The 71,870-nt window shown below is 46.0% G+C and overlaps 4 protein-coding genes across 4 annotated transcripts in view; 2 read left to right on the forward strand and 2 right to left on the reverse strand.

The window, feature by feature from the left end:
• Positions 1-5,182: 5,182 nt before the first annotated feature.
• On the reverse strand, positions 5,183-22,408 carry soul4 (heme-binding protein soul4). The gene is made up of 6 exons (XM_079998682.1): positions 22,289-22,408; positions 19,121-19,281; positions 15,276-15,361; positions 11,948-12,089; positions 8,488-8,665; positions 5,183-7,658 (listed from the first exon to the last, which is right to left on the reverse strand). Exons 2-6 carry the CDS (start codon positions 19,278-19,280, stop codon positions 7,484-7,486), a joined length of 741 nt encoding a protein of 246 aa, XP_079854808.1. The 5' UTR covers position 19,281; positions 22,289-22,408; the 3' UTR covers positions 5,183-7,483.
• A 539-nt stretch (positions 22,409-22,947) lies between these two features.
• On the forward strand, positions 22,948-43,532 carry pex6 (peroxisomal biogenesis factor 6; the record flags this gene model as incomplete). The annotated part of the gene is made up of 17 exons (XM_079999602.1): positions 22,948-24,063; positions 24,977-25,140; positions 26,840-26,926; positions 29,048-29,147; positions 29,327-29,466; positions 29,778-29,886; positions 31,283-31,485; positions 31,565-31,751; positions 32,799-32,875; positions 32,950-33,070; positions 33,302-33,507; positions 33,848-33,909; positions 34,600-34,708; positions 34,821-34,934; positions 38,805-38,882; positions 42,329-42,468; positions 42,606-43,532. 17 exons carry the CDS (start codon positions 22,948-22,950, stop codon positions 42,737-42,739), a joined length of 3,147 nt encoding a protein of 1,048 aa, XP_079855728.1. The 3' UTR covers positions 42,740-43,532.
• A 10,980-nt stretch (positions 43,533-54,512) lies between these two features.
• LOC307229602 (voltage-gated delayed rectifier potassium channel KCNH1-like) lies at positions 54,513-67,423 on the reverse strand (the record flags this gene model as incomplete). Its single annotated transcript, XM_079999603.1, has 12 exons — positions 54,513-55,277; positions 55,651-55,847; positions 58,676-58,928; positions 59,105-59,304; positions 60,565-60,814; positions 61,362-61,541; positions 61,969-62,361; positions 62,546-62,664; positions 63,082-63,210; positions 66,166-66,272; positions 66,364-66,487; positions 67,351-67,423. The coding sequence occupies 12 exons, from the start codon at positions 67,421-67,423 to the stop codon at positions 54,513-54,515; spliced, it is 2,790 nt and encodes a 929-aa protein (XP_079855729.1).
• A 1,494-nt stretch (positions 67,424-68,917) lies between these two features.
• rcor3 (REST corepressor 3) overlaps positions 68,918-71,870 on the forward strand; it is a 17,809-nt gene continuing 14,856 nt past the window's right edge. Inside the window, exons 1-2 of the mRNA XM_079999812.1 lie at positions 68,918-69,063; positions 69,669-69,725. Coding sequence (XP_079855938.1) covers positions 68,952-69,063; positions 69,669-69,725 — 169 coding nt within the window. The 5' untranslated portion in view covers positions 68,918-68,951. The remainder of the gene's footprint in view (positions 69,064-69,668; positions 69,726-71,870) is intronic.

Consider the following 71,870-nt stretch of genomic DNA (forward strand, 5'->3'; position numbering starts at 1 on the left):
GAGATCAGGATGAGATAAGATTAGATAAGATGAGATCAGGATGAGATAAGATGAGATCAGGATGAGATAAGATGAGATCAGGATGAGATCAGATGAGATAACATAAGATACGATGAGATCAGATGAGATAAGATGAGATCAGGATGAGATAAGATGAGATCAGGGTGAGATACGATGAGATTAGATAAAATGAGATCAGGATGAGATAATATGAGATCAGGATGAGATAAGATGAGATAAGATGAGATCAGGATGCGATAAGATGAGATAAGATGAGATCAGGATGAGATAAGATTAGATCAGGATGAGATACGATGAGATCAGATGAGATCAGATGAGATCAGATGAGATAAGATGAGATCCGATGAGATTCGATGAGATCAGATGAGATAACATAAGATACGATGAGATCAGATGAGATCAGGTGAGATAAAATGAGATCAGGGTGAGATGAGATGAGATCAGATGAGATAAAATGAGATCAGGATGAGATAAGATGAGATAAATTGAGATAAGATGAGCTCAGATGAGATCAGCTGAGATCAGAAGAGATACAATTTGACACGATGAGATGAGATAAAATGAGATAAGATAAGATCAGGATGAGATAAGATATCAGGATGAGATAAGATGAGATCAGGGTGAGATAAGATGAGATGAGATAAAATTAGATCAGGATGAGATAAGATGAGATCCAATGAGATAAGATTAGATAAAATGAGATCACAATGAGATCATAATAGATCATAATGAGATAATGAGGTAAGGTTAGATCAGGATGAGATCAGATGAGATCAGATGAGCTCAGATGAGATCAGCTGAGATCAGATGAGATAAAATGAGACAAGATGAGATCAGGATGAGATAAGATTAGATCAAATGAGATAAGATGAGATCGGGATCACATAAAATGAGATAAGATGAGATCAGGATGAGATAAGATTAGATAAGATGAGATAAGATGAGTAAAATGAGATAATATGAGCTCAGATGAAATCAGATGAGATCAGATGGGATATAATGAGATACGATGAGATCAGGATGAGATAAGATGAGATAAGATTAGATAAAATGAGATACGATGAGATAAGATGAGATCAGGATCACATAAAATAAGATAAGATGAGATAAGATGAGATCAGGATGAGATAAGATGAGATAAGATTAGATAAAATGAGATACGATGAGATAAGATGAGATCAGGATGAGATAAGATGAGATCAGGATGAGATAAGATGATATCAGGATCACATAAAATGAGATTACATAAGATAATCAGAGGAGGATCAGACCTTCAACTGGACATGTATAGGGTTAGGGTATGGGGTATACAAAGATTAATATAGACGTATATACAGTGTATATAGATGTAGATATATGTATATACAGTGTATATAGTTGTATTTAGATGTATATACAGTGTATATACTGTACAGTGTATATAGATGTATACAGTGTATATAGATGTATACAGATGTATATACAGTGTATATAGATGTATACCGATGTTTACATACATATACATATATATATATATATTTCATCACAGTATTATAATAACTTCTTGAGTTGTTCAGCTCCACAGTGCAAACTGAGATGAGACAAGAGGATTAGACCTTCACCTGGGCATGTTGTATACAGATGTTTATACAGTGTATATACTGTACAGTGTATATAGATGTATATACACAAAGATACAGTGTATATAGATATATATACACTGTATATTATGTATAGTGTATATAATGTATACAGATGTTTACATACATATCCATATCTATACACATATACATACACACACATATATATGTATATATATATATATTTCATCACAGTATTATAATACGTTCTTGAGTTGTACAGCTCCACAGTACAAGGATTAGACCTTCACCTGGACATGTATATACACTGTATATACAGATGTATATACAATGCATATACTGTACAGTGTATATAGATGTATATACACTGTATATACTGTATAGTGTATACATATGTTTACATACACACACACACACACATATATATATATATATATACATATATACACAGTGTATATAGGTGTATATAGATGTATATACAGTGTATATGGATGTATATACAGTGTATATAGATGTATACACAGTATATATACTGTACAGTGTATATAGATGTAAATAGAAGTATTGAGACGTATATACAGTGTATATATATAAATTTAATCATGGTATTATCATAAGTTCTTCATGTTGTTCAGCTCCACAGTGCATAGTCATAGTATGGAAGTGCATGCGCAGTGGTTCTCCCTCACCTTCAACACAAAGTGGAATCATTTCAGTACAGAGTCAGTTGGAACGGATGGGACCTACCTGGACCCGGGAGGAACCCAGCTTCACTTTAAAACCCACAAAGATCCACTGGTCCTGGACCACAACCACCTGCTCCAACTGATAAGAAAGAAGCCTCCTCTCTGCAATGTAGTCTGGTCCGGGTGCGTGTCTAGTGTGGTCTGGGTCTCGTGTGGTCCGGGTCTAGTGTGGTCCGGGTCCGGGTCTAGTGTGTTCCGAGTCCGGGTCTAGTGTGGGCTGGGTCCAGGTCTAGTGTGGTCCGGTTCCGGGTCTCGTGTGGTCAGGGTCTGGGTCTAGTGTGGTCCCAGTACTGGTCTATTATGGTCAGGGTCTGGGTCTAGTGTGGTCTGGGACCGAGTCTAGTGTGGTCCCGGTCCAGGTCTAGTGTAGTCAGGGTCCGGGTCTCATGTGGTCTGGGACCGGGTCTAGTGTGGTCCCGGTCTGGGTCTAGTGTGGTCAAGGTCCGGGTCTATTGTGGTCTGGGACCGGGTCTAGTGTGGTCTGGGACCGGGTCTGGTGTGGTCCGGATCTGTTTCCTCTCCAGATATTCATTTGATTCGCTGTAAAAGATGCACAGTGTCCGCCTGATTGAGATAATGAACCAAACCCTAACTGAGCTTGACTAACCCTGACTAATGACTAACTAACCACCAACTAACCCTGACTAATCACTAACTAACCACCAACTAAGCCTGACTGATTACTAACTAACCCTGACTAATCACTAACTAGCCATCAACTAAGCCTGACTAATTACTAACTAACCCTGACTAATCACTAACTAACCACCAACTAAGCCTGACTAATTACTAACTAACCCTGACTAAGCACTTACTAACCATTAACTAAGCCTGACTAATTACTAACTAACCCTGACTAATCACTAACTAACCACCAACTAAGCTTGACAAACCACTGACTCAAGCTGAATAACCATCAACTAAGCCTGACTTATTACTAACTAACCACCAACTACGCCAGACTAATGACTAACCCTGACTTATCACTAACTAACCACCAACTAAGCCTGACTAACCACTCACTAACCACCAACTAAGCCTGACTAACCACTAACTTAGCCTCACTAACCAATAACTAACCTTGACTAACCACCAACTAAGCCTGACTAGTCACTAACTAATCCTGACTAACACATCTAACCCTAACCGACCCACCCGTCAAACCCGGGACAGCCCTCCCGTCGGACCAGGCCGCACGCGCCGCACTGCAGAGACGCACCTCGCCCCCCCCCCCCCCCCCCTCCCCCTCCCCCTCCGGATGGATCCTTTATTCTAACAGAAACCTTCATCTTCATCTTCATCCTCATCCTCATCTCCATCCTCATCTTCGTCTTCCTCCGACATGTCGTCGATCCTCCGACATCCGAGTCAGAGAAACAACATTTCATTTCAGGACCGAATGTCCGACGAATAAGAGATCACAGATAAACCCGGACCCCGCCGGACCCCGCCGGACCATGTACCTTATTTCTGCTTCTCTTCTCAGTCACCCGGCGTTGCTCATTGTTCGGCCTTCATCCGTCTCTTCTCCTCCTCCTCCATCTTTACAGCTCCATCCCTCCTTCATCCTCTCTCCTCCTCCACCCAGCATCAGCAACGCACGTAGACGCAGAACACGCAGACGCACAACACGACGCGCTTCAGACGCCTGTCATGATACGTCAATAGGGCCGCCATCTTGCCACGGTCTCTGACTGCGAGCACTGCTGTGAGACAAGGCCCATAATACACAGAAATGTATAAAAAACATATAACAATTATTCATATATATTTGTACATTAACATTTTTGTATATATACTTTGCTTCCATATATTTGTATTTTCTCACATGAACTTTCACCCGTTAGCTCCTGCTGTAGACCGCGTCTTAGAATATCATGATTAACATATTAGAACATTATTAGAAGCGTCATTGGAATTGTATTTCTGTAACCTACCTGTGATACGCCGAGCAAAATTAACACCGCGTCAAGATGGCGGCGGTATTTACGCGTCGTATCGAGGCTGATCTATGCACGTACTGCTACAACGCGATATATTCATGTATACACCCATAAACAGACACATATGATCACAGACACATTTATATAAATACATACACTGTATATACACACACATATGCACATATATACTCTATTTATGCAGTATATATAGAGTATTTCTACAATATACTGTATACATAGTGTACAGTATTCATAGTATACAGTTCATATAAAAACCTTTTGTTCTTATATATTAGATCTGTTCCAAATATCAAATCTAAGTGTTATGGACAGTGGGCCGAGCCGATTACAGCCACTTTCAAATGTATTGTTTAGAGCTAAGTCTATCCAGTGTTGTAAGGATTCAGAGCTACAGATCTCCTCAAATAGTGGCCTGTTTTTCCATCATACATTTCTTCACATTCAGACTTAGACGTTGAATTGTGACCACTGAGCAGCAGAAGTTAAAGGTGAAAACCCCTTTAATCTCTGTCTCTTTTGAGCCTTTTCAATGATAACATCTGGTCCCAACATCCCGGTCCTCCTGCCTCCCGGTCCTCCGCAGCCTTTCTAAACCGCCATTCGACATGATCAACTTTATGGTCCATCTTCTTTATCTCAGCACAGACTGTATCAAAAGGATTCTTTATGAACTGCAATGTACTGAGTGAATCCCCCCCGACAGCCACAGCATCCTATCCCAGCGTCTGGGTTCAGATGGTGGAATGTCTTCCTCCATCTCTGAGTCCATGTCCTCCATCTCTGAGTTTCCTTTCTTCGCTTCTTCTCTCTGGGCCTTTCTTTGTGCTTATCTGAGGAGAAGACGTCGGTTTGATTAACTTTCAAAGGACGCAAAGTTGTTTTGTTAAGTCAAACTTTACTTAAAACAAACTGTTGGAATTGCGGGGCTCAAGTCACGTCTGGTTAGAGCGCCATCTTGGTCACTACACGGGAAATCGGGGGATGGGTTCTCTCGCCTGTTGACCGGTTCTCTTGTCTGTGGACCGGTTCTCTTGTCTGTTGGCTAGTTCTCCAGTCTCTGGACCGGTTCTCTTGTCTGTTGGCTAGTTCTCCAGTCTCTGGACCGGTTCTCTTGTCTGTTGACCGGTATCTTCTTGTCTCTGGCCCGGTTCTCTTGTCTCTGGACTGGTATCTTCTTGTCTCCTCTGGTCTCCGAAACTCCTCCGGGTTTGTCTTCAAAAACTCTGCAGACACAGTTTTCTAGAAAGTCAGATTTCTACTAAATTCTTCTCTTCACCAACTACAGACTCAAGTGTTTTTATTGTACATACAGAACAGATAGAATCACTATAATCACAGAATTCATACAACAAATCATTTCATATTATTGAACAATCATTTTTACATTGTGATTAACATTTTTTTTTTTTATAATTTCTGCATCACAGGTTCATTGTTCAGTAAAAACAAATATTATGATTCAACTCCAGAACTCAGCAAAAACTCTACCTAGGTTTGCTTAGTTGAATTCAGTCTAAGTGACCTGAAAATAGAAACGTTTCGTTTTTTTTTTATATATTTTTAGCGGAACTGCTCTGATGCCAAACAACTTGATTGGAATTGTTCTTTTTTTTTGTTGCCAGGCAGAACGCAGAGAAAATAAAATGTTTGTTTGTTTGTTTTTTTATATACTGAAACTTGAATATTATCTGATAAATTTCATGTTAAATGGGATTTCCAGAAGGATTCCGAGCTTCCACTACTGAACATGATTCAGTGGAACCATCCACATGATTGACTGTACGTTGGACTGTGGCTTTCGAGAAAAACGTAGTCTCCGTGCTGTTTCACGCTCGCAGCTCAAAATGCCAAAAACACAGAAGCAAAGCATTAAAAACAACAAACACTGAACAAAATGATGCATTTGCTTTGAAAGACAAGGAGATCGAAGGCAAATCCAGAGAAAAGAAAGAAGCTTCACTCCGAGTTCGGTTCCACGTCATTTCAATGCGACCTCCATGACGGGACCCTACAGATGGGATGCCAGACCAAGCTCTGTGGCCGGATCTGGGATCCCATCTCATGTTCCCGCGTATTATTAAAATGACTTTGTGGTGAAATGCCAAGGCGCAATGGAATCCGTTTCATTATTTTTAGATCTTGAACTGATATTTAGCGGTCGGGTGGATGCTCTGGTAACCTACCAGGGCATCCACCCGACCGCTAAATATCAGTGAACTGGACTTTCACTGACAGCGACTGGAGCTAACCTTCACAACATTCCTCTGAGCAACAGATCTCCAGCGCCAGCACCGGCTTCCTGGGAGCTGTGTTTGGGGCGGGGTCAGAGGGTGGGGCTGCCTGATGTAGCTGTAGGTTCAGACTCGGGGATGCCGTTGATTTCTCTGTGGAATGTGGGTTTGTGATGCCCTTTGAGACTATATTTTGATTCAGAGATATACAAATAAACTGGACTTGACTTTATTGAAATCCGATCCCAATGTGAGCCAGGCCACCTGGGGGTGGGGTCAAGCTGATGGCATCTCCGCTGAGGTGTGTCTAGACCAGGACCCGGTCACAGAAGTCGCAGTGAAACCACACATTTAAACGAGCCCTTTGATTCACATCTGAGATATATTTACAAGTAAAATGTTGCCAATGACTTGATGTGAACCCCCAGGGAAGCATGGAACCATAGAAGTGCTAATGTTCACCGCTAATGAAGGCAACAGGCTTCAAAACACAAAACGTTAACAACAACATGGAATCTACTTTGGTCCAATGGAGCAATTGGGTAACTCAGAACTTCTGTATCGAACACGGGAGCAACAGGGCAACTCAGAGCTTCTGTATCGAACACGGGAGCAACAGGGCAACTCAGAGCTTCTGTATCGAACACGGGAGCAACTGGGCAACTCAGAGCTTCTGTATCGAACACTGGAGCAACTGGGCAATTCAGAGCTTCTGTATCGAACACTGGAGCAAGAGCATAAAGTGTGTGGGGGGTGGAATCACACAGAATCAGTAAAATACGAATCACTAAAAACTGTGAATTCATCATTACATGGTGTGAAGATGAAACTCTAGTTTGGATACTAAACCTCCTCCAACATTTCAGATCTTCTCATGACTCCTACTGACAGGGGGCGCCACCACCCAGCTCTACATTGCGGGATTTGAGGTGGATGATCTTCTAGCGCTCTCGGCGGATGAACCAGATCTCGTTTCTGTGACACGCCACGCCGGGGTTCTCGTACACGGCGACCATGTAGTTTTCACGGTGAACATCGGCAACGTCACCCAGAATCTCCCACAACAAGCTGATCTGATGGCCGACCGTCTCCTCTGTGGTGGTGCCGAAGAACGTCCTGACAAAACAAAAGCCATGAGAACCTGAACAGAAGAAAGAGGATCAAGCAAACACAGGCCACACTGTAGCTGCTCACTAACCCCGAGCTCTGCTCAAACATCCACCTTCAACATTTAACGCAGATTAGTCCCTGAGGCATAGTTTGGGAACCTCCATCCTTCGACACCCTCTCGCCATTCTTCTATACCATCCCTCCATCTTTCTATACCATAGCTCCATACCATCCCTCCATCCTTCGACACCCTCCCCCCATCCTTCTACACCCTCCCTCCCTCCATCCATCTACTTCTAACCGAACCAGGGCTTTGGAGGTTCATACAGGAAGTAGGACAGGGAGTGTAGGTACTTCTGTAGATACTACTAATGAAGTAGAAGGATGGGGGCAGGGTGTAGAAGGATGGAGGGATGGGGTAGAAGGATGGAGGGATGGTAGGAAGTAGCACAGGGAGTGTAGGTACTTCCGTAGATACTAAAGTAGAAAGTAGAAGGATGGAGGCAGCGTGTAGAAGGTCGTACTTCTGTAGATACTACTAAACCGTCACCCCAAACCTCGTCCTGTCGGGAACATGGAACACGCCATGTGCCATGTGCAATGTTCCATGTGCCATGTTCCATGTTGCAGTTTTTGCATCGTCAGATAAATTGCACGATAATTTGCTGCTGATTTGGATTGTTTTTTAAGTTCCATTACAGAACTTATAAATAAAACATACAAAGACATGATCTGATCTGAAGTTATGTGATGTGATGCACGGACCGCTCAGGAATAATCACATCACAGCCTTTATTGACATACAAACACCTCTTTTTTTTCCCAGTTTGCTCACCGTGCGATCACCCGATGCGCCGGCCTCTGGACGATGATGATGTCGGGGTCCTCGGGCTGCGGGGGGGCGGACTGGAATCGGGCCGGGAGGTAGAAGGCCGTCAGGACGTCCTTCTCAAAGGAGACGCCGTCATGCTGGATCTCGCTGACCACTGGGACGCTCATCCCCAGGTAGTGACCTGTGCACGGACACCGCCTCATCTTACCTTCACAGCATCTTCATATCGCAGCGTCCCTAATCCCAAAATGAATGTTCTAGATATTCTTGATTATTTATGGGCGATACATATAGATTTCTATTAATATTATTAATTATGGTGCATGAAAGAGGAATTAAATTCAATTGACCTAAAATGTTTCTTCTAAAAATATTAACTTGCTTCTTTGAAGTAACGCTTCCCTAAAGGACTCAATCAGCTTCAGTCTCCTCCTGGAGCTTCAAGCGGAGTTTAGCTCAGGTTCTAGAGGATGCGCTGGCGCCTCCTGAATGCTACATGTCGCCATGTTGCACTGACCAAATTTTCTTCTTCTCTGAATTTGCTACTCGCGGTTCAAACATCCTGTGCCCTGGTCGGTACTCTGGTCATTTTTGGAGCCCGTTGGCCCCTCAGCAAACGCCACAAAATCCTTCCAGGTGCTTCAACCCCCCCCCCCTTGCACACGGCATCAACACCCAACCTGCCCAATACCGCCACCTCGCCTCAGATATGATTTTAATACATCAGTGATTTTATTTTAATACATTCCAGAGCCACATACCACCCACATCATTATTATTATTCTTCTACATTTTTAATTTTGACGACACATACCAATCAATTGTTTTTGGTCTGTATTTATATATTGGAACGCTGTCTGTGTGCATATGTATGTGTGTGTGTGTGTATGCGTGTGTGTATGCGTGTGTGTCTGTGTCTGTATGTACAGTGGGGCAAAAAAGTATTTAGTCAGCCACCAATTGTGCAAGTTCTCCCACTCAAAAAGATGAGAGAGGCCTGTCATTTTCATCATAGGTTCACTTTGACTATGAGAGACAGAATGGGGGGAAAGAATCCAGGAAATCACATTGTAGGATTTTTAATGAATTAATTGGTAAATTCCTTGGTAAAATAAATATTTGGTCACCTACAAACAAGCAAGATTTCTGGCTTTCACAGACCTGTAACTTTTTCTTTAAGAGGCTCCTCTGTCCTCCACTCTTTACCTGTATTAATGGCACCTGTTTGAACTCGTTATCAGTATAAAAGACACCTGTCCACAACCTCAAACAGTCACACTCCAAACTCCACTATGGCCAAGACCAAAGAGCTGTCAAAGGACACCAGAAACAAAATTGTAGACCTGCACCAGGCTGGGAAGACTGAATCTGCAATAGGTAAGCAGCTTGTTGTGAAGAAATCAACTGTGGGAGCAATTATTAGAAAATGGAAGACATACAAGACCACTGATAATCTCCCTCGATCTGGGCAAGATCTCACCCCGTGGGGTCAAAATGATCACAAGAACGGTGAGCAAACATCCCAGAACCACATGGGGGGACCTAGTGAATGACCTGCAGAGAGCTGGGACCAAAGTAACAAAGGCTACCATCAGTAACACACTACGCCGCCAGGGACTCAAATCCTGCAGTGCCAGACGTGTCCCCCTGCTTAAGCCAGTACATGTCCAGGCCCGTCTGAAGTTTGCTAGAGAGCATTTGGATGATCCAGAAGAGGATTGGGAGAATGTCATATGGTCAGATAAAACCAAAATATAACTTTTTGGTAAAAACTCAACTTGTCGTGTTTGGAGGAGAAAGAAAGCTGAGTTGCATCCAAAGAACACCATACCTACTGTGAAGCATGGGGGTGGAAACATCATGCTTTGGGGCTGTTTTTCTGCAAAGGGACCAGGACGACTGATCCGTGTAAAGGAAAGAATGAATGGGACCATGTATCGTGAGATTTTGAGTGAAAACCTCCTTCCATCAGCAAGGGCATTGAAGATGAAACGTGGCTGGGTCTTTCAGCATGACAATGATCCCAAACACACCGCCCGGGCAACGAAGGAGTGGCTTCGTAAGAAGCATTTCAAGGTCCTGGAGTGGCCTAGCCAGTCTCCAGATCTCAACCCCATAGAAAATCTTTGGAGGGAGTTGAAAGTCCGTGTTGCCCAGCGACAGCCCCAAAACATCACTGCTCTAGAGGAGATCTGCATGGAGGAATGGGCCAAAATACCAGCAACAGTGTGTGAAAACCTTGTGAAGACTTACAGAAAACGTTTGACCTCTGTCATTGCAAACAAAGGATATATAACAAGGTATTGAGATGAACTTTTGTTATTGACCAAATACTTATTTTCCACCATCATTTGCAAATAAATTCTTTAAAAATCAGACAATGTGATTATCTGGATTTTTTTTTTCTCATTTTGTCTCTCATAGTTGAGGTGAACCTACGATGAAAAATAACAGGCCTCTCTCATCTTTTTAAGTGGGAGAACTTGCACAATTGGTGGCTGACAAATACTTTTTTGCCCCACTGTGTGTGTGTGTGTGTGTGTGTGTGTGTGTGTGTGTGTGTGTGTGTGTGTGTGTGTGTGTGTGTGTGTGTTGGGAGGGTGAGTTATTTGCAACAGTTGATCTTATCGGTCCAGGTGTTGAGGGCGCAGGGTGTGGATGGTGAGAACTGGTTGCCAGATGTAGCGTGAAGAATCAGCAATACAGAGAACAGTTCTGTGGAGGGACACCTCCCCAGTGCTTTCCTGTCTGGACACTTGCCAGCCGCTCGGCAGGGAATGGAATCGTGCTCAAGCTCCAAAGAAACTACAGTGTGGATCTCCTCCCCGAGTCCTGTATAGTCAATATGACAAACATTGCATCGGCCCAGTTGCCAAGCAGCCCACTGGGGGAAGTCCGGGTACTCCTGATGTCCAGCTGTCCCTGGTTGTTAAATATGAGGCACCCAAAAACCTTTCTTAAGCATAAAAATGTACATCTGGGGGCTTCATATTTAGTATTCTAAAATTGTTCAAAATTTTTGCTATAATTATTTTATTTTTAAAATGTTCCCTTCCATCATGGCTTGGCGACCACTATGGCCCCTACGGATGATCTCCGCCGGCCCCCTACGGATGATCGCCGCCGGCCCCCTACTGATGATCGCCGCCGGCCCCCAATGGATAATTGGTGCCCAAGTGACTGCTTAAAAACACAAACTACATACATACGACATAGTACCTCGTCATGTAGCCACTCCAATACCTTTCAGCACATTGTGATGATGACGCTGCACAGAAACTTTTACTGGCATCCCGCCCTCACAATGCATTGTGGGATTTCGCTGCCAGTACAATGTACAGTGTTTGCGTGCAATGATTTTGGACTTAAGATGTTCACATGCTAATCTGGCTACTAGGGCAGTTCAGAGGTGGGAGGAGGCTTTACAGTGTGGTGTGCCAAAGTGGGAGGAGCCAAACAGGACCTGTTGAGTTTTCCCTGCAGATGAAGCGCATGAGCTTCATGAAGGCGAGAGAGATGCTCTGCTCGTACAACTTCTCCCCCTGGGTGACGCACGCCCAGTTTCCTGCCGGGTAGACCCTCTCCTCGTACAACACCTCTCCCATCTGGACAAAACAGGTATTACACTGTTACAACACCTGCCCCATCCGGGGAAAACAGGTATTACACATTATTGCGAAAATACGTCATAAACCCTCATACAATACCTCCTCCATTGGGACAGAACAGGTACTACAATATTAAGTAAAGCAGTCAATTAAATCCTTCAAAATCTTTTAAAAGTACTTTTGTGAAGCTAGGTCCCTTTACGTCCTTTACCAAATTTGGTGTCAATCGGTCAAAAGCTGACAAAGCCTTAGCGAAAAAAAAAAGGTTTTCAATTCATTCAAAATGGTGGAAATTCTAGTAAGGCGACGTTGAGGGGTGTGATTGACTTTGTAGAGCATATTTGTCTGGATATAGGGTTAGGGTTAGCGTCACCAGTCACATTCACGGTCCACCGTGTAGGAGTTATGACTTTTTTTTTTTTTTTATGTTTTACGTCAAACAATTTGGACTTTTAATTATAGTGCCACCATTTGGCCCACCTGGGAAGTTTTGTTTAAAAATCATTTGCAAGAGGATATCTATACATGTGCCAAACTTCATGTCTCTGTCATTTACCATCTCACAGAAAAATGAATCAAAACACCAAAATTTCTGAAGAACAACAATAATAATAATAATAATAATAATAATAGGGAATTTTACAAGAACAATAGGGTTTCAGCCCTACGGACCTGTATCCGGGATAATTCATTTAATTTATAATGTGCCTTTCATTGGGACCAATCTCAAGGTGACAGAGGAAAAAAAAGAACAGGGAAGAACAAAACAGGATGAAAAATAATTTATATAGCTGCAAGCAACAACTGATGGGTGGGACCCCATCCCAGAAGCAAGGCAGCAGTGATCTATCGCTGAACAAGTCAGACCAGAAGCTGCCAGTGATAATCATGTTTGAGAATTTGGCCATTAGTCTATGAGAAAGCTTTTGATGCATCAGTTTTTGTGCGCTCAGTCAAATGGCTTGACCTGCGTGAACCAAAGTGAATGCATATAATGAAAGAGTGCGCAAAGTATAATAAAGCAGGTTTGGTTCACATTGGACCAAGTGTTCAGGAGGTACCACTACTTCCTGTTTATATTGCGTCTGTTTATATCAGCCAATACCTTTCTGTCTGTGGCGCCCATATTGTTTCTAATTTTTGGAAGTCTTTTGATAACTTTGAACAATAAAAAGGTCCAAAGAATCCAAAAAAGCTGTTTTGGTTGAAATTGGCCTCGACGGAGATGTCAAATGTTGCTTTTTCAGGAAATACAGAAATGGTAAGGGGGGGAAGTCAGTTTCTTGCAAATCTATTTGCCTTGAGGAGCTGCATTATCTGACACAACACGGTTGATGTAGCACCACATGGGAGATTTGGCAGATCTGGACGATTGTTTTCTGTTCTATCTTGACCCCAAGGACTTTCTATACATTGACTTATTTGTGGCAACCCGCCACAATATCAACATGGCACCGGTTCCAATGCATTCGGTATCTACCCGACCAAATCGCAACTCAGATTTTGGTACCTCACTTCAGCGCCATTCCCGAGTTGCCGATTGAGATATCCGCCCTCCGCGCCTTCACTAAACATTATGATTTGGAGCGCGCCGCATGAAATCCTCTATTCCTCTGTATTCCTCTCCTGTGCGACTCGAGCCAATCAACAGCGGCACTCGTCAATGTGACATGATGGTCGCTTAGCCAATCAGATAAAAGAGGCCGGGCATAGAAGTTTTCACTACGGATAACATCCGCTTCATATGTACGTACGAACTGTCCGTAATTTGTTATGGTGTAACATGTGAAAATTACATGAAAAGCTATGAAGGACAAATGGGGTTAGTTCATAAAAACAATCTCTAAAATAGCCCAGATCGAATTGTTCTTTTTTTTTTTAAACAAAAATAAGAATAATAACAAAATAGCCTCGGATTTATTCATCTGTCATTCGGATCATGCATGACAGCTCTCGAAAATTATCTGATATCTTTGATCAAAAACGTAAGTAGGTTTTGGGTCCTCTGTGTATCCTCTGAGGGATTGATCAGGCGTCTCCCTCTCCATGCGTAATGGAGACTTGAGAGGGAGCGATCGCATGTCCCGTTCCTCTAAATAGAGCAAATCTTTATTTTGCAATTTTCTTTTATTTTACGCAATTTCCTTATTGCCCAAAACAAAAAAAGCAGTGTATAACCACAGACAGAATCTAATTTCTGTGGGAAACATACAAGTTTCATCAAGATCGGACAAATTGAACCCCGCATATAGGCTCCTGAAATTTGATTGACCTGTGGCGGCCATCTTGTTTGACAATCGACTACATCTTGCTTAAGCCAATAGAACCTTCAGTGGCAAGTGTCCTAAAGTCGGTTGCGGCCAAGTCAGAGACAAGGTCTAGAAGTAGTGACCATTTTCATTCAATGTATAGCAACCCCATGAGGCCAAACTGATGCAACAAGTGGTCATAGCTTCAGTAGAGAGTACTGAACTTGGGAACCAAATTTTGTGAAAATTGGACCAAGTGTTCTGAAGTCACACCTACTCCCTGTTTATGCAGAGCTTTCACCAAAACTTTCGCAACTGTGGTGGCAAAATTGAAATGACTTTCAGATCTCTTTTGATATTTTCTAACAATTAGAGCCAAGGAATCGAACAAAGTTGGTTTGGTTGAAAATGGCCTGGGAGGAGATGTCTTGTTTGTTTTTCAAAAATTTGAAATGGCAGAAAATCTGAGGAGGCTGAAGTCAATGGTTTCAGAGACAAAGGTGTCGGCCATGACGAGACCATGTCATCACGGCTGTGAAGGTGGAGCAATTGAGCTATTGTGATCAATATCTATCAACATGCCATAATAATAACAACAACAACAACAACAACACTACAATAAAATACAACAAGAATAATGAATAAAAACAACATTAAAAAATCCGCAGACAGCTATAAGGAGTAGGGTTACTCTAGCAGATAAAAACATAAAAATATAATACTACACAAATTAAAATCAATATACAAAATACACTTCTTCTTCTTCGGGCTGCTCCCATTAGAGGTCACCACAGTGGATCATCTGCCTCCAACACCTTCTGTTCTGCACATCTTCCTCCCTGACACCACCCGCCTGTATCTCCTCCCTCGGCACCTCCATTAAGCTTCTCTTTGGCTTCCTCTTTATATAAAAATAAAAATATAATATAATTACCTTCTCATGGCGGGAGATCGAGGAGAACGGAACTTGCTCTCTCTGCTGATTGCGTTGCGTCATTTCCTGGATCGGTCCCGACATTTCTGTTAAAGAATATACTATTGGTAGTACACACTGAGTACCTTTACAGTACACACTGAGTACCTTTACAAAGCTTGTATACATAAGAAATGAAATGTGGTCTCCAGTCATAATGTGCATTTAAGCACATTTAGGCCTTTCCACGTAAATGTTGAAAGGTACAGGAACAATGCGAACCCGCTGAACGAGATGAACCCGCTGAACGAGATGAAACGCTTTTCTTTTATTCGGCTTCCATTTCTCCCATTCTCGGATTGATCCGGTCCAATGCCATCACTAATTGCCATAGCAACCTTGCGATGCAAGCAATATGGTCTATGAAAAAGGAAGTGGATGAAAACTGGGTTTTCAACAGCAATGAAAGTTTTTTTAGGTTTGGTTCCTCAGTAAAAAGAGTTGTTGGATATGCTTCAGTTGGTTTAACACACGTTGAGTGAGGGATGACTTCCTGTACAATGAACAAGAGTCAGAAGAGTCAGTCGCTCTGAGTAATGAATGGAATTCCAGGAATCATTTCATTCTGTTATTTGTTTTGTTGTGTAAATCAGTCACATTAAAAGATGAATAACACCAAGTGCCTCTGCCTTTTTGTTTTATTTTATTTAGTCCTTTACACAGCCTTCCAAATTATTATGCAAATTGGAATGAAGTGTCCTAAACATTTAATGTTTTGTTTTTCAATTCAACTCATGGATGGTATTGTGTCTCAGGGCTCCTTGGATCATTGAAATCAATGTCAAACACCTGTGATAATTCGTTTGCCAGGTGAGCCCAATTCAAGGAAAACTACTTAAGAAGGACGTTCCACACTAATAAGCAGCCACAGGTTTCAACAATATGGGAAAGAGAAAGGATCTCTGCTGCCGAAAAGCCTCAAATAGTGCAATGCCTTGGACAAGGTATGAAAACATTAGATATTTCACAAAAACTTAAGCGTGATCATCACACTGTGAAGAGATTTGTGGCTGATTCAGAGCACAGACGGGTTGGTGCAGATAAAGGCAGAATAAGGAAGGTTTCTGCCACAAGTTCATGGGATGAAGAGAGCAGCTGCTAGAATGCTGTTACAAAGCAGCAAACAGGTATTTGAAGCCGCTGGTGCCTCTGGAGTCCAGCCAACCTCAAGGTGTAGGATCCTCCACAGGCTTGCAATTGTGCATAAAGCTACTATTGGGCCCCCCCTAACCAATGCTCACAAGCAGAAAGGGTTGCAGGGGGCCCACAAATACATGAAGACTCGTTTTCAAACAGTCTTGTTTACTGATGACTGCCGTGCAACCCTGGATGGTGCAGATGGATGGAGAAGTGGATGGTTGGTGGATGGCCACCATGTCCCAACAAGGCTGCCACGTCAGCAAGGAGGTGGCGGGAGTCATGTTTTGGGCCTGAATCACGGGGAGAGAGCTGGTGGGCCCCTTTAGGGTCCCTGAAGGTGTGAAAATGACCTCAGCAAAGTATATAGAGTTTGTGACTGAGCACTTTCTTCCATAGTACAAAAAGAAGAACCGGGCCTTCCATAGCAAAACCATCTTCATGCCTGACAATGCACCATCTCATGCTGCAAAGAATACCTCTGTGTCATTGGCTGCTATGGGCATAAAAGGAGAGAAACTATGGCGTGGCCCCCATCCTCCCCTGACCTCCACCCTATTGAGAACCTTTGGAGAATCCTCAAGCAAAAGATCTGAGGGTGGAGGCAGTTGGCATCAAAACAGCAGCTCTGGGAGGCTGTTCTGACATCCTGCAAAGATATTCAACAGAAACTCTCCAAAAACTCACAAGTTCAATGGAGGCAAGAACAGTGAAGGTGATATGAAAGAAGGCTCCTATGTTCACATGTAACTTGGCCTGTTAAGATGTTTTTGATTGAAATAGCTTTTGATTTCAGTAAATATGACCTCCTAATGCTGCACATTCAACAAATGATCATTTTCACTTCTTTACAAACTATAAGATGTTTTGAAACTCTGTCGTGCATAATAATGTGGAACAGTGCATTTTGAATTTTTTATTTTTGAAAAACATACTGTTATCATTGGGAGGTTTGTTCAATAACATTTGAATTATATAATAACGGTTGATGACTTAAATTATACTGACTGTCATTTGCATCGACTATTTAGGAAAATCTGAGAAAAATATCATTTGCATAATAATTTGTAACAGTGTTTAGTCCAATTATTTTCAGTTTTTTTTAAGATTGAAGATTCACTCTCTTTGCAGAATGACTCCAGAATCAAAGATTTGTTCACTTAAAAAAAATAAAAATAAAATTGTTCATGAGTCCGGCATCAGTAGTTTTCAAGCTGCTGTAGAAACAGAGACTCATGGAACCAATGAGTGATCGATCAGAAAACAAAGCTGTGTCAATGAAGCTGATCTGCAGCATCCGTTCACCAGACATCACCGAACCCATGTTCTGATGCGTTCCCGTAACGGCGTTACCGAGGTGGCGTTCAAAATCTACTGGAACACTGCAAACGCCAAGAAGCCGCTACAGAAGAATTTCTCAAAAAGAAAATGTACGGATTATGATTTCTCACGAGAAACACTGTGATAAACTGTGAAGTTTATTTACCCAAGTAAAATGTTTGCAATGCATTAAGAACAATAGCAAGACAAACTTTATTTACCCACAAAACATAATTAATTTTCATATTAAACACTAGTAAATACAGTTAGTGTTAGTTAATGGTATTCGACCTGTCATTTATTAATCAGTTTTCCAGTAAACCTGCCAGCCACTTCAGCTCCTTTTGTCTGCACTTGGGTCTTGCCGGAGCGCAGATTTTTATTCTTTTAAACTGTGACTGCTCTTGTTAGTGCTATCAGTTGTGTGTATTACTTGTGTTTCAACATGTGTGTTTGTAGTAGGACCATATGAGACTTGAAATCCACGCCAAGCCTTGTTGTATTTGCCTGTATTCATTATTTACTTCAAATTCCGTAGCCCTACCAATAAATAATTAAGCCCCTGCCTCATACATCTCTGGCGCAGCCGTGTTGCTGCCAGCCAAACTAAGTAACAAACTAACTCACCCAAACTGGACACAGTGGATTACAACCTGCTTAACCTGCTTCTATGGCGGTGAAGGCTCTGAAGGTTCTTATAATTATTATATACTTTTTTTGGTATTGTATTCCTTAGAAAATCCTTGTTTTATTTCCTCCCCTGGAAAGCCCTGTCCTCACTCTGCACACTGTGTGCACTCTGTACCATCTTGTGTTGTCTTGTCAGTGCTCTCATCTGCAGCTGTGTGTTGCTGATGTTTCTTTCCTTCAGCCCCCCCCCCCCTTCAGCTTTTTCTCTTCTTACTTAAACTTCTCCCTGAATAATTCTTCAGTCAATCCTGTTCCACCCTGTAGAGTGTGTACTGTATTGTGCTAATTTTACTTCTGCAGAAATAAAATCCCAGTGCGTCTCCTGATAGCAGAAACAGGTTCACCTCACTACACGTAACGGAATTTCTCCGACAAGGCAGAGAGATTCCGTGCCCTGTGACGCAACCTGCCAGTCAAACTGTCTGACACGCCCAGTGCTGCTAGCAGCGCACTGAGCTCCAGGCAGCACGCTGAGCTCCACGCTGCCGAGTTCTGTTTCTGCAAGCTGCGTATTTGATATTTGAGTTTCAAGTTTGTGTGCGCGCGCACACACACACACACACACACACACACACACACACACACACACACACACACACACACACACACACACACACACACACACACACACACACACACACACACACACACACACACACCTGTGGGCACAGACACCTGGTGGGTACTGGCCACATCTTGCCAGTATCTGAACAGCTGATCTGAGTCCTGTGCTCCCATTGGCTCCTGGTTGTCAGTGATGTCATCATCCACCTGCTCATCATCCAATCCGTCGAGGTCTTCCAGGGAGATCAGAGCCATGCTGCAGAAAACTCAAATGTTAAGCCGCTTTCACACATGAACTCCGGACAATGTCCGGATATCATCCAGAGTTTCCCTTTCACTAATGTAGCACACAACTGGAGATTGTCCATGTCAGACACATTGACACCACCTGGAAATACTCTGGTTTAGATGAGGGGTGGGGCCTGGATAGAGCATGTAGGAGGCAGGACATGACAGAGACGCTACAGAATATTAGCACACCCAAGATGGCGGCGGAGGCTACCGACTCGTCAGTAAGTGTGACTTTTTTTCGCGTTGATACTCTATGTATTTTGATGTATCCACATTATAAACCAAAGAGTGGAATGGAATATTCATGTAAAGCAAAGCAGAAAGAAGTACGAAGCAGGTATGCTCCGACCCATCTTAACCCTTCAATATCAGGGTTGCAGTGCATGTGTGAAAGCAGCTTTAGAAAATATTTAATAGTCAGCAACATCCTTTTTGCCAAGACGGCACAAAGCTGGATCTGAAACTAGACTCAACTTTTTCTGTTTTACAATCCTCCATCGACCCCGTTCCCATCAGAAATTATGGGCAGGGCTTGCTTGTTGTTTTGATGAAATATTTTCAGTGTGAAAACAGTTAAATTCAGCTCCGCTGGGAATTATAATAGTAATAATTCTCCCGCAGGGGATTAACAAAGTATCATCGTATCAAAAACAGGGGAAAATATAAATCACTTGAAGTCATATCACAAAACCAAATGTCATTCACTTTGGAAAGAAACCAAATTTATTTAAAAAAAGTAAACATCATCACTGTTTGAGTTTTTTTTACCATTACACCAGACCAGGAAGAAGTAGGAAAGGATTTCAAATGGAACATGAACGAAACTAAAACTAAAACATTGTATATAGAGCGGCCCCTAACCAGCTACTAACCATATTCAGCTACGAACCCTAACCCCAGCTACTAAGCTTAACAAGCTACTATTCCTAACCAGCTACTAATCCTAACCAGCTCCAGCAAAAAAAAACAAAAAAAAATAAAACAATCCTAACCAGCTAAAAACCCTAATCGTAACCAGATACTAACCATAACCAGATACTTACCCTAACTGGCTCCAGATAAAAACCCTAATTCTGACCAGCTAAAAAGCCTTACCAGCTAAAAACACTTACCAGCTAACCCTAATCCTAACATTACTAACGGACTGGCCAACTAGCCAGCTACTAACCCTAATCAGCTAACCCCAATCCTAATACTGACCGACTGACTAACCACCTACTAATCCCAATCAGCTGCTCATCCTAATCCTAACCAACTACTATCCCTAACCAGTTAACCCTAGTCCTAACACTACCAAATGACTGACTGACAAACCAGCTACTAATTCTAACCAGCCAGAAACCCTAATCCTAACCTGCTACTACCCATAATGAACTACTATCCCTAATCAGCTAACCCTAGCACTACTAACTGACTGACTAACTAACCAGCTACTAATCCTAACAAGCTACAAACCCTAATCCTAATCAGCTACTAACCATTATCTTTACCAGCTACTAACCCTAACCATCTACTAACTCTAACCAGCTACTTACCCTAACTAGCTAACCCTCATTTTAACACGACTAACTAACCAACGAAAAAAATAATAAAAAAATATCCAGCTACTAACCTTAAACAGCTTAAAACCCCTAATTCTAACCAGCAACTAACCCTAATCCACTAACCCCAATCCGAAAACCACTGACTGACTAACCAGCTACTAACCCTAACCGTCAAATGGAACATGAATGAAACTTAAACACTGTATACAAAGCGGCGCCTAACCCCTACTAACCCTAACCAGCCAACCCTAATCCTAACACTACTAACTGACAGACCGACAAACCAGCTACTAATTCTAACCAGCCAGAAACCCTAATCCTAACCTGCTACTACCCATAATGAACTACTATCCCTAATCAGCTAACCCTAGCACTACTAACTGACTGACTAACTAACCAGCTACTAATCCTAACAAGCTACAAACCCTAATCCTAATCAGCTACTAACCATTATCTTTACCAGCTACTAACCCTAACCATCTACTAACTCTAACCAGCTACTTACCCTAACTAGCTAACCCTCATTTTAACACGACTAACTGACTGACTAACCAACGAAAAAAATAATAAAAAAATATCCAGCTACTAACCTTAAACAGCTTAAAACCCCTAATTCTAACCAGCAACTAACCCCAATCCGAAAACCACTGACTGACTAACCAGCTACTAACCCTAACCGTCAAATGGAACATGAATGAAACTTAAACACTGTATACAAAGCGGCGCCTAACCCCTACTAACCCTAACCAGCCAACCCTAATCCTAACACTACTAACTGACAGACCGACAAACCAGCTACTAATTCTAACCAGCCAGAAACCCTAATCCTAACCTGCTACTACCCATAATGAACTACTATCCCTAATCAGCTAACCCTAGCACTACTAACTGACTGACTAACTAACCAGCTACTAATACTAACAAGCTACTAACCCTAATCTTTACCAGCTACTTACTCTAACCAGCTACTAACCCATATCAGCTACTTGCCCTAACCAGCTACTAACCCTAACCAGCTACTAACACGAACCCTTACCAGCTATTAACCTTAACCCTTACCAACTCTTACACCTAACCAGCTACTAACCCCAACAAGTTACTTACCCTAACCCTCACTCTCACCAGCTACTAACCCATACTCTAACCAGCTACTAACCCTCACCAGCTACTGACCCTCACCAGCTACTTACCTTTACCAGCTACTTACCCTTACCAGTTACTTACCATAACCAGCTATTAACCCTAAACAGCTAACCACACAAAACCAGCACCGAGAAGAAATAAAAATAAATAAATATCAAATATAGCTGTACTTGCTTCTTAAATATAATTGAATATAATTTGAATAATTGCTATACTTCCATATTACGGATATTAAAATCGAACCCAACACATCCAGGTAAAATCCAACAGAAAACATGTTTTTACCTTCAACGTGTCGTGTGTTGTTCTATCTGACCTACTTTCGCCTTCTTCTTCTTCTTCTTCTTCTTCTGTGTGTTTATTAGAGGGAGAGGCACTCAAGCGTCACACAGCGCCCTGATGGACATTGCGCGCACAGTAGAGCCCCCCTAGTGGACATTGTGTTCACTTTATGTCATAAAGTGTTATGCCCTAATAAATATATACACAATACATCTATTGGTTGTGAGCGTATTGTATGTATTCCAAATATTACTTATTATTATTATTATTAGTAGTAGTAGTAGTAGTAGTATTAGTTTATTATTGATGTCATTATTATTCTGAGTTCCATGGGGTCGTCACTCAGAAAACGCCCGCTCCGACTGGATAAGAGCAAAGGAGCGGTAAATGGGAATTTGGGGCCGGTCGCAGAGTGCCGTCAGGGCAACATGGCGGCTCGCATTGTTAACGGTGAACAAAGTTCACTCACTGATCACAATTAGTAATATGATATAACCTTCTTATGTGTGCGTGTGTGCGTGTGTGCGTGCGTGTGTGTGTGTGTGTGTCCCCTTTAGCTCGGATGTCGGATGATTTCCGAGTATCCCTGAACGCAGCATTCAGTTCAGCCTCCCGGATCTTCCGGGTAGCGCGGCAACTCCACTGCGCATGCGTCTTCCAACATGGTGGCGCCGGTGCAGCTGTGCCTGTGGGAGCCGTTCCCCGCTCACCTCAATCCGCTGGACCTGCTCTGGAGCTCCGGCTTTCCCTCCGGAGAGCCGGTGTTGACTCTGCTCTTCACTCCGGACACAGGTTCTCTGTCCCGGGGTTCCGCCGTGCTGCTGTGCGCCCACCGGACGGAGGACGAGGCTGCGGGCCCGGAGGAGCCGGGCCCGGTGCGGCTGCGGGTCAGCGGCTTCTTCCTGCGGCACTTCGGGCTCCGCGCCGGGACCGCGGGCACCGTGCGTCTGCTGCCCGCTGTGCCTCTGAGCAAGGTGGTGCTGGGAGCCCGGAGCAGGCAAAGCTGGAGGTTCGCCGCGTCGGAGCCATTCTGCAGCGGCCTGCAGCGGCTCGCTTCGAGCCCGGAGCAGAGAGTCCTGGTCCGGGAGGGAGAGCCGCTACTGCTGCCCCTCGAGCCACCGCTCGGGCAAGACGGCCGGCTTCAGCAGCTGCTCCTGGACCTGGTGGTGGTGCAGTGCTGCCCGGTCCGCCAGGGGATGATCTGCGGGACCACCAGCATAGTGCTCTCGGACTGGGGCGCCGATAGGTCCCAGTGGGAGTCGCAGGCCGGGTCCGCCACAGCTCAAACGAAACTGCTGGTGTCAGATTTTGCACATTTCTCCAGCAGTCTGTCCAGGGGCCTGTCCCTGTTGGAGACTCACCAGCTGTCCGGTTCCGACTGGTCCGGGTTCCTCCAGGCACTGGAGTGTAGGGTGGAGGTCAGGGTGCCCAACGTCTGGCCCACACCAAGGGCCGCTGGGGGCCAGGACCGGGACAGTGCTGTCTTTGTTAGCAAACAGCTGCTCCTCAAACTGGGGCTTTTCAACCACGAGTGGATCTTCTTGTCTCCGCTGAACCTCAATGTGGACAGACCAGAGAGCCTGCAGGCCCAGCGGGCGCCCGGGTCCGCCAGGGGGGTCCTGGAGGACCGGGGAGACCGGCTAGCCAAGGTGGTGGCTCTGGATGTGACACAGAGTCCGGAGCTGAATGACAGCGTTGCATTAATCTCTGCAACTCACTGGTTTAACCTGATGGGAGGAGAAGAACTTCCTGCTGGGACCAGGACCCTGAGGGTCAAGGTGAGTTAGGAGGGGGGCCCAAGGTGAGTTAGGAGGGGGGCCCAAAGTCAGTTAGGAGGGGGGCCCAAAGTCAGTTAGGAGGGGGGCCCAAGGTGAGTTAGGAGGGGGGCCCAAGGTGAGTTAGGAGGGGGGCCCAAGGTGAGTTAGGAGGGGGGCCCAAGGTGAGTTAGGAGGGGGGCCCAAGGTGAGTTAGGAGGGGGGCCCAAGGTGAGTTAGGAGGGGGGCCCAAGGTGAGTTAGGAGGGGGGTCAAGGTGAGTTAGGAGGGGGGTCAAGGTGAGTTAGGAGGGGGGTCAAGGTGAGTTAGGAGGGGGGTCAAGGTGAGTTAGGAGGGGGGTCAAGGTGAGTTAGGAGGGGGGTCAAGGTGAGTTAGGAGGGGGGTCAAGGTGAGGTAGGAGGGGGGTCAAGGTGAGAAGACTTATTAGACTAATTGAACAGGATGAAAGGCCAGAGACATCAAATGAAACATCACAAAGAAAATTGAATGAACTGAAAGCTCCACATGATCTTTCTTTTCTTCTCTTTTCTTCTTTCTTTTCCTCTTTTCTTTCACTTCTCTTCTGTCTTTCTTATATTTTCTTCCTTATTTTCCTCTTTTCCCCTCTTATCTTCTTTGTTTTTCTCTTTTCTTTCTTTTATTTTCTTCTGTTTTATTGTTCTTTCTTTTCTTCTCCTTTCTTTTCAAATGTATTTTATTTTCTTCTATCTATTCTTCTCTTTTCTTCTTTCTTTTTTATTTTCCTCTTTCTTTTATTTTCTTCTTTTTTCTTTTTTTTCTTTCTTATCTTCTTTTTTTCTTCAGTCTTCTTCTTTTTCTTCTTTTCCTTGTTCTTTTCTTTTTTCTTTCTTTTCTTATTTTTTCTTCTTTCTTTTCTTTGTTCTTTTCTTCACTCTTTCTACTTCTTATTCTTCCAGAGACAGACCTTTCGCCCTCTCCGTCCAGACATCCACCTGTCTCACTCTCACAGCCTCTGTCGCTCAGCCACCCCCCCCCGAGCGACGCAGCTTCACCTCCGACCTGTCGCCCCGAGTATCCTGGGATGCCACGCACTGCTGTCTCACCACTTCACCACACCCAGGTAGGAAACACAAGGTATGAGAGACAGATAGGAGACTGTGTGTGTGTGTGTGTGTGTGTGTGTTCAAGTGTTTGTTTTAGTGTGTGTGTGTGTGTTTTAGTTTGTGTGTTCAAGTGTGTTTTTGTGTGTGTGTGTGTGTGTGTGTGTGTGTTAGTGTGAGTTCTAGTGTGCATTTTACTGTGTGTGTTCAAGTGTTTGTTTGTGTGTGGTTTAGTGTGTTTTAGTGTGTGTTTGTTTGTGTGCGGTTTATTGTGTTTTAGTGTGTTTTTTTGTGTGTTTGTTTGTGTGTGTTTTAGTGTGTGCGTTTTAGTGTGTGCGTTTGTGGTTTAGTGTGTGCGTTTTTTAGTGTTTCAGTGTGTGTGCGTCTTAATGTGTGTTTTAGTGTGTTTCAGTATTGTGTGTGTGCGTGTTTCAGTGTGTGTTTTAGTGCGTGTGCGTGTCTTAGTGTGTGTGTTTCTGTGCGTGTCTTAGTGTGTGTGTTTTAGTGCGTGTGCGTGTTTCAGTGTGTGTCTTAGTATGTGTGTTTTAGTGCGTGTGTGTTTCTGTGCGTGTCTTAGTGTGTGTGTGTGTGTGTGTGTGTGTTTCTGTGCGTGTCTTAGTGTGTGTATGTGTGTGTTTCTGTGCGTGTCTTAGTGTGTGTATGTGTGTGTTTCTGTGCGTGTCTTAGTGTGTGTGTGTGTGTGTTTCTGTGCGTGTCTTAGTGTGTGTGTGTTTCAGTGTGTCTGTCTTAGTGTGTGTGTTCAAGTGTGTGCGTTTTAGTGTCTGTCTTAGTGTGTGCGTTTTAGTGTCTGTTTTTAGTGTCTGTTTTTAGCGTGTGCGTTTTATTGTGGGCGTTTTAGTGTGTGTGTTAGTGTGTGTGATAGTGTCTGTTTCAGTTTGCGTCTTAGTATGTGCGTTTTAGTCTGTGTTTCAGTGTGTGGCTTAGTGTGTGTTTTTAGCGTGTGTGTTATGTGTGTGTGTGTGTGTTTTAGCGTGTGTGCGCGTTTTACCGTGTGTTTGCGTTTGAGCATGCCTGTGTGTGCGTGCGTTTGAGCGTGCGTGCGTTTGAGCGTGCGTGCGTGTGTGCGCATTTTCACGTGTTTGAGCGTGTGTGTGCATTTGCGCGTTTGAGTGTGTGTGCGTTTGAGTGTGTGTGCGTTTGAGTGTGTGTGCGTTTGAGTGTGTGTGCGTTTGAGTGTGTGTGTGTGTGTGTGTGTGTGTGTGTGTGTGTGTGTGTGTGTGTGTGTGTTTGAGCGTTTGAACGGACGAGGCAGCAGTCTGTGCAGCTTAAACAGCTGCAGGTTGTTTGTGTGTTTTATTTATAAAGTCAAGACTCGCAAGGCCGAACATAGATTACTGAAATATGAACAGTCCGCCGTCACTGTCTTTCTCGCTGTCTCTTTCTCTCTGACTTTCTCTCTCTCCCGTGCATCTGCAGACGCCGCTGGACCCTCACCCTTGCTCTGCCACAGCTTTAAATGCTTGTTTGCCGCTCAGCAGCAATAAAAAACAAAGCTAACTGTTAGTAATGCTGTCACTAACACTCCCTCAGAGTGAAGGTACTCCCACCTCAGAGTAAAAGCACTCATAGTCCTCTCAAAAATACTCTTGACTGGTTCATACTCTACATCCTGCAGTGTTGAGATCAGTTGACTCCTCAAAGCAGTTCCAGTGTGTTTTGGTTTCAACATCCTGCTCCGCTCCGCTGCTCCTCCCTCAGGCTCGTCCACCGGGGGGACATTGTGTCCGTCCGGCCCCACAACCACCCAGAGCTCCTGGACCCTGGGGTTCCTCAGCGGCTCCTCAGGTACGCCCACTGCTGCATGAGATTCAGTTTAATCCAGTACTGGAAGTACAGTGGGGCAAAAAAGTATTTAGTCAGCCACCAATTGTGCAAGTTCTCCCACTTAAAAAGATGAGAGAGGCCTGTCATTTTCATCATAGGTTCACTTCGACTATGAGAGACAGAATGGGGGGAAAGAATCCAGGAAATCACATTGTAGGATTTTTAATGAATTCATTGGTAAATTCCTCAGTAAAATAAGTATTTGGTCACCTACAAACAAGCAAGATTTCTGGCTTTCACAGACCTGTAACTTTTTCTTTCAGAGGCTCCTCTGTCCTCCACTCGTTACCTGTATTAATGTCACCTGTTTGAACTCGTTATCAGTATAAAAGACACCTGTCCACAACCTCAAACAGTCGCACTCCAAACTCCACTATGGCCAAGACCAAAGAGCTGTCAAAGGACACCAGAAACAAAATTGTAGACCTGCACCAGGCTGGGAAGACTGAATCTGCAATAGGTAAGCAGCTTGTTGTGAAGAAATCAACTGTGGGAGCAATTATTAGAAAATGGAAGACATACAAGACGACTGATAATCTCCTTCAATCTGGGGCTCCACGCAAGATCTCACCCCGTGGGGTCAAAATGATCACAAGAACGGTGAGCAAACATCCCAGAACCACACGGGGGGACCTAGTGAATGACCTGCAGAGAGCTGGGACCAAAGTAACAAAGGCTACCATCAGTAACACCGCCAGGGACTCAAATCCTGCAGTGCCAGACGTGTCCCCCTGCTTAAGCCAGTACATGTCCAGGCCCGTCTGAAGTTTGCTAGAGAGCATTTGGATGATCCAGAAGAGGATTGGGAGGATGTCATATGGTCAGATGAAACCAAAATAGAACTTTTTGGTAAAAACTCAACTTGTCGTGTTTGGAGGAGAAAGAAAGCTGAGTTGCATCCAAAGAACACCATACCTACTGTGAAGCATGGGGGTGGAAACATCATGCTTTGGGGCTGTTTTTCTGCAAAGGGACCAGGACGACTGATCCGTGTAAAGGAAAGAATGAATGGGGCCATGTATCGTGAGATTTTGAGTGAAAACCTCCTTCCAGCAGCAAGGCATTGAAGATGAAACGTGGCTGGGTCTTTCAGCATGACAATGATCCCAAACACACCGCCCGGGCAACGAAGGAGTTGCTTGGTAAGAAGCATTTCAAGGTCCTGGAGTGGCCTAGCCAGTCTCTAGATCTCAACCCCATAGAAAATCTTTGGAGGGAGTTGAAAGTCCGTGTTGCCCAGCGACAGCCCCGAAACATCACTGCTCTAGAGGAGATCTGCATGGAGGAATGGGCCAAAATACCAGCAACAGTGTGTGAAAACCTTGTGAAGACTTACAGAAAACGTTTGACCTCTGTCATTGCAAACAAAGGATATATAACAAAGTATTGAGATGAACTTTTGTTATTGACCAAATACTTATTTTCCACCATCATTTGCAAATCAATTCTTAAAAAATCAGACAATGTGATTTTCTGGATTTTTTTTTCTCATTTTGTCTCTCATAGTTGAGGTGAACCTATGATGAAAATAACAGGCCTCTCTCGTGTTTTTAAGTGGGAGAACTTGCACAATTGGTGGCTGACTAAATACTTTTTTGCCCCACTGTATGTGCTACTACTCAGCGGATACTCACTAGTAATAAGTTAGTAGTTGTGACTCAGCAGGTACTCGCTAGTAGGGAGTAAAAGTTAGTAGTTGTTACTCAGCAGATACTCACTAGTAAGGAGTAAAAGGTAGTAGTTGTTACTCAGCAGATACTCACTAGTAAGGAGTAAAAGGTAGTAGTTGTTACTCAGCAGATACTCACTAGTAAGGAGTAAAAGGTAGTAGTTGTTACTCAGCAGATACTCACTAGTAAGGAGTAACAGTTAGTAGTTGTTACTTAGCAGGTACTCATTTGTAAGGAGTAAAAGTTAGTAGTTGTTACCCAGCAGGTACTCACTAGTAAGGAGTAAAAGTTAGTAGTCGTATCAGTGGTAAAAGGGCCGTTGTCTTCTAGAAGTTTGATGAGGACAATGATTTGTCTAATGTGACAAATGTTTGCTTTCACAATCTGACTGCACATATGACTGTGCACGTAGGTGCACGATGCTCCACTATGAGGTGAGCAGAGTGTGTGGTGATCAGGACGAGGAGGAAGGTTTTTATCTGGCCGACACAGAACACACCTCACTCTACACGGTAAGTTTGGTTTGTTTGTTTGTTTATTTATTTATTTATTTATTGATCATTCTAATGTTCAGAACAGGGCTTTTTATTTCAGGGTTGGCCTAGCCTGACTTGGCCTAGCCTGACTAAACCTAGCCTGACATAGCTTGAGCTAGCCTAGCCTTCTTCCTGGCTGTCTTGTGTTGCTGCAGGGTAGTGCCACCTGCAGCCGGGTGCCATATTGCCGGGGTGGTGGGATAGGAGAGTCACTGTGGGAGGACCTTCCCCCTGCAGGACCTTCTGCTGCCGTGGACCAGATCAGCAGCATCATCCACCCACACCTCCACCACAGGTCAGACTGGTTATCTAGACGTAACTTATCCACCCACACCTCCACCACAGGTCAAACTGGTTATCTAGATGTAACTTATCCACCCACACCTCCACCACACGTCAGACTGGTTATCTAGACGTAACTTATCCACCTACATCTCCACCAAAGGTATGACTGGTTAGCTAGATGTAACCCATCAACTCCCACACCTCCACCACAGGTCAGGCTAGTTATCTAGACGTAACCCACCCGCCCACACCTCCACCACATTCAGGTTGTTGCTACATGGGGTTGTGGTCCCACCTACTAGTGTTATGTCCCTCCTGAAGCAGCTCGGCTCTGGGAAGCTGTAGAATTCTTCTTCATGGAGACGACGGTGTTGGAAAGATCACAGCGGTCCGAGCAGCATGCAGGAGACTCCACCTCCACCTGGTTAAGGTAACCCCCACCTGGTTCAAGTGACCCCCACCTGGTTCAAGTGACCCCCGCCTGGTTCGAGTAACCTCCACCTGGTTAAAGTAACCTCCACCTGGTAAAAGTAACCTTCACCTGGTTAAGGTAGCCCCCCCATGTCCCAGAACAAAATATATTTCAGTAGAACTAGAAGCTTTGATGTAGAAGTACTTGGTAGAGTGTCGGTTAGTGTCTTCCTACTTCCTGCTTGGCTTCAGAGCGGATCCAACCACTCAGAAAGTAGAGAGAGTGAGGAAGCAGCTGCTAGCGGTATATCCATAGCGTTTCAATATTGAAACCGATTTGAATATTCAGAAAAGATATGTATAGGAAAATCTATATTTTTGAACACTAGTCTGCAGACATTTGTTGTTTATCGGCTTCATCAGCGCAGGCCTTGTGTCTCGCAATGTGCAAATATCGGCCCAATTAATCGGCTGACCGATCAATTGGCCAACCATCACTAGTCACGACAAGTCACTAGTCACGACAAGTCGCTTGTCACGACAATAGTGACAATACAAGGGGACAAACAATAGTGTCCCTACAATAGTGACAACTTGTCACCACAAGTCACTTGTCACCACAAGTCACTTGTCAGTAGTCATCACGAGTCATTACAAGTTACTGTAGCGACTAGTAGCGACTAGTAGCGACAAGCAGCGACAAGCAGCGACAAGCAGCGACAAGCAGCGACTAGTAGTGACTTTTAGTGACTAGCAGTATTCCCACCCCTAGTAGTGACTTGGAGTGACAAGTGACTTGGAGTGACTAGCAGTGAGTAGTAGTGACTTACAGTGAATAGAAGTGACTAGTAGTGACTTCGAGTGACAAGTGACTTGGAGTGACTAGCAGTGAGTAGTAGTGTCTTACAGTGAATAGAAGTGACTAGTTGAGACTAGTAGTGACTAGTAGTGAGAAGAAGTGATGAGCAGTGAGTAGAAGTGATGAGCAGTGAGTAGAAGTGACTAGCAGTGACTAGCAGTGACTAGCAGTGACTAGCAGTGACTGGTAGTGACTGGTAGTGACTAGCAGTGACTAGCAGTGACTAGCAGTGACTGGTAGTGACTGGTAGTGACTAGCAGTGAGTGGAAGTGACTATTCGTGACGAGCAGTGAGTGGAAGTGACTATTCGTGACGAGCAGTGAGTAGAAGTGACTATTCGTGACTAGCAGTGAGTTGAAGTGGCTAGTAGTGACTAGCAGTGAGTTGAAGTGACCTGTAAATGAATAACCGCCAGTAGGCTTAGGCAAATTTACGATGAAATCCTCAACATTGCTAACAGTCAGTCAGTCAGTAAGTTGGTGACGTAAGCTGCAACATCTATTCTGTATTGCAGTATTGGTCGTCATGGTGACACTGTACTCCTATCTGCCACCAGGTGGACTGTGTCAGTGTGTGTGCAGAAACAGCCGCAGCCTGTGAAGTAAAAGTCAAAGCAGCGTTCCTATTGGCGGAAGGATGTCAGCCCTGTGTTCTGCTGCTTAGGAACCTGCAGTACCTGGTTCCACCTGCAGGGGGTGGTGAGGAGGACAGCAGGGTCCAGGCTGCACTCTGCCAGCTGCTCAGCAGCACCGACTGCAGGTTAGTCACACAACCATTTTAATTAAATTATTTAAGATTTTCACTGTGGAAGGTCAGATCCTTACCTGTCTGTTCCCAGAGTTGTTGTCGTGGCGACAGTCCGAAAGCCTCTAGAGCTCTCTGCCGCCGTCATGGCAGCGTTCGTCCATCAGGTGGCGTTAGAGAGTCCAAGTGCTCAGGAGAGGAAGAAGCTTCTGTCCAGTCTGACTGCAGGTCTGCCTCTTGGGGGTGACGTCAGTGTAGACCGCCTTGTCAAGCTCACTGCCGTGAGTTACACCTGCAAAACAGTACAACCGCTAACCAGTACAATCAGAACAACTGCTAACCAGTACAACCGCTGACCAGTACAATCAGTACAACCGCTAACCAGTACAACCGCATTGAGTACAACCGCTAACCAGTACAACCACTAACCACTACAACTGTTAACCATTTCAACCAGTATAGCCACTAACCAGTACAACCACTAACCATTTCAACCAGTGCAACCACTAACCAGTACAACCATTAACTAGTAGAACCGGGTTCGGACAAAACAACCGATCAAGGTTGTTAAGTCTGAACAGGTCGTTCCTGCGTGACCCGAGCCAAGCCTGTGGCACACCACGCCTTGTATGGTGCACCATGCCCCATGTCACGCCCCATATCACACACCATGCTCCATGTCACAGCCCGTGTCACGCCCCGTGTAACGCCCTGTGTCACGGCCCACGACGCGCACCACGCCCCGTGTCGCGCACCACGCCCCGTGTCACGCCCCGTGTCACTCACCACGCCCCGTGTCACGGCCCGTGTCACGCACCACGGCCCATGTCACTCACCACGCCCCGTGTCACGGCCCGTGTCACGCACCACGGCCCATGTCACGCACCACGCCCCGTGTCACGCCCCATGTCACGCACCACGGCCCGTGTAACGGCGTGTGTCATGCACCACGCTGCGCCCTGTGTGAAAGTTCCTTGAGTCGTTCAAGCTGTCGTTCAGTAACAGCCAATAAGAGCGCATGAGAAAACCAGGAGGCGGAATCATCTGTGTATGGAATGCATGTCAAGAAATATTAAAATAAAGCAACATTAAGTATAGCACTATTTATGATTCATTATATTATTATTATTATTTATGTTCCCTAAATTCAGGGTTGTCCTTTTTTTTTTTTTTTTTTCTGACACAAAACAAATGCATTCCACCACCTCCAACCCAGACCAGTAAACCGACCCCCAGTCTGACCCCCAGTCTGACCCCCAGTCTGACCCCCAGTCTGACCCCTAGTCTGACCCCCAGTCTGACCAGTTGGGGGGGGTGTGTGTGCGCAGGGCCTGGCTCTGGCCGACCTGAAGGCTCTCCTCGCTGACGTCGGAAGGAGCGCCCACGTGAGGCTCCTGCACAGCTGGTAACACACACACACACTCATAATGTGCTGTCTCACTTCCTGTGTGGTGTATCACTTCCTGACTTCTTGTTCAGCCTGAACCGGCAGCAGGAGGCAGAGCTTTGTGCCAGCGGAGTGACGATCCAGTGGCAGGATGTTGCCATGGCGATGGACAGACTGCAAGATGCTAAAGCTAACGCTCTGGGAGCCCCCAAGGTAACTCATCACCATGGTAACAGCATGTGATCAGGGCGGGGCCAGAGGGGAGGATGTATCACCATGGTAACCACCACATTGAAGGCTTTGTACACACATTAAGGTGTGTGTGTGTGTGTGTGTGTGTGTGTGTGTGTGTGTGTGTGTGTGTGTGTGTGTGTGTGTGTGTGTGTGTGTGTGTGTGTGTGTGTGTGTGTGTGTGTGTGTGTGTGTGTGTGTGTGTGTGTGTAGATTCCCAGTGTGCGCTGGCAGGAAGTGGGCGGGCTTCAGGAAGTGAAGCAGCAGATCCTTGACACGGTGCAGCTCCCCCTGCAGGTACCAGACCTGTTGGATCTGGGACTCAGACGGACCGGGCTGTTGCTCTATGGGCCGCCGGGCACCGGGAAGACGCTGCTCGCAAAAGCTGTGGCCACGGAATGTTCCATGACCTTCATGAGGTAGAACAGAAAGTACCGTGACCTTCATGAGGTAGAACAGAAAGTACCTTGACCTTCCCCAGGTAGAACAGGAAGTACAGTGTCCTTCCTCAGGTAGAACAGGAAGTACCGTGACCTTCCACAGGAAGAACAGGAAGTACCATAACTTTCCTCGGGTAGAACAGTAAGTATCGTGACCTTCCTCAAGGTCAGTGCCCTCTGACATCACTTCCTGTTTACATGGAACCTACTTCCCCTCTGACATCACTTGAGAAGCGAGACCAATGGTGGGACAGAAACAGGAAGTGGGACGGAAACAAAGTGAGACAGGAACAGGAAGTGACTGTACATTGTCTTTCAGTGTTAAAGGCCCAGAACTGATCAACATGTACGTTGGGCAAAGCGAAGAAAACATCCGACAAGGTATCACAGTAATTATATACTGATATTTTTACAAATATGTTACTAATATTTGTATATTAGTATTTTTACGCTGTTATTTATAAACTTTCATTTACATGGGTGTAACCACAAGGGGGTGCTGTGAAGATTTTTCAAATTCTACTTCTCAAAAAATAAATAATGGCATCTCTGGTGTTGCAAGATCCAAACTGCGAAGCTTCTTTAACTGATCTAATTGATCCATCATTCTGAGTCAGAACGACATGTTAAGATGGAAGGTTCGACTGTCTTCTGAGAGTCGTTCCTGGCGAGTCACTCTGTAGAAAGAGTCCTTCAGTTTAGACAAGAAGAGAGAGAGGACCAGTGTCCCATTGTTTAATATTCCTATTTAATATTTCCCATTGTTTAATATTCCCATTTAATATTTCCCATTATTTAATATTCCCATTTAATATTTCCCATTGTTTAATATTCATACTTAATGTTTACCATTAGTTAATATTCATATTTAATTTTTACCATTGTTTAATATTCATATTTAATATATCCCAGTGTTTTATATTCTATTAAGCCATTTTTTAATATTCATATTTATTATTAATTAGTTATTATCATATTATTGTTCCAATTATTATTCCAAATATTTCCCATTGTTTATTATTCCGATTTAATATTTCCCATTATTTAATATTCCTATTTAATATCTTCCAGTGTTCTCCAGGGCCCGTGCTGCCGCACCCTGTGTCGTGTTCTTCGACGAGTTGGACTCTCTGGCTCCCAGCAGGGGGCGCTCTGGAGACTCTGCCGGGGTCATGGACAGGTGGGGCACGTAGAGGGGTGGTGATAATTTGGGTGGTGTTTATAATGGGGTGGTGTTTATACCAGGGTGGTCTTAATTTGGCTGGGGTTAATTCGGGTGGTGTTTGTTACAGGGTGGTGTCTCAGCTGGTGGCGGAGCTGGACGCTCTACATTCCAGTTCAGTTTTCGTTGTTGGAGCAACGAACCGGCCCGACCTTCTGGACCAGGCCCTGCTCCGCCCTGGAAGGTTGGTACTACCACTATACTACCCAGGGCTGCTTGGCGCCGCCCCTTGTGGTCGCCTGTGTGAACGCTCTGTGTCGATTACGCACATTTTTGTATTTTTTTTCTTTTACATCACCATGTCCGTCAAAAACTCATCGGCAGTGATCTCCTACGGGCGAGATGCACTCGTGTATATAAAAAAATAATCTGAAAGAACAAATTTAGGACATTTTATCCACTAATCCAGAGTTGCCGGTGGAGACACATGCCATTACATTTACATTACATTTAGTCATTTATCAGACGCTTTTATCCAAAGCGACTTACAATTGTCCAAACACCGACGGACGCAGCCATCAGGAGCAATTAGGGGTTAAGTGTCTTGCTCAAGGACACTACAGCATGCAAGCAGGAGGAGCCTGGGATCGAACCAGCAACCTTTAGATCACTAGACCACCAGCTCTACCGCCTGAGCTACCATCCCCGGTGCCAACATGCCAACACAATCAACAAAGAAAATAGCAAATGGATGCAGTCACGGTTCCACGGGAGCGCAGACGGAGGAAGGACAGCGGTAAGCAAGGCGGCATTCGGATCAGAATGAGGGCGCAACCTTAACGTCCTCCTCTGCCCAGCATCCTCCTTGCCAATGTCCAGTCCCTGGAGAACAAGATGGATGAGCTTCGAGCGAGGATTACATTCCAACAGGATATGAGGAACTGTTGCATCCTCTTCCTGACGGAGACATGGCTGAACCCGCAGGTGCCGGACCACGCCATACGTCCAGCCGAGGCCTTCTCTGTGTTCCGCGCCGACAGATCAGGGGAGTCAGGGAAATCCAAGGGTGGAGGCGTCTGCCTCATGATAAACAACAGCTGGTGTAACCCCACCAACATCAAGACCCTCTCCAGCTCCTCCTCGCCAAACCTGGAACAGCTGACCATCTCATGCTGTCCATTCTACCTTCCCCAGGAATTCAGCACGGTCATCGTCACAGCCCTTTATATTCCACCGCAAGCGGACGCTGACACAGCACTATCAGACCTGTAGGATGTGTTGTGTGGACTTCAGAACAAACATCCCGACGCAGCTGTGGTGGTGGCTGGGGACTTTAACAAGGCGAACCTTAAATAAGTTCTGCCTTATTTCCACTAACACATCACATGTGCCACCAAGGGAGATGAATTTCGGACCACTGCTTCACACTGTACAAGAACAGACACAAGACCGTCTCGCTCCCTGCTTTCAGGATGTCGGATCACGTCGCCATCTTGTCACTTCCTGTTTACAAGCCGTGCATCGTGCGTGGAATGGTAGTGACGTGGGACGTAAAGCGGTGGTTGGACCAATCAGAGGCCTTGCTTCAGGGTGCTCTGATTGACGTCGACTGGGACATGATCCAATCAAGTTCCAGTGACATCAGCGAGTTTATGGAAGAAGCTACGAGCTTCATAGCCATGTTAGCGGACAGGGTCGTTCAAACGGTGAAAGGCTGGCTATTTCCTAACCAAAAACCGTGGGTCGATAAATCCGTCCATGGAACTCTGAATGCTGGCATAGGTGCTTACGACGGTCTTGTATCCGGAAATATGGACAATACAAATCTGCGTCATACAAACAGTGGGGGGCGGTGAAGGACACTTAACAGACGTACAAGGACACAGTGGAGGTACAAAAGGAGCAACGGGACACCAGACACTTGTGGCAGGGGCTGCAGACTATTACCAACTACAAGAGCAGCTCCTCCTCAGCCAAGAGTGTGGACGCCTCCCTTGCCAGTGACCTGAACTAATTTTATGCGCGGTTTAAGTCTGGCAACAGCACTGCTAGCTCGCCGGCTAATTGGAGTTACACCGCTGGGGAGGAGTGCACACTCTGTGTCTGAGCATGACGTCAGATGGGCTCTAATGCGTGTGAACACCAGGAAAGCTGCGGGCCCAGGAGGCCTATCTGGGCGGGTACTGAAGACCTGTGCTAGCCAGCCCAGTGTGCATCATGAAATGCTTCGAGAGGCTGATTAAGGATTACATCTGCACCTCCCTTTGCCAGACCATTGACCCGCTGCAGTTCGCATACCGGTAAAACAGATCGGTGAACAACACAATCTCCCAGCTACTGCACATCACGCCGGAAAAGGGGCTTTGTGAGATTTCTGTTCATCGACTAAAGTTCAGCTTTCAATACCATAGTCCCCACTATACTGGCTGTCAAGCTGCTGGAGCTAGGACTCAGCACTCCGCTGTGTGCCTGGATCCTGGACTTCCTCCCAGCCCGGCCCCAGGTGGTTAGGGTGGGGAAGAACATGTCCAGCTCCCTCACTCTGAACACAGGATCCCCCCAGGACTGCAGCCTCAGCCCCCTACTGTACTCCCTGTTCACACATGACAGACACTGTACAAACACCATCAAGTTTGCTGACGACACCGTCGTGGTGGTGGGCCTGATCACCAACGACGATGAGAAGGTCTACCGCGAGGAGGTGCCGGACCTGTCACCCTGGTGCCAGGACAACAGCCTCCTCCTGAACGTCAGCAAAGCTAAGGAGCTGATTGTAGACTTTAGGAGGGGATTACAACCGAGGACGCACACGCCCCTGGTGATTAATGGGACTTCTGTGGCCAGGGTGAGCAGCTTCAAGTACCTGGGAGTCCACATCACAGAGGACTTAACATGGACTTTACAAACAGACCCTCTGGTGAGAAAGGCGAGGCAGCGTCTTTACCACCTCAGGCAGCTGAGGAAACTCAGGGTCTCGGTGAGGATCCTCAAGTCCTTCTACTGTGGAGCGGTGGAGAGCATCCTGACAGGCAACATCACTGCCTGGTTTGGGAACTGTACTGCTCAGGACAGGCGGGCCCTGCAGAGGGTGGTGCCTTCAGCCCAACGTACCACTGGAACCACCCTCCCCTCCCTGCAGGACTTATACACCAGGAGGTGTAGTAGGAGAGCTGCAGCATCATGAAGGATCCTCACTACCCCAACAACGGACTATTCCAGCTGCTGCGGTGGAGCAAAATCCTCCACAGCCACACAGCGAGAACAGAGAACTGTCAACACTGAACTTACCAAGGGTCCTAACAAAAAGTACTGAGTCACTCACACTACCTTACTGTACTGTATTTAGCATACTGTACTGCATCCTGTATCACTACTGTATGTTGCAGACTGTATCACTGTACTGGGTTATAGCATACTGTATTGCATTCTATACTGTTTCTGTATTGCCGTGCTGTACTGGTAGAGCTGGTCGTCTAGTAATCTAAAGGTTGCTGGTTTGATCCAAGGCTCCTCCTGCTAGCATGTGTAGTGTCCTTGAGCAAGACACTTAACCCCTAATCGCTCCTGATGGCTGCGTCCGTCAGTGTTTGAATAATTGTAAGTCTCTTTTGATAAAAGCGTCTGCCTAATGTAATGTCTGTATATACATGTCTATTCTTTTTATTTCTATTTTGTATTCCTGTTCAGTATATTACATTTTTACTCTTATTTTATTCTATTTATAAACTGAATTACATTTTAGGAATCAGTTAGTTCAGTTACTTTACTTAGTTAATTAATAGTTAGTTAGTTAATACTATTCACCAGCTGCCACTTGTGTCGTTTGGGTTGTTTGGTGTGTACAATGTACTACATCTAGTGTGTACTTGTACTACATGTTGTGTGTACTAGTACTAGGTACTACATCTAGTATGTACTGGTACTACATGTAGTGTGTACTAGTACTATATTTAGTGTGTACTAGGTACTATATGTAGTGTGTACTGGTACTAGGTACAACATGTAGTGTGTACTGGTGCTAGGTACTACATGTAGTGTTTACTGGTACTACATCTAGTGTGTAGTACTACATGTAGTGTGTACTGGTACGACATGTAGTGTGTACCCTCCTCAGGTTGGACAAGCTGCTCTACGTTGGACTGAACTCGGACCGAGTGTCACAGCTGCAGGTTCTGAACGCAGTAGCCTCAAAGTGAGTACAACCACTTAGTACTGCTCGTAATAGTACTAGTAAGTATTTTACAGTCCATTTATTCTATTTAAACACATGTACAAACTCATCATCAGGTCTCTTGCTCGGTGACGGGGGCGACACCATGCGTAAAGCCAATCAGTTTCACCAATCTTCTCCATTTGGGTCGGTCCAGTGCTAGGGACTCGGCTTCAACAAGCAACAGGTCCATTTGGTGTAGGTCCCTAGTAACGGCATCAATCCATCGGGTGCAGGGGGCACCGCGGGGCGTTTCCAGCCGGCAGCTTTAGGTTGGAAGTGGAGAATAGCGTGAGTAGGGTGATCCGAGGGGAGCCTTTTGACATGGCCATACCAGCGATGCGCTGTGCTGCCAGGTGGAACGCAGGGGGCTGTTGGGTGCGTTCCCGCAGCATGATGTTGGAAACCCTATCTTGCCATTTTATCCCCTCTATTGAGCGCAGTGCTCTGGTGTCAAAGCCATCGATTCTGGCAGCCAGGGTCTTGTTGAGAGGCCAGGTTTCTGCTCCGTAGAGGAGGATGGAGAGGACTGAGGTGTTATAAATCCTTAGTTTGGTCGCTCTTGATATGGAGTGGTGTCTCCACAGCGGCTTCCAAAGTGTTTTCATGGCACTGGCTGCCAGGGCACATCTCCGGTTTATTTCTGGTGAAATGCTGCCCTCGTTGGTGATGATGGACGCGACGTAGGTGAAGGAGGTCACAAACTCAACCTCCTCTCCACTGATCTGCAGCGGAGGGGGGGCGGAACCTCCAATGTGCATTAATTTTGTTTTGGGCCAGCTGACCTTCAGACCCAGTTTGTTGGCTTCCTCTTGGTAGGTTTCCAAGGCTTCTTTTAGCTGGTCAAGAGTGGAGCAGAATAGTGTGGTGTCGTCCGTGTATTCCAGATCTGAGAGGGTGTAACTGCCTAGTTTAACCCCAGGAATACGTGGACATATCCGTTCCATCACGTGGTCGATGATGCAGTTAAAAAGGTCTGGTGCAGCTACGCATCCCTGCCTCACTCCGCTGTTGATTGGGAACCAGGTAGTTTGTGCCATTGACACGCACACAGCTTTCAGCATCGCTGTAGAGCTTTTGGAAGAGAGAGGTAATCTTTCTTGGAGCTCCAAGGATGGTGAGGATCTTCCAGAGGGAGGAGTGGTCCACGGTGTCCAAAGCTGCCTTAAGATCAAGAAAGGCAATGTAGAGGTGTCTGTTTTGGCGGAACTCGTGTACCTTCTCAATGATGAGGCGGAGGGCAGAGATCTGGTCCGTTGTGGAGCGGTTTGGCATGAAGCCCGCCTGTTGGGGGCGTCTTTCGCTTCTAATGGCCGGAAGGGCCCGGGTGAGAAGTATGCGGGTGAAGATCTTGCCTGGGATAGACAGGAGTGTGATGCCTCTGTGGTTGGTGCAGACCATTTTATCACCCTTATGTTTCCAGAAGGGGAGGATGATACCCCTGGTCCAGTCTTCCGTTATCCAGACATGATTGATGATTTCGGTGAGCCAGTCGATGGTGTTGTCACCGCCCAATTTCATAATTTCAGCTGTGATGTTACAGATACCAGGGGCTCTGTTATTTCTCAGTTTGGTCAGAGCTTGCATGACCTCTACTTTTGTGACGGGGTCTATGCTGCAGTTGTCATTTGCGCTGGCATTTTTAGATGAAATGGTGAGAGTGGGGTCGGTTTGGGGTGCGGGGTGATGCAGAAGGTCACTGAAGTGCTCCTTCCAGCAGCTGATGCATTCATCCTTGGAGTTCAATATGATACCCTGTGCGTCCTTTACCTAGATTGCCTTATGTTGGGGGCCTGATTTCACTCGCCTCAGGGTTCGATACACTTGGGAGAAGTTGTTATTTTCGGCGGCAGACTACAGGCATTCTGCTTCTCCTTGCCGGAATCTCTCCCTGTCTTCTTGTATCGCGGTGTTGCGTATGCGATTTAGGCAACAGTATTCAGTCATGTCGCCCCTAAGACGTGCTGCTCTACGGAGCTCTATGATTTCTGGCGTTGTTGGTGTTATCCAGGGGCTCCTAGGTGTATGGTGAGGGTGTCGGATGGAGTCAGCAGCTGCCTGGTTAATTGTGGACACGAAAAGGTTCCAGTTGGTGAGTTCTTCTTTGGCCAGGGCATTATACCAGTTGGGGATGGAGCGGGTAAACACTGAGGTGATGGTTGGGTCCTGGAGATGAGAGGATCTCAGTCGAGGTGGTGCCCGTGATGATGGAACAGCTTTTAACTTTAGTCTCAACTGGGCAACCAATAATCGGTGGTCCGTGTTGCCTAGCTGGGCTCCACGATACACATGGCAGTTGGTAACACTGGATTTCCAGCGACTGGAGATGATGATGTGATCTAAGGCCTTGCGGGTTTTTCCATCATTGCTATACCATGTCCATTTGTGTATGTTCTTCCTGGGGAACCACGTGTCTACAATAGATAGGGCCCCAGCACAGCATAGATGCTGGAGGCGGTCACCGTTGTTGTTGGTGATGGGATCTGGAGATTCTGGGCCAATGATGTTTTTGGTCTGCGAGTCCTGAGAAGCAGAGGAGACGGTGGCGTTGAAGTCTGCTAGCACAATAGTGATGTCATTAGGGGGTATCTGCTGGATGACCAGATGTAGTCGATCAAAGAAAGCGCTCTTTGCCTGGTCGTCTGCGACCTCTGTTGGTGCATAGGCAACAATGACTGTTAACCTGCCGTGTTGGTGGTGGAAACGGGCGGTTAGCAGCCGTTCGCTGACTGCGGTCCATCCTATAAGGGATTTCCTAACATGGCATAGCATTGCTAGGGCGACACCATTTAGCCCTCTGTTATAATTTGAGCCGCTCCAGATGTAACTGTGGAAGAGCCAGTTCACGAGACAGAAGAGTAGCGTATCCTGTGCGTCGAAGTGTTTGCACATTCCATGTGGCAACACGGAAGGGATGTCGGAGATTGATTGTTCGTGAGTCAGGGGCGTGCAAGGGTCGATACCAAGGGTCAGTCCGGCTATTTCTGATAGTTTTCGTAACAAGGAGAGGTTCTCTGGAGTAGGTTGTTAGCCCACTGCCAGATAGCCGGATAGTAAGTAGAGGTACCACTGTATTGGCAAGATCAAGCGAGAAAGTGGCCAAGTTGGCAATACTGGTCGACGTATATTTTTACTCTTTATATATTTATATCTACATTTATTGAAATATTTATATATTTTATATATTCATTTTTCCTCACCACGAGATGCCACTTAATTCTGCATTGCACCTTTAAATGAGCACGCTCAGTGTTCAGGACACGGGCTACAACTCACAACCCATGACTACTTCTTCTGCTGAGTACTACTACTTAGTTAGTCTGCTTAGTACAACTACAAAGTTACTCTGCTCAGTACCACTACTTAGTTACTCTGCTTAGTACAACTACTTAGTTACTTTGAGGGTTGATACCGCCCTCTGGTTCCAGGTTCTGTCTTGGTCCAGGTGTTAGTCTGGAGACGGTGGTGGACCGCTGCCCCCTGCACGTCAGTGGAGCAGACCTCTACTCACTCTGCTCTGGAGCCATGATGGCCGCCGTCAAGAGGAGAGTTCAGCTCATCACAGAGGGTAAATATACGTCCCTCCATCTGTCCACTCACCTGTCCATCCATCATCAAGGTCTTGAAGGAGAAGGTTTCTGATTGGCCACCTGGCGTCTGATTGGCCGCCTGGTTTCTGATTGGCCGCCTGGTTTCTGTCCCCAGGTCTGGAGACAGAGACTTCTCCTCTCGTTCTTTCTTCTGATGACTTCCTCTTTGCTGTGGAGATGCTGCATCCGTCCGTCCCTCAGAGCGACGCCCTCCGCTTCAGCATGGCATCCCATAATGCACCTGGATGAGGACTTGTCAATCTGTCCCATAATGCACCTGGATGAGAATCTGTCAATGTGGTTGAATTTAAAGTTAAATCATGAATGTTGTTCAGCTTGAATGATTTATATAATAATAATAATTTATAATGAAATCTAATGTCATAGAATTGAACAGTTTCACTTAGATTTAATCTCCTTTCATTTTAAACGTTATTTTTATTTTTGGGCATTTAATAAAAGCCAAAGTTGGATTTGCGAATCCATTTCTTTGAAGAGTAAAAAAAGATTCAGGATTATTTGTTTTATTTTTCATATTTTTGGAGTAACATGATATCCAAAAACCCTTAAAGTAGCGTAATCTTAAATTGCTATGAAGAAAATATTCAAAACCCCAAAGATAAGATTGAGTCAGTTTATGTGAAACTTTATTGAAAAGCTTTTAGAGACGTTACAAAGTTCATACATAACAGAGTTTTATTTAAACAAGTAATTTGAAGGTTTTTAGTTTAAAATCAGTTTGTTTGGACAAGACGTCACAGGAAGTAGAATCTGATGGAAACTAGGGGTCTCAAACCACGGCCTGCGGTGTGGCTCCGCAAATTGATTTTTAAAAATTGCATAATTTCACTTAAAGTTTCAGGAAACAAAACAGAATCAAATGAAATATTTTGGTTCATGTAGTTTTCAGAAATAAGTTTGTTTCCTGTGAGAGGACGACCTGGCCGGTGGCTCCAGGCCCCTGGTTCCAGGCTCCATGCTCCAGAATCCTGGTTCCCGGTTCAGGTCCCTTGTTCCAGGCTCCAGCCCCTTGTTCCAGGCTCCAGCCCCCTGGATCCTGGTTCCAGGCTCCAGGTATTTGGTTTGAGACCCCTGATCTGAGAGCTTTTCTGGAAACATGACGATCTGTTCACTGCTGAAGAGGCTTTTTTTGATGCAGGAGTTCAATGTCCTCCATTTTGGAAAATAAATCATAAGAAAAAAAACAAAAACTTTTAAATTTCCACTTAAGGTCATAAGTTCACCCAGCGTTTCTTGTTTTGTCTTCGTCTTTTCCTCTGAACATGAACACTTGTTTTCGTTTGGGACCTGGAGGTTCTGGTTCTGATGCGACAAGAAGCTTCACTTGAATCCACTAAAAGAACCTGAAGATTCATGTTTGTTTAAAACTGCTTTTATCATATGTGATATGTCAAATATGTTATACATATAATATATATATTATACATAGTTATTATATATGATATATATTTATCTAATATGATATATATATATATATATATATATATATATACTTATCATATATTGAAGTGACACGCGTTGAAATGATGTTTTAGAAAATAAATCAAACATTTAATCAACATCAGCTGCTGAGACTCTGGACCTTCTCTGGTCCAGAACTTCAGGCCTCCAGGTTGCTGCACAAATCCAAGATGGCCGCCGTGCTCTTCTTGCTGTCCATGTGGGACACGAAGACTCAGGGCAAGTGGAAGGTTCTGCTACAGGTTCTGGAACAGAAAGATAGTTTGGTGTTGTATTGAAAGAACCTTGGTTCACTCGAAACTGGATTTCACCACAAACCAATTTGTTTGAAACACGCCCAGATCTTCATCTGAGAAACATTAATTGAAAGGATGTTTTTACAGGTTTGACTCAGTTTTTACTCTGAACCCGCTCCTCAGCGCCCCCTACAGGTCTTATTTACCGCTTACGTGCCCTTTGCTACTTTGGTTCGCTTCATCCTTTTCCTCCTCATCAGCGTCACCTGAGGCCTCTTCAAGCCGGCGATGAGCAGCAGGAGTCTGGGCCGGGACTTGGTGAGCCAGCTCCTCAGAAGGGTCCCCTTGGGAAACCTGCAGGGGCAGAGACACCATAGACCACCATGTAAACTACCATGTGGTCCACTACTACCGCATGGACCAGCATGTAGACCACTAACTACCATATGGACACCTATGCAGACCACCAAGTACCATATGGACCATCATACTACCACCAAGTACCATATGGACCATCATGCTACCACCAAGTACTATATGGACAACCATGTAGACCACCAACTACCATATGGACCATCTAGCAGATCACCAAGTACTATATGGACCATAATGCTACCACCAAGTACCATATAGACAACCATGTAGATTGCCAACGACCACATGGACAACCATCTGGACCACTACTACTGTATGGAAGCACCATGTAGACAACAAACTGGACAACCATGTAAACTACCGACCCCCTATGTAGACCACGGACTACAGTATGGACCACCATGTAGAAAACCCTATGCATCACTATGTAGACCACCATGTAGACCAACACACACCACAAAGATCAGCATATGGACCACTGGACCGTCGGGACCACAACACTGTATAAACCACTGGAACATCTGGACCACAACATTGTATAGATCACTGGACCATCTGGACCACATCACTGTATAGATCATTGGACCATCAGGACCACAACACTGTATAGACCACTGGACCATCTGGACCAAAGACACTGTATAGACAATTGCACCATCGGGAACACAACAGTGTATAGACCACGGTTAGGAGGAGGTGGTGGAGGAGCAGAAGGTGGAGGAGGCAACATCAGAAGTGTTCACTATCTCAGCAAGACTTGCTTCCAAAGTTTTCCTTTTCAAGATTTTACTCCTGCAGGTCAGTCACCAGGAAATGGACCGACAGGAACCACACTTCCACCTGAACCTCCTCCCTGAACCTCCTCTCTGAGCCTCCTCCCTGAACCTCCCCTCTGAACCTCCCCTCTGAACCCCCTCCCTGAACCTCATCTCTGAACCTCATCTCTGAACATCCTCCCTGAACATCCTCCCTGAACCTCATCCCTGAACATCCTCCTTGAACCTCCTCCCTGAATGTCCTCTCTAAACCTCCTCCCTGAGCCTCCTCCCTGAACCCCTCCCTGAACCTCCTCCTTGAACCTCCTCCTTGAACCTCTCCTCTGAACCTCATCCCTGAACCCCTCCCTGAACCTCCTTCCTGAACCTCCTCCTTGAACCTCCTCCCTGAACCGCCTCCCTGAACCTCCTTCCTGAACCTCCTCCTTGAACCTCCTCCCTGAACCGCTTCCCTGAACCTCCTCCTTTAACCTCCCCTCTGAACCTCATCCCTGAACACCCCCCCTGAACCTCCCCTCTCAACCTTCCCTCCGAACTCCCTCTGTGAACATCCTCCCTGAAACTCCTCCCTGAACCTCCCCTCTGAACCTTCCCTCTGACCTCCTCCCTAAACCTCCTTCTAACTTGCTGCTCCACTGAGTTGTGAAAATAAAAGCCTTCACATTGTTGCAGGTTTTGCCTCCACAGCCACAGAGAGATCGAGCAACGTTCAGAAAAGCAGAACCTCATTGTTCCACGACAGCTGAATGTGAAACTAGCGCCAGGAACATTGTTTGTGTTGTGCTGCCTTTCATCGTGTTCTGCTGGGATGCTCCTTCTGGCGGGATGCTCCTTCTGGTGGGATGCTCCTTCTGGTGAGATGCTCCTTTTAGTGAGACGCTCCTTTTAGTGAGATGCTCCTTCTGCTGAGATGCTCCTTCTGGTGAGATGCTCCTTCTGCTGAGATGCTCCTTCTGCTGAGATGCTCCTTCTGGTGGGCTGCTCCTTCTGGTGGGATGTTCCTTCTGGTGAGATGCTCCTTCTGGTGGATGCTCCTTCTGGTGGGATGCTCCTTCTTGCGGGATGCTCCTTCTGGTGCGATGCTCCTTCTGGTGCGATGCTCCTTCTGGTGAGATGCTCTTTCTGGTGAGATGCCCCTTCTGGTGAGATGCTCATTCTAGTGAGAGGCTCCTTTTGGTGAGATGCTCCTTCTGGTGAGATGCTCCTTCTAGTGAGATACTCCTTCTGGTGTGAAGTTCCTCTGGTGAGATGCTCCTTCTGGTGAGATGCTCCTTCTGGTGAGATGCTCCTTCTGGTGAGATGCTCCTTCTGGTGAGATGCTCCTTTTAGTGAGATGCTCCTTCTGGTGGGATGCTCTTTCTCGTGAGATGCTCCTTCTGGTGGGATGCTCCTTCTGGTGACATGCTATTTTGAAATCCCTTCAGAAATCAGTCCAGAAATCTGAATTTAAACACATGATGTTTAAATTCTAAAGCGTTCCTCTCTGAAATGGAATAGAATCCTGAGGCGTCATGAAGACAAAATAAACAAAGAGATTCTCAAGCTTAACATCCAGGAGCCCAGACCCTCAGAGGACTGGATCTGCTAAGAAGGATCTAAACTGGTTCTTAGTCCATGGAGGTATTTGCTCTAATCCATCCTTCCACACGTCCATGTTCTAGGACCAAGCATCTGTCCAGGAGATGAACCACAGAATCTGTTTTAAATTCATCAGAAGACCTTACCACAGCCTTGAAATGCATCAAGTTCAAGTTGTACTTTTCAAGGAAACTTGGAATTCCAGCTGCAAATCCACTAGAGCTAGCACACAGAGAGCACATCTTACCAGTTGACCCCACACATTTGTAGCTTGTGCCCTGCGTCCCAGATCAGGCTCCTATATGGTCCTGGTCCTGGTGCTCCCACTAGAAGCTTCAGCCACAACCAAACAACAGGTCGAGATAAAAGGAGGCCATGACCCCTGGGGGGGGGGGGGGGGGGGGGTTAAAAAGGAGGGTCCACTCAGCACTTCTACTGCACACAGCCTGCTGGCCAATCACAACCCTGCTCTGCTGGTAACCATGACAACCACCAGAGCAGGGTTCAAAGAGAAACCGCTTCAGGCTGTAATGACCTGTGGGGCCTGCAGAGGGCGCAGTGGCACAAGGCAGGAGTGTGTGTGTGTGTGTGTGTGGTGCGCATTGCAGATCCTGCTGCAGAGACGCAGGGATTCCCTTCAGCAGCTTGTGATGCTAAAAATAGCATTTAGCATCAAACACACACAATTCTCATTTAGGAGCCTCTGGTTTGACGGAAGTAGCTCCTTCATCCCAGCTCTTAACGGGCGGCTGAGGCTTCATGGGGTCCTCATGATGACCTTTGACCTGCAGAATTGTTCCAGAGCAGAGAACTGACTGTGGTTAATATTTTTTGTGTTATTTATGTGTTGTTTTCTGCTTCTATCATTGGAATCACAGTTAACGACACACAATACGACATAAGGTAAAAGGTTTTTAAAAAAAACTCCCGTCTCTCTCCCTCCCTCTCCTTCTCTCCGTCTCTCTCTCCCCATCTCTCATTGTCTCTCTCTCTCTATGAGGAGTCGGACGTGTGTGAGCTGAGAGCGTGGTCATTTGTCAAACTTACAGTTTTTTTTTTTTTCTGTATTTTCATTTTTTTTATTCATGTTGTGGCAGTTTGTGTGTTGCAGTGTAAGATTTGTCTTAATTTATTGTTTAGTGTCATTTTATTCTTTAGTTTTATTGTCTGTTGCCGTTATGGCGTTCAGCCCGGCACCGGCTCTGTCCATGCGGAACAGAGTCGGACCCCGGTTTGAGTATGGCAAGGGTCCTGGAGGCTGTGGCCAGGGAAGTCGGGGTCCAGAACCTGTTTTTTCACCTCTAGAATGAATGTGGTGGTGGTTTTTGTGAAGCAGAAGCGCTTTGTGGCCCAACTGGTGGAGAGCGGCGTCACGGTGGATAACCTGTTTGTGTAGGTGTCGCCGCCAGCCCTCCATCAGGGTGGTGATCTCCCAGAGTTCCCCCCTGTTGTCGGCAAATTGTAAACCTGTTTAAAACAATCGCGCTGGGATGTAAAACGATGGAGCTGCGGCATGTGCAGTCCCTGCAGGTGCAGGTCATCATGCTGCTAAGCTTCCCGGAGCAGGAGCTGGATGTCAGGTTCAGTGTCAAGCATGGAGAGGGTTACTACATGGTTCATGCCAACTTGGGAAACATGAAGGGCTGGAGTGTGGGGATGTAGTGCACAAGAAGGCCGGGTGCCCGCACAGGCAGCTTGGCACTCCACTTTGGTGGCGGGGAGCGGAGCCGTGCTGGAGGCCGGCTTGGGGAGGTGCGGCTGGGAGCGTGGATGCTCCCCCCGCAAATACCTCCCTCACTGGCGGCGGGGGAGGTGCTACTCGCTCTGGGGAGAGACAGGGAGGTTGTGGAGGTTGAACCACTGTCCTCTGAGAGCCAGGATCAGGCCATGGAGGATGACAGTGAAGGACAAACAATCAGTGATTCTGATTGTTTGTCCTTAGCAGACGTAGACTGTCCAAATGAAAACTTATGTTCTGGATGAGACGGTTTGGCAGTCTGTTAAGGTGAAGGATTTCTTTCCAGACACCAATAAGTTGATAAGAACTGTAGCTGTGCTACAGAGGAGGGCTGGAGTAGAACAGCTGGATGAAAAGATACAGGCTGAAGAAACATGTCACTGCATTAAGGAAGACCCTGACAAGGGGTGGAAGGTGCTCAGTGAAGTAAAGAGGTTGGTTGTCATGGTGATGTCTCTTTTATGGGTTTTCCATCTATCTGTTCTACTGTTTTCCATGGGGCGGGCATGGGCTAGCTCCCCATGTCTGTAGTTTCCCAGGCTCTAAAGCATGTGGGAAACACCCTCTATTGCTACGAATAGACGACAAAAGAGAATACCCCCAGAGTCTGCGAGAGTGGGGGTGGAAGAAGACTCATCAGCTGACATTATGGTAATGGACCCTGGACCAGAAACAACTACGAGAAACAAGAGCACAGATCAAGAGAGCACCACAGCAATTGTCATAGCTACAACTGCAGCACCGGACGACAAACTGCAGATTTGTGCTTGTGGGTGGTGGAAAGTTACATCATATTTGGGTCGAAGGATTCACCAGGGAAAGAAACTGTGTCATAAGTGACATAAACCCCTCACCAAAACCAAAAGCCGAAGTTTAGAAAATAAAAAAGCAGGGTCAACATGATCAAAAGGGTTAGGGTGTTTCTTGATATAGGGATAGAATTCCCACATTGACATTGTACATTTTACAGAATTTAAAAATATCCCTCATCAAAAAAAATTTGTCCATGATGGATCTCTCAGGTATGCAGCAAGACTGGTCCTTATGAACCAGAAGCCCCAAATGTTTTTTCAGCCTGTTTGTAAGTGTTTGCAAGTACGAAAATCACTTAGAGTCGGTGCAAAAAAGGGCTAGTGGTCTCCAGTTATTAATTAGTGTGAGGTCACTTTTCTTTGGCACCAATATTCAAACTGCATGCTGACAGTAGCTGGTAGTGAACTGCTCCAGACACTCTCCAACACTCTCCTGGTCCAGGGCAGCTTGCTTATCTGTCCCAATCTGAGGCAGATTCTGCAGGAGCCGTGCAGTGCTGGCCGTGTTGCAGTCCTCAGCACTGTAGAGGGAGGTGTAGAACTCTACTGCACAATTATTCTTCTCTGCAGCATCAGTGGTCACTATTCCGTCCGGCAGACAAAGGCAGGCAATGTCTTTCCTTTGTGAAAGTCTTTTCAAGGTTGAAAAAGAACTTGAGTGCGTCCATTTCCCTGACTGTGCTGAAACGTGCTCTAACGAGCGTCTCCTTCACAGCCTCTTTTAGAAAATAACTTAATTTCTGTTTTTTTTCTGTTAACATTGTTTCTTCAGAGTTATTGCCTGTGGTTAAATTGGATTTAATGTCATGGATTTCTTGTTCCAGCTTTTGTGTGGTGGACCTGAGTTTGGATGAGGAATTAGCAGTGAACTGTTGGCAAAAAAAATCTTTATTTGCACCTTCCCCACATCCCACCATTGATTTAAAGAATCAAACTTTCTTTTTCTTGTTCTAGATTTCCAAAAACATATATATTTTTACACAAAGACCTATCTTGCAGTGACTTGGTATAAATACCAGATGGAATTGTATTTTTGGGTTGGTGCAAGACACATCTACTGCGACTAAGTCGTGATCTGTAAAACCGGAACTGTAAAACTGGAACTGACTGGAATTTGCTCTGACTGACCTGGTGTTGAAGTTCTTGGTGATATAGACCCTGTGTAACCTGGCAGCACTAACCCTGTTACATGAGACCTTCACAATTTATCTCGCCTTCTGTTGGAATGTTTTACCCACCGAGCATCAATTAAATGGAATTATGATAATAACCTAGATAAATGATGTATGACTGTAGGTGTGGCTCTTGGCTTGTCCTGTCTGGTGTGAAACCTGTGGTGCAGTTCAAATCCTCACCCGTTACTGTCCTGTCCCTGTTATCCTGCTGTCCTGCACCACGCTCAAATGGAGATTCCCCGTCCTTTTATCCATGGGGGGTTGTACATGGAAAGCCTGCTGCCCCTGGGGGAAGAGGACCAAAGGAGCCCGTCCACCTGGAGGCCTTCACCCCTCTGAGACAGCGCAGGTGTAGCACCTTGGTCCAGGTGTCGCCTCTTCGCCACCGTCTCAAAGTGGCCCGACTGTGGAGTTGGGAAGGACAGGAGTTGCCCCCTCTCATCTGTATACCCCTCCACCACAGTATGATGCAGAAAACATCTGATTAGCCCATTTAGCTTTGAGTTTGAAGTGCTTGGATGCAGTGAGGGGAGATTCTTGCAGTAGACAGAATCTGGGGTTCATCCTGGTAAGGATACTTAGGATTTTGCCAGCTGGTGAGCCCAAGCCTCTCACATTGCAACTAACAAACTTTATGGGTGTCATTGAGGTTAATTAGGGAATGATGGCACAGTGCATCCAAGGTAAAAGCTATACTACCGTGCCCATGCTTTCCCATAGAGAAGTCTGAGTTTTCTCCTCTACATAGCTTTTTACTGTCCTAGTATTGCAGGACGTTTGTAGGAATACATACTCTATCTTCTTAAACAATTGTGATTCTGTCACTAACTACTCTACCTTTTGTTTGATGTTTTGGGACTTACCTGGATAAATGAAGGGTTAATAATAAAAATCATGTATATGTGTGGGTACATATGTTTATAGATAAAGAGATCGGCCGACGGATAGAAGATGGATAGATATATAGATGGATAGATAGAGATGGATGATAGACAGAGGCAGAAAGGTATATAGATAGAGACAGATACATATATAGATGATAGATAGAGACGGTTAAATTACATGAGGTATGGATGGATAGATAGACGGATGATAGATAGATGATGGATATAGATAGATGATGGATAGACAGATAGATGGGCGGACGATGGATGGAAAGAGAGATGGACGGACAGATGGATGGATACATAAAGTGGTTGAAGTGGATAAAGTTTCTTCTACCACGCACAAGCCCAAGTGCTGTGTTCAGGGACACAGAAGACCTCTTCTTCTTCTTTGGGCTGCTCCCGTTCAGGGTGGCCACAGTGGATCATCTGCCTCCAATACCTTCTGTTCTGCGCATCTTCCTCCCTTACACCAAGCGCCTGCATGTCCTCCCTCAGCACATCCATAAAGCTTCTCTTTGGCTTCCTCTTTTCCTCTTGCCTGGCAGCTCCACCCTCAGCCTCCTCCTCCCAATGTAACTCTCATCTCTCCTCCACACGTGTCCAAACCATCTCAATCTGGCCTCTCTCACTTTTCCACCAAACTGTCCAACCTGAGCTGTCCCTCTAACGTCCTCATTCTTAATCCTGTCCATCCTTGTCCCTCCCAATGAAAACCTCCACATCCTCAACTCTGCCACCTCCACTTCATCTACCTGCCTTTTTGTCAGTGCCACCCCCTCTAAACTGTACAACATGGCTGCTCACACTACCGTCCTGTACACCTTCCCCTTCACTCTTGCTGGAACCGTTCTGTCACAGATCACTCCAGACACTCTTCTCCACCCACCCCAACCTGATTGTTCTCTCTTCTTCACCTCTCTCCCACCTTCTCCACTGCTTTGAATGGTCGACCCCAAGTAAGGGTTGTAAACTCCAGTTTAAGGTAGAGAGTGGGCCAGTTTGAATTAGCCAGAAGCAGATAGAACATGTCATGACAGGGGCTCCTCTCCTTCATGTGTGTGGGGATGGGGGTCTAACCAGCAACAGGTATGCAGCCACCTTGATCCCAATCACCTAGATCCAGGTCAGGTGTGGCTGCTCCACCATACCATCCCTACACCACAGATAGATAGAGAGATAGACAAATGGACGCACAATTGATGGATGGATGGAAGGATAGATAGATAGATAGATAGATGGATGGATGGATGCATAGATGGATGATTGGAGGGATGAATGGATGGATGGCTGGATAGATAAATCACTTTCAGCACTTTCAAAAGTCCAAAGTATAGAATTAATTTAATGTTCTCCTTTGACATAATGTGTATCTATACAGTTCTTTCAAAGTGGGTTGGCAAGAAGATGAGATGAGAAGATGAGATGAGAAGATCTTCTGGTCTAAGTGATGGAGAAATGTTCTCAGGTGGTTTCAATGTTTGTTCAGCAGAAATGGTCGACATGCAAAGTGCATCAGTGATTAGAACAATACAAGCGCAGACAAAACATCAAGTTGCATATTATGACACGTTGAGTATTTCGTTTTTATCATTATGAATATCATTATTACTATTGTTGTTGTTGTTGTTGTTGTTATTATTGTTATTAGGGGTCCAGCCTGCAGGCCTTGAACTCGGCAGTGTCTGTTGCACAGCAACCACCAAACGCACACACATGGTTGAGATCTCGTTGGAACCGGGACGTCTCAGACGTCTTGTCGTTCAAGATCAATCAACATTGATCCATACATTCGGGGCAGGAATTAGTGAAAAACCGTTGCAAATTTACTGTATGTCAAAGAATGTTGGCGTACCATGATTCGTTCGTAGTGCTGGGTGCTTTGTGATATCCTCATCTGATGTAATGTTACGTCTCAGGGGGCATTGGCATGGTGCGAGTTGTGTGGTGTAGACTCCACCGGTCTGTAGCGGTTGCTTCGCACAGGATCTGCGCTTGTTCGAGACAACAGGCAGCAGGAGCCAAAGCTGCCTTCCATTGTAATGCTGCATGTCATCAGAACTCAGAAAACTTTAATTGCTCACAGACAATCGTCACTTTGTCATTCTGTCACTCCGCCATCATTGCGCGACACGGCACACAAGGGAATATAAGACACAAAACCCCAAAATACTAGCAGTTTATTAACTGTCCAAGCAGAGAGGAGAACATGGTGGATCACCGCTACACCACCGTCCACAACACATATCACAGTCTGGATCAGCAACACTGAGACATCATCAGCCTCTGAGAAAGCAGCTCTATTCCCGCACACACCACAGTGAGTTAGAACAATGACAAGGCCTGCTTTACAGCCAAACGTAGACGGCTCCCTTTGAAAAAGGAGGAATACCGTTAGCAGCAGATCCTTTAAGTTCTGGAAGTTGGGCCCCCATGGATCAGGCTTGTTGTTCCAGCACTCAGATGTTCCATGGGATTGGACCCTCACCTGGGTCTGGTTTTCCCACCCCTAGACAGGTGCCATTGGACCTAGATGATCAATGTTATTCACTTCACCTGTTACTGGTATAATGTTGTGGCTGAACGGTGTATACTCAATGTGACTTTCATACTGAAGAAATGGCTGAATGTTATGAAAAGCTTGTGGTGTTAACAGTCAGAACATGCATCATTAAACAGCTTCAAGCTTCAGCAGCTTTGGAAGGTTTGCCCCCTAGTGATGGAACATGCAAACAGCATTTATTTCTAAAAAACACTGTTTCATCATGTAAATGCAGCTTTTTATGCATGGCAATAACAAACTTTAATCCATTTGATGATGTTGCTTCACATTTTGTGCTGATTTGACATAGAATTCATTCATCTGTGTGTGTTGTCTGCAGAAAGTCGCTCTCTATTATTTATATTATTATTATTATTGGTATTATTATTGCCAACATCTATGTCTGCAGTCTCCAGCTTCCTGCTCAGTCCGGGCTCCTGTCTTGTTCCCTGGATTTAAGGAGCTGCAGCATCTGGGACAGCTGGACCTCCAGCGCTGCCATGCGACTGTTCAGAGACTTGATGTCTCCTCTCAGTTCCTGTTTGAGGTCCAGGAAGGAGGCCTGCATGGCCCCTGGGGGTGGACACCAACTATGCACGGCCCCTGGGGGAGGACACCAATTCTGCTTTCCTTCAGCGTCATTCAGCCGCGAGTTGCTCTTGGTGATCCCACTGTCGCAGGAGTCCGTCTTCTTCAGGGACATTTCATCTTGGGACTTGGTTCTGTCAGGAAGGGTTTCCATAGACTCGGACTTAGAGATGCTGCTCCAGGACTCTGCCTTCACCGCCGATTCCTTGAAGCGGCTCCACCCTTTAGCCTGGTGTGGCTCCGCCCACTTGCAGCCGCTCTGGTTTGAGGGAGCGTGGAAGACAACTGGATTTGAGGAGGAGGATGGAGAAGATGAAGAGGAGTCCAGAGCACTGGCAGTGCTCTCGACCGCCGTGCTGATGCTGGTGGAGGCCAGGATCCGCTGCACCTGAGGCTGCTCCACCTGAGCACCACATTCTTCCACATCTCGCCCCTCGCGCACGGCAGGCTGCCCCGCCAGCCGAGCCTCCCTCTGCTGCCGGAAGCGCCGGAAGATGCGTCGCACGGGATGATCCGGAGGAAGGTTGAGAGGAGCCTCCTTCCTCCTCCTCAGCATCTCCTCTTCCTCCTGCTTCACCTCGCTGATCTTTCTGAAGACCATCTGTTCATCAGAAAAGCAACACAGTGAAACAGCAAGACCACGCCCAACTTCCCTCAGTGACTGACCAAGCAAGAACAGGAAGCTGGAGCACGCTCAGTAGATCAGGACCATATCTGTAGACTCCTACCAGTCATCTAGGAGCCTACAGATATGGATAGCTCCTAGACTGTCTCCTAGCTCCTTGACTGTCTCCTAGCTCCTAGAGTCTAGGAGACGGTCTCGGACCTAGACCGTCTCCTTACTCCTAGACCATCTCCAAGACTAGCTCCTAGACTGTCTCCTAGCTCCTAGATGGTCTCCTAACTCCTAGACTGGCTCCTAGCTCTTGGTCTGTCATTCTTCCCGTCTGTCTATCTGACTGTTAGAGTCTCACCCTCTTCCTGAGGTTATATGTGAGCAGGAGGTTCCTGGAGAAGTGGGTGGAGAAGGAGGTGTAGAAGTTCAGAACCTTCTGCAGTGCCCCCCGCTGGATGGTGTGGAGGTCGCAGTAGGTGAGGGCGCGCACGTTAGCACAAGCCTGCGCTAGAGACACCTCCTTCCAGAAGACATCTCCAAATACGTCTCCTTTACCTGAGGAGGAGGAGGAGGAGGAGGTGGGAATGAGAGGAGGGGGGAGGAGGATCAGTATCACAGGAAGCAGATGGCTCATGAGGTTTGAACCCTCCCTGTGGTTCTACTGGTTCTACTGTTGTTCTACTGCTTTTCCACTGGTTCTATTGTGGTTCTACTGTGGTTCTACTGTGGTTCCACTGTTTCTACTGTGGTTCCACTGGTTCTATTGTGGTTATACAGTGGTTCTAATGTGGTTCTACTGATTCTACTGTGGTTCTACTGGTTTTACTGATCCTACTGTGGTTCTACTGGTTCCAAAGGTTCTACTGTGGTTCCACTGTGGTTCCACTGGTCCTATTGTGGTTCTAAAATGGTTCTAATGTGGTTCTAGTGGTTCTACTGTGGTTCCACTGGTTTTACTGATCCTACTGTGGTTCTACTGGTTCCAAAGGTTCTACTGTGGTTCTATTGTGGTTCCACTGGTTCTACTGTGCTTCTACTTTGGTTCTACTGATTTTACTGTGGTTCTACTGGTCCTACTCTGGTTCTACTGGTTATACTGATCCTACTGTCGCTCTACTGGTTCTACTGTGTTCTACTGTGTTCTACTCGTTCTACTGTGGTTCCACTGGTTCTACTGGGGTTCTACTGGCTCTTCTGTGGTTCTACAGTGGTTCCACTGATTCTACTGTTGTTCCAATAGTTTCAACCATAGTTCTACTGGTCCCATGGTGGTTCTACTGTGGTTCCACTGGTTCTACTGTGGTTACAGTAGAACCAGTGGATCTATTGGGGTTCTCCAGTGGTTCGACTGATTCTAATGTGGTTCTACTGGTTTTACTGATTCTACTGTGGTTTTACTGGTTTCACAGTTTCTACTGCAGTTCTACTGATTCTGCTGTGGTTCTACTGGTCCTACTGTGGTTCTTCTGATTCTACTGTGTTTCCACTGGTTTTACTGATTCTACTGTTGTTCTACTGGTTACACAGTTTCAACTGCGGTTCTACTGGTTCTTCTGTAGTTCCACTGGTTCTACTGTGGTTCTACTGTGGTTCTACTGTGGTTCAAGTGTGGTTCCACTGGTTCTGCTGTGGTTCCACTGGTTCTATTGTGGTTCTACTGTTCTACTGTGTTCCACTGGTTTATCTGGTTATACTGTGGCTACACAGGTTCTACTGTGATTCTACTGGTTCTATTGTGGTTCTACAGGTTCTACTGTGGTTCTCATGGTTCTACTGGTACTACTGTAGTTCTACTGGTACTACTGTGGTTCTACTGGTTCAACTGTGGTTCTACTGTATTTCTACTGGTTCAACTGGTTCTACTGATGATCCACTGGTTCTATTGTAGTTCTCCTGGTTCCATTGGTTCTACTGTGGTTTTACTGGTTCTCCTGTGGTCCCTGTGGTTCTACTGTGGTTATACTGGTTCTCCTGTGATTCTACTGGTTATACCGTGATTCTACTGTGGTTCCACTGATTCTACTGTTGTTCCACTGGTTTCTACTGTGGTTCTCCTGGTTCTACCAGGGTTCCACCGTTTCTATTGTGGTTCTACTATGGTTCTAGTGGTTCTATTGGTTCAACTGTGGTTCTGCTGTGGTTCTACTGATTCTACTGGGGTTCCGCTCTGGTTTCACTGGTTTTACTGGTTATACTGTGGTTCCACTGGTTGTACTGCGGCTCCACTGGTTCTATTGTGGTTCTACTGTGGTTTTACAGTGGTTACATTGGTCCTACTGTGGTAACACTGGTTCTACTGTGTTTCCACTGGTTCTACTGTGGTTAATCAGGTCCAGGAAAACTGGAACAGCAATTGGTCATAGTTATGGCAGTAAATGAGGGAGAAAAGGAGAGAAATGGAACCAGGAGGGTGCTGGGGGTGTGTTCAAAGCAGGTGGTGTGTGCGTGCGTGCATGTGAGAGGTGTCCAGTGAGTGTAAAGGGCTTATCCCAATTGGTTCTACTGTGGTTCCACTGGTTCTCCTGTGGTTTCACTGGTTCTACTGTGGTTCCATTGTTTCTATTGTGGTTATATGGTGGTTCTACTGGTTCTATTGTGATGTCACTGGTTCTCCTGGTTCTACTGTGGTTCTATTGTGGTTATACAGTGGTTCTACTGGTTCTATTGCGATTCCACTGGTTCTCCTGGTTCTACTGTGGTTCCATTGGTTCTATTGTGGTTATACGGTGGTTTTACTGGTTCCATTGTGGTTCTACTGATTCTACTGTGGTTCCACTGGTTCTACTGTGATTCCACTGCGGTTCCACTGTGGTTCCACTTGTTCTACTGTGGTCTCCACTGGTTCTAGTGGTTCCATTGGTCCTACTGTGATTATGCTGTGGTTCTACTGTGGTTCCACTGATTCTACTGTGGTTTCACTGGTTCTACTGGTTCCTCTGGTTTTATTGTGATTCTGCTGTGGTTTTACTGTGATTCCACTGATTCTACTGTGGTTCCAATGGTCCTACTGTGGTTCTACTGGTCCTACTGTGGTTCTGCTTGTTCTACTGTTGTTGTACTGTGGTTCCACTGGTTGTACTGTGATTCCACTGGTTCTACTGTGGTTCCACTGATTCTACTGTGATTCTATTATCGTTCTACTGTGGTTCGACTGTAGTTCTACAGGTTCTACTGATGTTCCACTGATTCTACTGATGTTCCATTGATTCTACTGTGGTTCCAGTGGTTCTACTGTTGTTCTACTGGTTCTGAGATGAATGTCTACATGTGAATACTCGAGTATTTGATTTATTTTGTTATGTTTCAGAGATAAAACTGACATTTTCATCCCATAATATCACATTCCTTAATGTTCAGTGTGCCTCCATCTTGAACCCCCTCACCTAAGATAGCCACCACCTGGTCATCCTGGATCACCTCCAAGGACCCCGATACCACGAAGCACAGGGTGTCCACACTCTCGCCTGCGTGGTAGATCAGGTCCCCAGGGGCGGTGTGGAGCGTCTGGAACTCCACGGCCAACGCCCGCAGACACCCGTCGCTGGCCAATCGGAACGCAGGATGCTCCCGGAACACCTTCCTGTTGAGGTGCACGCAGATGTCTGCTCGCATATCCTTAGGACAGGTCTGCAGCACCTGGAGACACCAGAACTGCGGTGAACACCAGGAGCAGCAAACTGGGCTAACTGGGTGAACTGGGCTAATTTGGAAAATTGGGCTGAATGGATGGACTGGGTTTACAGCCCATTGACCAATCACAGCACAACCATGTGGTCCATCACACATTATTAGACACAGTATTTGGACAGTACCTTGTCGGTGTCGATGCCCCGGGACAGGGACCAGGTGGACACCATGTAGTCCATCACCCTCTCACTCAGGCCTTGAGGGACCTGGTGCAGCTGCAGGAAGTCCCTGACGCTGTTAAGAGTCTCGTGGTAGCGGTTGGTGTTGGCATACATCTGCTGGAAGATGGTGGTGACGTTGCCAAAGATGGTGGCGTACAGCAGCGCTGCAGCACGTACAAAATATATACACATATACTGTATTTATCGTGTATACACACACACACACACACCTTTACATATATACATACATGCATACACACATACATACTGTATGTATACTCACTGAGCAATTTACTAGGAACTCCTGTACACCTAGTTATTCATGCAGTTATCTAATCAGCCAATCGTGTGGCAGTAGTACAATGTATCACATCCTACAGGTTCATGTAATGTCCACATAAACTATCAGAACAGGAAACAATGTGATGTCAATTATTGTTGGTGCCAGACAGGCTGGTCTGAGTGTTTCTCTGGTCAGACTGGTTGGAGCTGACAGAAAGGCTAGGTCACTCAGATGAGCGCTCTGTACAATGTGGTGAGCAGAACAACATGTCAACCCAACACTTGGAACCTTGAGGCGGATGGACTACAACAGCAGAACCACGTCGAGTTCCACTTCTGTCAGCCAAGAACAGAATGCTGAGGCTGCAATGGGTTAGGATTTTATTAGGATCCCCCTTAGCTGATGCAGAACATCAGCTACTCTTCCCTGGGTCCAGTGGACCCAGGGAAGAGTACTCTAGGTGGTAGAGTCATGATGTGGGTGGTGGTGGTGGTGGTGGTAGAGTCATGATGTGGGTGGTGGTGGTGGTGGTAGAGTCATGATGTGGGTGGTGGTGGTGTCATGATGTGGGGAATTGTTTCTTGGCCCATATAGGGTTAAAACCAATCCATCATGGCTTGAATGCCACAACCTTTCTGAGTATTGTTGCGTCCCTTCATGACCACGCCCATCTTTCAGCGTCTACTTCCTGCTTGATGATGTCACAGAGCAACAGTCGTCTCAAAGCGGTTTCATCAACATGACCATGAGTTGAGTGTTGTTCAGTTTCCTTCTCGGGATCACAACCCAGAGAACCTTTGGGATGTGATGGAACGGGAGCTTGGCAGCATCAAGGTGCAGCTGACAAATCTACAGGAACTGTGTGATGGAGTCAAGATGGAGTAGGAAGTTAAAGGAATGTTTCCACCACGACAAGAACAACTGAGGCTGTTTGAGAGCAAAGGGAGGCCCCACCCACTTTTACTGTACTGTTCCTAATAAAGTGTGGAGTGTATATATCATCTAACTATATATATATATAAAATATACACATGTATCATATACACACATATATCATATATACACATATAGTATATACACGTATACACATATATATTGTGTATCATATGTATGATATATATCTCATCTCATCTTGACTCACAGCCAATCATCATCATGGCCACAGCGAACACCTTCTCTCCGTCGGTGGTGGGGGCGATGTTTCCGAAGCCGATACTGGTTAGACTGGTCATGGTGAAGTAGAGGGAGGTGATGTAGACAGAGTCCTTGCTGGCTCCGCCCTCCCAGCGCCCGGAACCCGTGGTGTTGAACTGGTATGGGGTCCCCAGCGCCTCGCCAAGCAGGTACAACCAGCTGGACTCCTGCACACTGTTGGTGTCCTCATCTATCACCTAGCAGGGGATCAGATTAGATCCGATTCAATAAAATTGGATCAGATTAGATCAGATTAGTTCAGATTAGATATTGGATCCGATTTTATCAGATTAGTTTAGGTTAGATCAGATTAGTTTAGATTAGATTTGATTAGATTCGATCAGATTATTTTGGTTAGATACGATTTGTTTAGATTAGATCAGATTGTATCTGATTAGATCACATTTGTTTAGAATTAATTTGATCACCTGATGAAATATTCAGATTAGATGACATGAGGTAGAAAGCACTTCTGATATGATAATCCCTCTTTATTTTATATTATAATCTGTTAATATGATCTTTTTTGAGGATGAGGTGGAATGTTCTCTGACCTCATGGTCTCTGGTGCTGAACGAGATGCAGGCCAGCCAGTGGGCCGCCAGCTGTTCTTCTAATCTAATCTAATCTGATCTGATCTGATCGAATCTAATCTGATCTAATTTGATCTAATCTAATCTAATCTAATTTGATCTGATCTAATTTGATGTAATCTGATCTAATCTGAGGATGGGGTGTGGTCACCTCATAGTCTCCAATGCTGAACCAGATGCAGGCCAGCCAGTGGGCCGCCAGCCCGAACACACAGACCAGCAGGACCAGGACCGCTGCCCCGTACTCCAGGTAGTGGTCCAGTTTCCTGGCCACACGACCCAGACGCAGGAGGCGCACCACCTTCAGGGAGCTGAACAGACTGCTGATGCCCTGGAGGGAGGAGGAGAGGAGGAGGGAGGAGGAGAGTCATTTATGTTAAAAGAAGAGGAAAAGAAGAGAATATGAGATTGGAGGGTGCTCTGGCCTTCCATCAGAAACACCTGAGACACTGTTTAGTTTTGTACTATTTGATCATTAAATCATTCAAATGAGATCTTTGATGCAGTTTATGATCAGAAAAGTTTGAATTGATTTCATATTTTGATCTAAATAACTAGCTTCATTTATTTTCCAATGTGCCACAAAGTATGTAAACAACCAACCAATCAATCAACCAATATACCAACTAATCAATCAATCAACCAGCCAACCAATCAATGAATCAGTGAATCAACCAATCAGTCAATCAAAATGCTGCATAATACAATGAGGACATGGGTTGATACACTTATTGATCATCTGCGGAAGGAGCTCTGACCTCGTCGACGTTCTCGAATGCGTTGATGATGTCGTAGGGCAGACAGGACAGAAGGTCGATGACGAACCAGGTCCTGACGTAGTTCATGCGGATCAGTTTGGGGTCGGAAAGGACTTCACCCGCAGGACCCACGAAGGTGGTGTGGAAGTTGAGGACGATGTCCACCAGGAAGATGACGTCCACGATGCTGTCCACCACCAGCCAGGCGACGTTGTTCTGCTTGGTCTTGAATGAGACGTTGTAGGGAACCATGATGGCTGTGTAGAAGGTGAGGATGAGGATCACCCAGTCCCATGTGGTCTTGAAGAGGCAGTAGTGCAGGATGATGTGGGGCGGCGTCTTGGGGGTCTCCTGCTTGTACTGGGGCAGGATGTCCGACCCCAGCTGGAGAACCTGTTTAGAACAAAGTGTTAAGATCTGGAGAACCTGTTTAGAACAAAGTGTTAACATCTGGAGAACCTGTTCAGAACCTGCTCAGAACTCTGAACCCTCCCCTTCACTTCACTTGTCTGAATTGTCTCAGGTCTTTGTATTGTAGCTGTAGAGTGATGCTGAGTGGAGGGAAAGAAGTTTTTACCTCCGCCAGACAGGAGTGATGGTGGACATTCTCCCCCCTGTGGATGGTCGGTGCAAGCTGCTGCAGAACTCCTCTGCTGCTGGTCAGCACTCTGGTCAGCCGGGCCAGCCTCCCCCAGCCTGCCACACACGTATATTATATATATATATATATATATATATATATATATATATATAATACTGTATCAAAATTGAACCCTTTACAGTAACAGCACAGAATTGTTTATATTTTGCCAATATTTATTTTGATAATTATATATTAATAACTATATACCATTTAAACAAAGACAGATTACATACAACCTAGTACTAATTTGTAGTACTAGGTTGTATGTATATATCATATATATACATATACATATATATAATATTTACAGTTAATTTTAGCAAGATATTTAATCTTCATGACAGATATATCTCTACTTTTCAGATCGGCCGTTCTACATATATGAGTGTTTGATTCAAAAATATATCAAAATAATTAACAGTATTTGACCGGGGTTTAGCATCTATTGGAGCCTTCTTGGCCCCACCCACCTTTTGAAGACTCGTCCTCGATTGGCTGCTTGAAGGCGGTGATGTCACTGAAGGTGCAGAGAAACAGCACCACCTTATCCTGCTCGTTCCTGATGGGGGCGATCTTCATGAAGAACCAAACAGGCATCCCTGCAAGGAGGCAACTGGTTGTCATGGTGATGCTGCTGGTTTGTAATGGTCAGTGTCTGGTTGTGACGGTGCTGGTCTGTAAGGGTCAGTGTCTGGCTGTCATGGTGATGCTACTGGTTTGTAACGGCCAGTGTCTGGTTGTCATGGGGATGCTGCTGGTTTGTAACGGGCAGTGTCTGGTTGTCATGGTGACGTTGCCAGTCTGAAAAGGTCAGTGTCTGGTTGTCATGGTGACGGTGCTGGTCTGTAAGGCTCAGTGTCTGGTTGTCATGGTGACACTGCTGAATTGTAACGTTCAGTGTCTGGTTGTCATTGTGACGCTGCTGGTTTGTAACGGTCAGTGTCTGGTTGTCACGGTGATGGTGCTGATCTGTAAAAGTCAGTGTCTGGTTGTCATGGTGATGCTGCTAGTCTTAAACGGTCAGTGTCTGGTTGTCATGGTGACGGTGCTGGTCTGTAAGGGTCAGTGTCTGGCTGTCATGGTGATGCTACTGGTTTGTAACGGCCAGTGTCTGGTTGTCATGGTGACAGCGCTGGCCTGTAACGATCAGTGTCTGGTTGTCATGGTGACGGTGCTGGTCTGTAAGGCTCAGTGTCTGGTTGTCATGGTGATGCTGCTGGTTTGTAACGGTCAGTGTCTGGTTGTCATGGTGATGGTGCTGGCCTGTAACGGTCAGTGTCTGGTTGTCATGGTGACAGTGCTGGCCTGTAACGGTCAATGTCTGGTTGCCATGGTGATGCTGCTGGTTTGTAAGGGTCAGTGTCTGGTTGTCATGGTGACAGTGCTGGCCTGTAACGGTCATTGCTGGTTGAACTGTCAACGCTGACCTCACCAGGGGTCCTAACTGAGCCATGCACTAGGCTCCACTACCTACTGTACTGTATGTAGCATACTGTACCGCATACTGTATCACTGTTCAGGGTTGTTCGTGATGCCGTATTGCTGCGCCGTACTGTTGTATACTGTGCTGTATTATCCCAAACACTACCTCACACTATTCACATTCACACGCCACTTTAATTCACATGCCACTTTAAATGCACATATCTGTATATACATAGCCATATTCCTTCAACCTATTCCATTTTATTTCAATTTATTTTTTATTGTATTTTATTCTATATATTTTTTATCTTATTCTATAAGTATTCCACTTACTGTATTACGTTTTAGGAGTCAGTCAGTCGGTCTATTAGAAAGGAATTTTCTACTTTTTACTTTATTTTATTTTTGTACTTTTTCCTAGGACTTATTGTGTGCTATCACCGGGTGCGTTGCATTACATTTCACTGCATATATGTATGGAAGTATGTATATGTATGTGACAAATAAAAATCTTGAATCTTGGTGATGATGCTGGTCTGTAAGGGTCAGTGTCTGGTTGTCATGGTGACGCTGCTGGTCTGTAACGGTCAGTGTCTGGTTGTCATGGTGATGCTGCTGGTCCATCACGGTCAGTGTTTGATGGTGACTGCTGGGTGTCATGGTGACTACTGGTTGTCATTGTGACTGCTAAGTGTCATGTTGACTCCTAGTTGTCATGGTGACTGCTGGGTGTTATGGTGACAGTTGGTTGTCATGGTAACTCCTGGCTGTCATGGTGACTGCTGGGTGTCATGGTGACTGCTGGGTGTCATGGTGACTGCAGGGTGTAATGGTGACTGCTGGTTGTCATGGTGACTGCTGGTTGTCATGGTGACTGCTGGGTGTAATGGTGACTGCTGGTTCTCATGGTGACTGCTGGCCGTTATGGTGACAGCTGGTTGTCATGGTAACTGCTGGTTGTCATAGTGATTGCTGGGTGTTGTGGTGACAGCAGGTTGTCAAGGTGACACTGCTGGTCTGTAACGGTCAGTGTATGGTTGGCATGGTGACTGCTGGGTGTCATGTTAATGATGCTGTTTTGTAGTGGTCAGGATCTGGTTGTCATGGTGATGTTGCCGGTCTGTAACATCAGTGTTTGGTTGTCATGGTGACTGCTGGGTGTCATGATGACTGCTGGCTGTCATGGTGACTGCTGGTTGTTATGGTGACTGCTGTGCGACATTGTGACTGCTGGGTGTTATGGTGACTGCTGGTTTTCATGGTGATTGATGGGTCTCAGAGTGACTGCTAGGTGTCATGCTGACTTCTGGGTGTCATGGTGACAGCTGGTTGTCATTGTGACTGCTGGATGTCATGGTGACTGCTGGGTGTTATGGTGACTGCTCGGCATCATGGTGAATGCTGGTTGTCATGGTCATTGCTGGGTCTCAGGGTGACTGGTGGTTATCATGGTGGCTGGTGGTTGTCATGGTGACTGCTGGGTGTCATGGCGACTGCTGGGTGACATGGCGACTGCTGGGTGTTATGGTGACTGCTGGGTGTTATGGTGACAGCTGGTTGTCATGGTGATGCTACTGGTCTATAACCGTCAGTGTCTGGTTGTCATGGTGACGCTGCTGGTCTGTATTCGTCAGTGTTTGGCTGTCATGGTGATGACTGGGTGTCATGGTGACTGCTGGTTGTCATGGTGACTCCTGAGTGTATGGTGACTGCTAAGTGTCATGGAGATTGCTGGGTTTCATGCCGACTGCTGAGTGTTATGGTGGCAGCTGGTTGTCATGGTGACGCTGCTGGTCTGTAACCGTCAGTGTCTGGTTGTCATGGTGACACTGCTGGTCTGTAACCGTCAGTGTTTGGTCGTCATGGCAACGACTGGTTGTCAGGGTGAGTGCTGGTTGTCATGGTGACTCCTGGGTGTTATGGTGAGTACTGGGTGTCGTGGTGATTGCTGGGTTTCATGCCGACTGCTGAGTGTTATGGTGACAGCTGGTTGTCATTGTGACGCTGCTGGTCTGTAACCGTCAGTGTCTGGTTGTCATGGTGACAACTGAGCGTCATGGCGACTGCTGGTTGTCATGGTGACTGCTGGGTGTCATGGTGACTGCTGGTTGTCAGAACGCAGTACTCACGGTTTTTCTTGTACATCAGGATTTCAAATGAACTTGTCTCGTAGTTTTCAAACGTTGTTCGAACTTTCTGTCCCGTTTCACTGTCAGTCAGTTCTCCATACATGAAGCTAGACAGACACAGGAAAACAGACAGAAGGTGAAGACAGACAGAGAGACAGATAGATACCCGGGTAGACAGACAGCCAGACTGACAGGTACCTGCAGGTGCTGCTCCGCTGCATCACCTCTGCACGGTGGAATCCAGATAATTTGCAGAATCCGTCGTTGCTGTAGACAATCGGCCAGTCAACGATCTGAGCATTTCCCAGCGCAAAGTTAGTGTCTGGAGAGAGAGACAGGTAAGACATGATCTGTCTGCCTCTTTGTCAGACAGAGAGACAAATAAGACATTCAGGTTATGAAGCGTAGCGCTGCCACTGTGTGCTCAGGATTGTTCTCCAGTTGAAACTGCAGGTTGAATCAGAGTTGTATCATGTTTCCTCTGGGCAGCAGAAAGGCTCCACAGCCACAAGAACACTCCGTGCCCAAAGCTCAGCAGAAGAACCTGAAACCAGAGCCACAGACCACCGCTTACCAGAAGGCGAGCAGGTGAGCTGTCACACCGACCCACACCACAAAAATGCAAGACCACCATGCCAAGTACCCACCAACACAACCAGATGCACCCGGCACAGGACAGCAACCCCAGAGCCATGTCAGCGCCCTCACACCCAGCCATGCTTCCACCGCAAAGAAGACAGCAGGGAAAGCAACACTGCAACACATAACCAGAGGGCCAGCTGTAGCTCAACCCAGAAATCCCCTGCGGGCACACAGGTCAGACACTGCCCAACACCAGAGGCAAGTCGCAGAGACACGAGCACAGTCAGCAGTGGTGTACCCTGCCAAATACCAATCTACCTACCACACACCCACACCAACCCGCCCACGTCACACTCATCCGGGAAACCCCAGTGCCTGATGGGTACTGATCTTGTGTACAGGGATAGAACTGTGTGGGACACGAGCAGTCCAAGGCAGGAACATGGTGGACCACGCCACAGCCCTGCCGCCCTGTGTATATGTGTTCTCTCTATCTGTCTGTCTGTGAGATAAAGTCTGAACCAAAGGAGTCTCTGATGGTCTTCCAGGTGTATTGGGATTCCATGATGCTACATGCTATATGCTTCAGGAAGCAGAACTCACCGTTGGAGCGACGGACGATGTTCTCCAGGAAAGTGTTTTGAGGAGCAACCAAACCTCTCCTTCCTCCAGCCATGATGTCTCAACACAGGACCCAGGACCCGGGACAGGACACGGGACCCGGGACCTGTGACAGGACATGGGACCCGGGATAGGACATAGACATCACATGATGTCAGATCCCATCATACATTACCTCACAACGCTACACCACACGGACCTCCCATCATGCAACACTCTGCTCCATTCTGCTGCTACATTATGCTACAGCATCTCTCTCTATCTCCATCCCTCTCTCTACATCCGTCTCTCTTTCTCTCTCTCTCTACCTCTGTTTCTCTCTACCTCCATCTATCTCTCTACCTGTCTCCCTCTCTCTACCTCCGTCTCTCCCTATGGCTACCTCCATCTCTACATCCCTCCCTCACTCCCTCATTCTCTCTCCATCTGCTGGTAACAGAAGGAACAGCAGTTAAATCCCTAAAATACCTTTTCCCATTTTAATCTTGTTTCCTTATTTAAGGAAAAATCCATAATTCAACCACATTCTATTTTATTCAATCAGTAGAGTGTCATGGGAGGAAACTTGACTGCCTGAAAAAGATCTGAAAATCCTCAAATACAAGTTTTCTTTTAATTATTGAAGGAATTTTACCAATTTGATGTGATAATAACTGAAAGCAACTTAAAGTGTTAAATCTTGACCAAAAAGCGTATTTAAACGAGGAATGATCTTATCTTAAATAATGCAAATCGACCCAACGTTCTGTTCCCTAAACACGATGTGTATTGTGTGGATGCATCTAACTCTACAATATTATTATTACAAGTTTTATTCCTGCAGAAAAAAACAGGCGGAGGAGTCCGCAGAGCTGCAGTTCGGTCTGAAAAGCTTCCGCGGCGGAAGTTAGACCCTGGAGACACATGGAGGAGAGCAGCAGGGTGATTTATTACATTATTATATAAACTTTATATATACATTATACTATAAACATTTGAATATACATTATTATAAACATTATCAAAGCGTCTGTGTCGGACGGAATCGGATTAGAGCCGCAGCTGCGCAGTGTGTCGCTGCGGAGACCTAGACGCGTCAATACCACCGCCGCCGTCTTGGCACGGTCTTCGTTCCGCTAAGAACTGATATTGAAATAATATTCCACTTGTATTTCTTATAATATTCTAATGATATTTCTTATAAATATTCTAATGATATTTCTTATAATCCTCTGATGATATTTATAAAAATATTCTCATCAAAATCCCCAATATTCTATTCAAAGGGTCTGGGTTGGAAAACAATATCTATGAAATAAACAATTGCATACCAGTACAGTTACATAAAAAAGGATAGAAGAATAAGAAGATGAAGATGATGATGATTCCGTAACACTTGACTGTCGATCACAGCCAGAGACCGCGACAAGATGGCGACACTGTTGACGCACCACGGCACCACGGCTTGAGGCGCCCCGCCTGGCTGAGTGGAACAGCTCCACTTCCGGCTGCTTGGCTCCCACTTCCGGCTTGCTCCTCTCCTCTTCCTCCTCCTTCCTCCTCCTCCAGACGGACCCGGGCGGACCCGGGCGGACCCGGGCGGCATGCCGGGCATGATGGACAAGGGCGCGGACTACCTGGGCAAGGGCCGCGCCAACGGCACGCGGAGCCCAAGCAACGGGCTGTGCTCGGAGGACAGCAGCGAGGACGAGCACGGTGCGCGTCCCCGACGCCAGACCAAGATTCAACACGTTATTGATCCGTCTCGTTATTGATCCGCCTCGATATCGGTCCGCCTCGGTATTGGTTCGTCTCGGTATTGGTTCGTCTCGGTATTGGTTCGTCTCGGTATTGGTTCGTCTCGGTATTGGTTCGTCTCGGTATTTGGCCGCCTCGGTATTGATCTGCCTCGGTATTGGTCCGTCTCGGTATTGATCTGCCTCGGTATTGGTCCGTCTCGGTATTGATCTGCCTCGGTATTGGTTCGTCTCGGTATTGATCTGCCTCGGTATTGGTCCGTCTCGGTATTGATCTGCCTCGGTATTGGTTCGTCTCGGTATTGATCTGCCTCGGTATTGGTTCGTCTCGGTATTTGGCCGCCTCGGTAGCTGTCCGCCTCGGTATTGGTCTGTCTCGGTATTGGTCCGTCTCGGAATTCACCGTCTAGTTATTGATCCGTCTCGGTATTGGTCCGTCTTGGTATTTGTCCGTCTCTGTATTGGTTTGCCTCGGCATTTGTCCATCTCGGTACTTGTCCCTGTCGGTATTGGTCCGTCTCGGTATTGTTCCGGTACTAACTCATGTTTCTTCACTCGGTGCAGATGTCGGGATGCGCGTGGGCGCGGACTTCCAGGCCAGCATTCCGGAGCTGGACCCGGGTGAGTTACCGGAAGGAGGGGGAGGGCGTAGTACACGTGTAGTGCTCTGTGTACCGGTGTAGTACAGGTGTAGTGCTCTGTGTACAGGTGTAGTGCAGGTGTAGTACAGGTGTAGTGCTCTGTGTACAGGTGTAGTGCAGGTGTAGAACAGGTGTAGTGTTCTGTATACATGTGTAGTGCGGGTGTAGTACAGGTGTTGTGCTCTGTGTACAGGTGTAGCGTAGGTGTAGTACATGTGTAGTGCAGGTGTAGTACAGGTGTAGTGCTCTGTGTACAGATTAAGTGCAGGTGTAGTGCTCTGTGTACAGGTGTAGTGCAGGTGTAGTAAATGTGTAGTACTGGTGTAGTGCTCTGTGAACAGGTGTTGTGCTCTGTGTACAGGTGTAGCGTAGGTGTAGTACATGTGTAGTGCAGGTGTAGTACAGGTGTAGTGGTCTGTGTGCAGGTGTAGTACAGGTATAGTGCTCTGTGTACAGGTGTAGTGCAAGTGTAGTGCTCTGTGTACAGGTGTAGTGCAGGTGTAGCGCTCTGTGTGCAGTTGTAGTGTAGGTGTAGTACAGGTGTAGTGCTCTGTGTACAGGTGTAGTACAAGTGTAGTGCTCTGTGTGTAGGTGTAGTACAGGTGTAGTGCTCTGTGTGTAGATGTAATGCAGATGTAGTGCAGATCTAGTACAGGTGTAGTGCTCTGTGTACAGGTGTAGTGCAGGTGTAGGGCTCTGTACAGGTGTAGTTCAGGTGAAGTGCTCTTATTCCAGGTGTAGTGCCGATGTAGTGCTCTGTGTGCTGTTGTAGTGCTCTGTGTGTAGGTGTATGGCAGGTGTAGTGCTCTGTTTACAGGTGTAGTGTAGGTGTAGTGCGCGTGTAGTGCTCTGTGTGTGGGTGTAGTGCAGGTGCAGTGCTCTGTGTGTAGGTGTAGTACAGGTGTAGTGGTCTGTGTAGGTGTAGTACAGGTGCAGTGGTCTGTGTAGGTGTAGTACAGGTGTAGTGCTCTGTGTACCGGTGTAGTAAAGTTGTAGTGTTCTGTTTCTAGGTGTAGTGGAGGTATAGTATAGGTGTGAAGCTATGTGTGTAGGTGTGCTTCAGGTGTGGTACAGGTATAGTGCTCTATGTAGGTGTAGTGTGGGTGTAGTACAGGTGTAGTGCTCTGTGTACAGGTGTAGTGCAGGTGTAGGGCTCTGTACAGGTATAGTACAGGTGTTGTGCTCTGTGTGTAGGTGTAGTACAGGTATAGCGCTCTGTGTAAAGGTGTAGTACAGGTGTAGTGCTCTTTGTACAGGTGTGGTACAGGTGAAGTGCTCTGTGTGCTGGTGTAGTGCAAGTGTAGTACAGGTGTAGTGATCTGTGTGTAGGTGTAGGACAGGTGTAGTGTGTGTGTAGTGCTCTGTGTGTGGGTGTAGTGCGGGTGCAGTGCTCTGTGTGTGGGTGTAGTGCGGGTGCAGTGCTCTGTCTGTAGGTGTAGTACAGGTGTAGTGGTCTGTGTAGGTGTAGTACAGGTGTAGTACTCTGTGTACCGTTGTACTAAAGTTGAAGTGCTCTGTTTCTAGGTGTAGTGGAGGTATAGTATAGGTGTGACGCTATGTGTGTAGCTGTGCTTCGGGTGTGGTACAGGTGTAGTGCTCTATGTAGGTGTAGTGCAGGTGTAGTGCTCTGTGTACAGGTGTAGTGCAGGTGTAGTACAAGTGTAGTGCTCTGTGTGTAGGTGTAGTACAGGTGTAGTGCTCTGTGTGTAGGTGTAATGCAGGTGTAGTGCAGATCTAGTACAGGTGTAGTGCAGGTGTAGGGCTCTGTACAGTTGTAGTACAGGTGTTGTGCTCTGTCTGTAGGTGTAGTACAGGTATAGTGGTCTGTGTACAGGTATAGTGCTCTATGTAGGTGTAGTGCAGGTGTAGTACAGGTGTTGTGCTCTGTGTACAAGTGTAGTAAAGTTGTAGTGCTCTGTTTCTAGGTGTTGTGGAGGTGTAGTACAGGTTTGGTGCTATGTGCGTAGGTGTGCTACAGGTGTAGTACAGGTGTAGAAAAGAAGAAGAAGAAAGAAGAAACAGTCTTTAATCGTCACACGACACTCCACAACACATGCTTGCACACACACACACACATGCACATGCTTGATGGTGGCCGGTGAAATGGCTCCTCTGCTTTTGACCC

Source organism: Zeus faber (genome assembly GCF_960531495.2).
Source record: "Zeus faber genome assembly, chromosome: 4".
NCBI classification, from domain to species: domain Eukaryota; kingdom Metazoa; phylum Chordata; class Actinopteri; order Zeiformes; family Zeidae; genus Zeus; species Zeus faber.

What these genes read in the sequence shown, in the direction of transcription:
- soul4 (XM_079998682.1), bottom strand. Translation starts at nt 19,280, where the DNA reads ATGGCTCTGATCTCCCTGGAAGACCTCGACGGATTGGATGATGAGCAG. An exon ending in CCAGGTGTCTGTGCCCACAG is followed by an intron (nt 15,362 to 19,120) that starts GTGTGTGTGTGT and finishes ATTCTTTAACAG; the next exon opens with AAATGTCGGGACCGATCCAG. An exon ending in CTGCAGGGAAAACTCAACAG is followed by an intron (nt 8,666 to 11,947) that starts GTCCTGTTTGGC and finishes GTCCGTGCACAG; the next exon opens with GTCACTACCTGGGGATGAGC.